Genomic DNA, 72,089 nt, shown 5'->3' on the forward strand with positions numbered 1-72,089 from the left:
ATATGAAAAACAAAACAGAAAGTTAGCTGACATCTATCTATTGATTTATCCTTGCCAGTAATCTAAAAGGTCAGTATATTGTAGCTATATAAAAAGTAATTATTGATGTTTTTTCCATTATGTCCTTTATGTCCTCAATGGGAAGTTGGCAAGTTGTTTAGACTCTCCTTGAGAATGAAAGTAAAAATAAATGGGTTGTTTACCAATTTGCCTGAATTTTGAAACCAGACACTATTCTTCCTTCTTCATTAAAAATAACTAGTATTTAAATTAACTAGTATATTGTGAATAAAACTGTAAATACAAGTATGCTTTCAGTTTTTAGTTAACTTTGAACAAATTTATCTGATTTACTATCAGAAAGTAAGACACTGGGCCACTAAACCTCATTCCTTTTTTTAAATTGCACTCTCAGCTTTTCCTCTTAGAAAGGCCAATATCAAAACCTGTTAATTCTTAAACTGCTACGACAAATTTACATGCAAGAATCTCCAGTATGTGGAAAAGGCAAAATTGAAGTAAATATTCAGTTAGCAAAGGTTCTGGTCACTAGTATTATTATGTTAAGAATTTATTGAGTAGATTACACCTCAAAAATGAAATAGATAATTAGGACTGTGAATGCTGGCCTTTGAAATTTGGAATGTAGAATTGGAGGTGGATATTCTAAGTCACATATGTATAGATGTTTATTGTTCTATGGAGGATCCCCCCTACAATTTCCACATCCTCAAACTTTACAAACAAAAAGAGGTCAAATACTCTATATCATTATATCAATTTATGTGGCTTTACCCAAACCACATTGACAAGATGTTTCAGTTTCTTAATGTGGTACAGTGAAAGAATATCATTTATAAAGTCTGGCCAGAAATAAAAATTGCATGTACTTCTGAAATAGAAAGACTCCCCTGGAGGTCACCATTTGGTCATCTTTATTACTGGAAGATGATGAGGCAGGAGTATTCTAGTGAGGAAGCACAATTTCGTAATCATTCTCAGCTGCACAGGAAGAAGACCTAATACTGCAAGGTCTCCTGAGAAGGGCATATTCTGTTTCTGGCCTTTCTCTTAATGGTCTCACTCTCTTTGCGATGTTCTCATAACCATCATCATTGGAGTTCAGGGAGGGTCTCCGATAGGGCCTATGATTAATGACAGTGTAACATACTTCTTCACAACCACTGACATTCTTATTTCCCTGCAAGTACAAAGAAAAAAGAAATCAAGGATCTAGAATCAATCATCAGATTTGAACTCCTTTTTTCTTGTCTAATGATGATCTTGCACCTCAGGTATTCAAGGCCCTTTCTCCAAGCCCTGATGTCTTAAAGACTTCATTTTAACAACATATCCTTTGCTTCAAACTGCCACTAATTCCGTGTTCCTTTCACTACAAATAATAAAAGAGAATAACAAGACACTGTTATCTCCCTGAACATCTAGAGAAGAGTAGTTGTGTACTTTATGTCACATATACTGAGGTATAATATATGCAACAATCAGAATCACAGATCTATAAGTAATTAATCAAATTGCATAACAATTCTTCATAGGATAAAATTTGATTAATGTAATTGAGAATCTAAATACATTTTCAATTGTATGGACCATGAAAGAAAAATTAAAATACTACTAATTAAATCAACAAAATGTTTGTGAATAATATTAAAAAGAATAAGTGTTTTTTCATCTGTTGATTGATATCTACCATATTTATAAATATAAAAGCTAAGTCCTGGACATAAAGATTAAAAAGGGAATGTGGAAAGCTAAAAAATAATATATGTTTTATGGTGGTCAGATTGTAGTTGTGAATTTGATTTACTTTTGTTATAGTAGCTTTGAAAATTAAAATATTAGACTTTGATAGACTTGAGAAAACAATACAAACTTACTAATTACCTAAATTTGTTAAAATATTTTTATTTTTTTATTTCTTTCTATTTTTGCATTATAATTTCCAGGAATAATATTTAAACTATGAAAGTCTTTGATAAATCCATTCAGAAATTGCATGTTAAGGAAGATCTACAAGTAGGTTTATATGAAGTTGTCTGTATTTTGCATTTATCACACAAATGTAACAATGATTGTATTACCTGATTAGAAGTGGATGGAACACCTTTACCTGGAGGGTAAAAATAAAAAGAAAGCAATCTAAGAGTTTTGGGACATCACAAATTGAGGGTAAGGAGATAATGAAAGGGTAGAAATAAATGATGAAACTTCGAAGAGGTCCACTGTCTAAACATGTCATGATCCCATGTTATTATTAAGGTTCTTAAGGAAGGACACATCTTTTGGGGCAACAACAATACTATCTTTCTGTGTAAATGATACATACCAAAGTTGGTGACTAAAAGTAAATTTTGAAGCTGGATAATAAAATTTTGTCCATAAATATGCTATGACAATACAGAATGGCAAGTATAAATAAAAAATAACTATTGCTATAAAATTAAGATATAAATGTTATAAAGTTATCATAGGAAAATCATACAACTCTTAAGATGAATAGTCATTATAGAGATAGGTACTGACATAACAAAAGTAACTATATCAAATTAAATACAGATTCAATTTGATTACAGCTATAAATACTGAATTATACATGTGTTAATCTAAGATTCACTGCTAATATTTTTAATAAATATGTTAGAACTATAGGTTACTATATTTAGACTACTAAATAGAGTTAAGTCTCAATTTGTAAAAGGAACATTGAATGATTCTTAAATCTACAACCTAATAGGCTTGAAAGTGATTGTGAGCAAAATCATAGAATATGTTAAATAAACAGATTCTATATAACAACAGTATGCTAGTAACTTTTAACACCTCATTGTTCTTCACAGAAAAGTCACATTCAATGCACTGATTTCAAATATGAATATTATATTTATCCATATAATAATATATCTTTATAAATATCACAGTATGTAACAAATCAATTAACCAAATATGTTTTAAAATTAGTATTGTTTTATAATCAGAAACTGAGGGAATTATGTAGCTTGAGCACAATTCAGTTGTAGCATTAGTGACAGTTTGGAGAACCAAGCACAAGTATGAAAGACATGAAAAACATCATACACCAGTGGGTGAAGTGGTTACAGCTTTTGGTGCTGAAAATGTTAACATATTTAAGAACAAGCATATTTATTCTAAGGTTAAAGATGTGAAACCTGCCATCATTGTGCTAAAGTTCAGCTAAATTCATATCCAGAGTAGACTTCTTACTTGAAGTCAGAACATTGAAAAAAATACATATGAGGCTTAGAACCAGAATGGAAATATCTGAGAAAATTTCTGATGACTGCAATTAACCTGAATTCCAAACTCCAAGAAAGATCATTGTGTCACATGAGGTGTTCCCGCTGGTCTTAGAGAGTGGGACTCCTCTTTCCTTTTGAAAACCCTGAAATTTATCTTGCAAAGGAAGACTAGCCAGTATCTCTTACCAAGAATACATTCTTTTTTTTTTTTTAAACTTTACATAATTGTATTAGTTTTGCCAAATATCAAAATGAATCCACCACAGGTATACATGTGTTCCCCATCCTGAACCCTCCTCCCTCCTCCCTCCCCATTCCATCCCTCTGGGTCGTCCCAGTGCACCAGCCCCAAGCATCCAGTATCGTGCATCGAACCTGGACTGGCAACTCGTTTCATACATGATATTTTACATGTTTCAATGCCATTCTCCCAAATCTTCCCACCCTCTCCCTCTGCAACAGAGTCCATAAGACTGTTCTATACCTCAGTGTCTCTTTTGCTGTCTCGTACACAGGGTTATTGTTACCATCTTTCTAAATTCCATATATATGCGTTAGTATACTATATTGGTGTTTTTCTTTCTGGCTTACTTCACTCTGTAGAATAGGCTCCAGTTTCATACATTCTTATTCATACTGAAGATAAAAATCAGATCCAAGCATACCCTTGACATAAAGTAGATTATAAAAGAAAGATAGATAAGACGAGGAGACCACTTTCTCCCCCACAAATTCATCAAAAGAACATTTGAACGCTGAGCAAATTCCACAAAACAACTTCTGAACACTGGCAGAGGACACCAGACACCCAGAAAGGCAGCTCATTGTCTTCGAAAGGAGGTAGGACAAAATATAAAAGATAAAAAGAGAGACAAAAGAGTTAGGGATGGACACCAGTCCTGGGAGGGAGTCGTAAAAGAGAAGTTCCAAACACCAGGAAACCCTCTCACCAGCGGGTCTGTGGGGAATCTTGGAATCTCAGAGGGCAACATAACCAGGTGGAAAAATAAATAAATAAAACGCACAGATTACGTGCCTAATGGCAACTCCCAGCGGAAAAGTAGCCCAGATGCTTGCGTTCACCACCAGCATGTGGGGGCTGAACAGGGAGGCACATGCTGCATTGTTTAGGGTAAAGACCAGGCTTGAATGCCCTGAGGGCAATATGAGGGAGCTAATGAGAGATACCAACTCAAACTGAGGGATAGCCAGAGAGGGGGAGAGAGAGAGAGAGAGAGAGAGAGAACTTTCCCACCTTAGGCACTGCCGGCCTGCTCACAGAACAAAGGACTGACTGAATACCAGAGGAGAACTAGCCAGCAGTGGACCAGCCTATCCCCTGCTGGAGGCAGAGAAGCAGGCGGGCAACAGCCAGAGCCAGAAAGGGGCAATCTTGGCCCCAGAGATGGCATCCTCTATCAAACTGCAAGCATGCTCCCAGTTGCTAACCAAGTTTTCCTGGGATCCTGGATGGTTGACATCCACCAGGAGGATTGCAGCCAGAGATCAGCTCCCCAGAAGAGACACAGGGCACACCTGAGATGGCACTCCCACTGCACACCCAGGAAACTGAGTGGCTGGGACGGGGGAGGTGATAAGACGCACCGCACCTGGGGAGTGTGTGCTCGCCAAGCACCTGGTCGTTTGAGCTGCTCAGACCTGGGAAGGGCACAAATCACAGGCCCAACCAAGTCTGCACGTTCGTGGAGTACCCGAGAAACTGAACCTGAGCAGCTTAGACCTGGGAAGTGCATGCAACCCAGGGCCTGCTTTAGACAGTTCCCTTGCAGAACAACCTGGAGCCTGAGCAGTGTAGACTGTGAAAGCACACACTCCGTGCACGGGGGCAAACCCAGTGTGGCCAAAACACTGCAAGCACTCCCCACGCACGCCAGTGATATTCATTTGCAGTGTTACTCTCTCCCCACACCACGACTGAACAAACGAGCCTAAATAAGTGACCACCTTCGCCCCCTTGTGTCAGGGTGGAAATTAGACACTGAAGAGACTTGCAAACAGAAGAAGCCAAAATAAACAGGGGGAACCAAAATAAACAGAGGGAATGACTTTGGAAGTGAGAGGTGCAACAGATTAAAACCCTGTAGTTAGCACCAATTACATTGGAAGGGGCCTATAGATCTTGAGAAGTATAAGCTGGAACAAGGAACTATCTGAAACTGAACTGACCCCACACTGCCCTCAACAGCTCCAGAGAAATTCCTACTTACAATTTTACTATTTAAAAAAATTTTTTTTATTTTCTTTTTATTTTTAAGTCCTCTTACTCCTTTAATTTTCATTTTTATAATCTACTATTGCAAAAACAAAAAAACCTATTTTTAAAGCAAACTTCATATATTTTTTAATAATTTTGTGATTTTGTTTTGCTTTTTTAATATTGTATTTTTGAGAGTTTAACCTCTACTCTAGATTTTTAATCTTTGCTTTTTGGTATTTGTTATTTTTGTACCTTTAAGAATCCAATCTTTAGTACCCATTTTTACTTGGGAGTGTGATTACTGGCTTGATTGCCCTCTCCCCTTTTTGACTCTCCTTTTTCTCCCCTAGGTCACCTCTATCTCCTCCCTCCCCCTTCACTTCTCTACCCAACTCTATGAATCTCTTTGGGTATTCTGGGCTGCGGAGAACACTTAGGGATCTGATTACTGGTTAGATCTGTCTCTCTGCTTTTGACCCCCCTCTTCTCCTCAGGGTCACCTGTATCTCTTTCCTCCCTCTTGTCTTCTGTTTGTAACTCCATGAACCTCTCTGGGTGTTTCAGGCTGTGGAGAGCACATAGGGATTTCATTACTGGCTAGATTGCTCTCTCCCCTTTTGATTCCCCCTCTTCTCCTCATGGTCACCTTTATCTCCCTCCTCCCTCTTCTCTTCTCCATGTAACTCAGCTAACGTTTCTGGGTGTCCCTCATTGTGGAGAATCTTTTCTCCATTAACCTAGATGTTTTATCATTTGTGCCGTATGGATGGAGAAGTCCTAAGGCTACTGTAAGAATAAGAGTGAAAACCAGAGGCAGGAGGCTTAAGTCCAAAACCTGAGAACAATAGAGAACCCCTGACTCAAGGGAACATTAATAAATAAGAGGTGATCCAAAAGCCTCCATAGCCACACTGAAACCAAGCTCCACCCATGAGCCAACAAGTTCCAGAGCAAGACATACCACACAAATTCTCCAGCAACACAGGAACATAGCCCTGAGCTTTAATATACAGGCTGCCCAAAGTCACACCAAACCCACTGACATCTCAAAACTCATTACTGAACACTTCATTGCACTCCAGAGAGTATAAATCCAGCTCCACCTACCAGAACATTGACACAAGCTTCCCTAACCAGGAAACCTTAACAAGCCACTCATCCAACCCAACCCACAGGGAGGAACCTCTATAATAAAGAGGAACCACAAACTGCCAAAATACAGAAAGGCCACCCCAAACACAGCAATCTAAACAAGATTAAAAGGCAGAAAAATACTCAGCAGATAAAGGAACATGATAAATGCCCACCAAACCAAACAAAAGAGGAGGAGATAGGGAGTCTACCTGAAAAAGAATTCAGAATAATGATACTAAAAATGATCCAAAATCTTAAAAATAAAATGGAGTTACAGATAAATAGCCTGGAGACAAGGATTGAGAAGATGTAAAAAAATGTTTAACAAGGACCTAGAAGAAATGAAAAAGAGTCAATCAATAATGAATAATGCAATAAATGAAATAAAAAACACTCTGGAGGGAACCAACAGTAGAATAACGGAGGCAGAAATTAGGGTAAGTGAGGTTGAAGATAGAATGGTAGAAATAAATGAAGCAGAGAGGAAAAAAGAAAAAAGAATTAAAAGAAATGAGACAACCTCAGAGACCTCTGGGACAATGTCAAACGCCCCAACATTCTAATCATAGGAGTCCCAGAAGACGAAGACAAAAAGAAAGGCCATGAGAAAATACTTAAGGGGATAGCAGTTGAAAATTCCCCTAAAATGGGGAAGGAAATAGTCACCCCAAACCAAGAAACCCAGAGAGTCCCAAACAGGATAAACCCAAGGTGAAACACCCCAAAACACATATTAATCAAATTTAAAAAGATCAAACACAAAGAACAAATATTAAAAGCAGCAAGGGAAAAACAACAAATAACACACAAGGGGATTCCCATAAGGATACCAGCTGATCTTTCAACAGAAACTCTTCAAGCCAGAAGGAAATGGTAGGACAACTTAAAGTGATGAAAGAGAAAAACTTACAACCCAGTTTACTATACCCAGCAAGGATCTCATTCAGATATGAAGGAGAAATCAAAAGCTTTACAGACAAGCAAAAGCTGAGAGAATTCAGCACTACCAAATCAGCTCTGTTAGGTCCATATCATTTCTGTCCTTTATCGAGCCCATCGTTGCATGAAATGTTCCCTTGGTATCTCTAATTTTCTTGAAGAGATCTCTAGTCTTTCCCATTCTGTTGTTTTCCTCTATTTCTTTGCATTGGTCGCTGAAGAAGGCTTTTGTATCTCTTCTTTCTATTCTTTGGAACTCTGCATTCAGATGCTTATATCTTTCCTTTTCTCCTTTGCTTTTCGCTTCTCTTCTTTTCACAGCTATTTGTAAGGCCTCCTCAGGCAGCCATTTTGCTTTCTTGCATTTCATTTTCCGTGGGTATCGTCCCGATCCCTGTCTCCTGTACAATATCACAAACCCCCGTCAATAGTTCATCAGGCACTCTATCTATCAGATCAAGTCCCTTAAATCTATTTCTCACTTCCACTGTATAATCATAAGGGATTTGATTTAGGTCATACCTCAATGGTCTAGTGTTTTTCGCTACTTTCTTCAATTTAAGTCTGAATTTGGCAATAAGGAGTTCATGATGTGAGCCACAGTCAGCTCCCGGTCTTGTTTTTGTTGACTGTACAGAGCTTCCCCATCTTTGGCTGCAAAGAATATAATCAATCTGATTTTGGTGTTGACCATCTGGTGATGTCCATGTGTAGAGTCTTCTCTTGTGTTGTTGGAAGAGGGTGTTTGCTATGACCAGTGCATTTTCTTGGCAAAACTCTATTAGTCTTTGCCCTGCTTCATTCCATATTCCAAGTCCAAATTTGCCTGTTATCAGGTGTTTCTTGACTTCCTACTTTTGCATTCCAGTCCCCTATGAAGAAAAGGACATCTTTTTTGGGTGTTAGTACTAAAAAGTCTTGTAGGTCTTCTTAGAACCATTCAACTTCAGCTTCTTCAGTGTTACTGGTTGGGGCATAGACTTGGAGGACAGAAATAGTATGAACCTAACAGAAGCAGTAGATTTTAAGAAAAGATGGCCAGGGATACACAGAAGAACTGTACAAAAAAAGATCTTCACAACCCAGATAATCACGATGCTGTGATCACTCACCTAGAGCCAGACATCCTAGAATGTGAAGTCAAGTGGGTCTTAGAAAGCATCACTACGAACAAAGCTAGTGGAGGTGATGGAATTCCAGTTGAGCTATTTCAAATCCTGAAAGATGATGCTGTGAAAGTGCTACACTCAATATGCTAGCAAATTTGGAAAACTCATCAGTGGCCCCAGGACTGGAAAAAGTCAGTTTTCATTCCAATCCCAAAGAAAGGCAATGCCAAAGAATGCTCAAACTACCACACAATTGCACTCATCTCACACGCTCGTAAAGTAATGCTCAAAGTTCTCCAAGCCAGGCTTCAACAGTACGTGAACTGTGAACTTCCAGATGTTCAAGCTGGTTTTAGAAAAGGCAGAGGAACCAGAGATCAAATTGCCAATATCCACTGGATCATGGAAAAAGCAAGAGAGTTCCAGAAAAACATCTATTTTTGCTTTACTGACTAAGCCAAAGCCTTTGACTGTGTAGATCACAATAAACTGTGGAAAATTCTTCAAGAGATGGGAATACCAGACCACCTGGCCTGCCTCTTGAGAAACCTATATTCAGGTCAGGAAGCAACAGTTAGAACTGGACATGGAACTACAGACTGGTTCTAAATAGAAAATGGAGTATGTCAAGGCTGTATATTGTCTCCCTGCTTATTTAACTTCTATGCAAAATACATGCTGAGAAATGCTGGGCTGGAAAAAGCACAAGCTGGAATCAAGATTGCTGAGAGAAATATCAATAACCTCAGATATGCAGATGACACCACCTTTATGGCAGAAAGTGAAGAGGAACTAAAAAGTCTCTTGATGAAAGTGAAAGAGGAGAGTGAAAAAGTTGGCTTAAAACTCAACATTCAGAAAACAAAGACCATGGCATCTGGTCCCATCACTTCATGGGAAATAGATGAGGAAACAGTGGAAACAGTGTCAGACTTTATTTTGGGGGGCTTCAAAATCACTGCAGATGGTGACTGCAGCCATGAAATTAAAAGATGCTTACTCCTTGGAAGGAAAGTTATGACCAACCTAGATACCATATTCAAAAGCAGAGACATTACGTTGCCAACAAAGGTCCGTCTAGTCAAGGCTATGGTTTTTCCAGTGGTCATGTATGGATGTGAGAGTTGGACTGTGAAGAAAGCAGAGCACTGAAGAATTGATGCTTTTGAACTGTGGTGTTGGAGAAGACTCTTGAGAGTCCCTTGGACTGCAAGGAAATCCAACCAGTCCATTCTGAAGGAGATCAGCCCTGGGATTTCTTTGGAAGGAATGATACTAAAGCTGAAACTGCAGTACTTTGGCCACCTTATGCGAAGAGTTGACTCATTGGAAAAGACTCTGATGCTGGGAGGGATTGAGGGTAGGAGGAGAAGGGGACAACAGAGGATGAGATGGCTGGATGGCATCACTGACTCAGTGGACCTGAGTCTGAGTGAACTCCGGGAATTGGTGGTGGACAGGGAAGCCTGGCATGCTGCGTGGGGTCTCAAAGAGTCAGACACGACTGAGCGACTGAACTGAACTGAACTGAAACCAGCTGTTCAACAAATGCTAAAGGATCTTCTCTAGACAGGAAACACAGAAAAGGTGTATAAACTCGGACCCAAAACAACAAAGTAAATGGCAATGGGATCATATTTATCAATAATTTAAAAAATGTAAATGGGTTGACTGCCCCAACCAAAAGACAAAGACTGGCTGAATGGATACAAAAACAAGACCCCTATATATTCTGTCTACAAGAGACCCACCTCAAAACAAAGGACACACAGACTGAAAGTGAAAGACTGGAAAAAGATATTTCATGCAAATGGAGACCAAAAGAAAGCAGGAGTAGCAATACTCATCAGATAAAATAGACTTTGAAATAAAGGCCGTAAAAAGAGACAAAGAAAGACACTGCATAATGATCAAAGGATCATTCCAAGAAGAAGATATAACAATTATAAATATATATGCACCCAACATAGGTGCACCACAATATGTAAGGCAAATGCTAACATGTGTGAAAGGGGAAATTAACAATAATACAGTAATAGTGGGAGACTTTAATACCACACTCACACCTATGGATAAATTAACTAAACAGAAAATTAGCAAGGTAACACAAACTTTAAATGATACAATGGACCAATTAGACCTAATTGATATCTATAAGACATTTCACCCCAAAACAATGAATTTCACCTTTTTCTCAAGTGCACATGAAACCTTCTCCAGGATAGATCACATCCTGGGCCATAAATCTAGCCTTGGTAAATTCAAAAAAATTGAAATCATTCTAAGCATCTTTTCTGACCACAATGCAGTAAGATTAGATGTCAACTACAAGAAAAAAACTATTAAAAATTCCATCATATGGAGGCTAAACAACACGCTTCTGAATAACCAACAAATCACAGAATAAATTTTAAAAAAAGAAATCAAAATATGCATAGAAATGAATGAAAATGAGAACACAACAACACAAAACCTATGGGACACTGTAAAACAGTGCTAAGGGGAAGGTTCTTAGCAATACAGGCTTACCTCAAGAAATAAGAAAAAAGTCAAATAAATAACCTAACTCTACACCTAAATCAACTAGAAAAGGAAGAAATGAAGAACCCCAGGTTAGTAAAAGGAAAGAAATTTTTAAAATTAGGGCAGAAATAAATGCAAAAGAAACAAAAGAGACCATAGCAAAAATCAACAAAGCTAAAAGCTGGTTTTTTGAGAAGATAAATAAAATAGACAAACCATTAGCAAGACTCATCAAGAAACAAAGGGAGAAGAATCAAATCAACAAAATTAGAAATGAAAAATGGAGAGATCACAACAGATAACACAGAAATACAAAGGATCATAAGAGACTACTATCAGCAAGTATATGCCAATAAAATGGACAACTCAGAAAAAATGGACAAATTCCTAGAAAAGTATAACTTTCCAAAACTGAACCAGGAAGAAATAGAAAATCTTAACAGACCCATCACAAGCATGGAAATCAAAACTGTAGTCAGAAATCTTCCAGCAAACAAAAGCCCAGGACCAGACGGCTTCACAGCTGAATTCTACCAAAAATTTAGAGAAGAGCTAACACCTATCCTACTCAAAGTTTTCCAGAAAATTGCAGAGGAAGGTAAATGTCCAAACTCATTCTATGAGGCCACCATCCCCCTAATACCAAAACCTGACAAAGATCCCACAAAAAAAGAAAACCACAGGCCAATATCACTGATGAACATAGATGCAAAACTCCTTAACAAAATCCTAGCAAACAGAATCCAACAACATATTAAAAAGATCATCCATCATGACCAAGTGGGCTTTATCCCAGGGATGCAAGGATTCTTTAATACCCACAAATCAATCAATGTAATACACCACATTAGCAAATTGAAAGGTAAAAACCATATGATTATCTCAATAGATGCAGAGAAAGCCTTTGACAAAACTCAACACCCATTTATGATAAAAACCCTCCAGAAAGCAGGCATAGAAGGAACATAGCTCAACATAATAAAAGCTATACATGATAAACCCACAGCAAACATTATCCTCAATGGTGAAAAATTGAAACGTTTCCCCTAAAGTCAGGAAGAAGACAAGGGTGCCCACTCCCACCACTACTATTCAACATAGTTTTGGAAGTTTTAGCCACAGCAATCAGAGAAGAAAAAGAAATAAAAGGAATCCCGATTGGAAAAGAAGAAGTAAAACTCTCACTGTTTGCAGATGACATGATCCTCTACATAGAAAACCCTAAAGATTACTAGAAAATTACTAGAGCTAATCAATGAATATAAGAAAGCTGCAGTATATAAAATCAACACACAGAAATCCCTTGCATTCCTATACACTAACAATGAGAAAACAAAAAGAGAAATTAAGGAAAAAATTCCATTCACCATTGCAACAAAAAGAATAAAATACTTAGGAATAAATCTATGTAAAGAAACAAAAGACCTATATATAAAAAACTATAAAACACTGATGAAAGAAATCAAAGATGACACAAATAGATGGAGAAATATACCATGTTCATGGATTGGAAGAATCAATATAGTGAAATTGAGTATACTATCAAAAGTAATCTATAGATTAAACACAATCGCTATCAAGCTACCAACGGTATTTTACAGAGAACTAGAACAAATAATTTCACAATTTGTATGGAAATACAAAAAAAAACTCAAATAGCCAAAGCAATCTTGAGAAAGAAGAATGGAACTGGAGGAATCAACCTGCCTGACTTCAGGCTACACTACAAAGCTACAGTCATTAAGACAGTATGGTACTGGCAAAAATACAGAAATATAGATCAATGGAACAAAATAGAAAGCCCAGAGATAAATTCACACACCTATGGAGACCTTATCTTTGACAAAGGAGGCAAGAATATATAATGGAGAAAGACTATCTCTTTAACAAGTGGAGTTGGGAAAAATGGTCAACCACTTGTAAAGGAATGAAACTAGAACACTTTCTAACACCATACACAAAAATAAACTCAAAATGGATTAAAGATCTAAATATAAGACCAGAAATTATAAAACTTCTAGGGGAAAATTTGGGCAAAACACTCTGACATAAATCACAGTAGGATCCTCTATTCCCACCTCCCAGAGTAATGGGAAAAAAAAGCAAAAATAAACAAATGGGACCTAATTAAACTTAAAAGCTTTTGCACAACGAAGGAAACTATAAGCAAGGTGAAAAAAGCAGCTTTCAGAATGAGAGAAAATCATAGCAAACAAAGCAACTGACAAAGAATCTCAAAAATATATAAGCAATTCCTGCAGCTCAATTCCAGCAAAATTAACAACGCAATCAAAAAATGGACTGAAGAACTAAACAGATATCTCTCCAAAGAAGACATACAGATGGCTAACAAACATATGAAAAGATGCTCAACATCACTCATTATCAGAGAAATGCAAATCAAAACCACTATGAGGTACCATCTCACACCAGTCAGAATGGCTGCGATCCAAAAGTCTACAAATAAATGCTGGAGAGCATGTGGAGAAATTAAGGAAACCCTCTTACACTGTTGGTGGGAATGCATACTAGTACAGCCACTATGGAGAACAGTGTGGAGATTCCTTAAAAAACTGGAAATAGAACTGTCATATGACCCACTAATCCCACTGTGGGGCATACACACCAAGGAAACCAGAAGTGAAAGAGACACGTGTACCCCAGTGTTCATTGCAGCACTGTTTATAATAGCCAGGACATGAAGCAACCTAGATGTCCATCGGCAGATGAATGGATAAAAAAGCTGTGGTACATATACACAATGAAATATTACTCAGCCATTAAAAAGAATGCATTTGAATCAGTTCTAATGAGGTGGATGAAACTGGAGCCTATTATACAGAGTGAAGTAAGTCAAAAAGAAAAACACCAATACAGTATATTAACGCATATATATGGAATTTAGAAAGATGGTAACGATGACCCTGTATGTGAGACAGCAAAAGAGACACAAATGTATAGAACAGTCTACTGGACTCTGTGGGAGAAGGCGAGGGTGGGATGATTTGAGAGAATAGCATTGAAACATGTATATTATCATATGTGAAACAGATCGCCAGTCCAGGTTCGATACATGAGACAGGGTGCTCAGGGCTGGTGCACTGTGATGATCCTGAGGGATGGGATGGGGAGGGAGTTAAGAGAGGGGTTCAGAATGGAGAACACAAATAAACCCATGGCTGAATCATGTCAATGTATGGGGAAAACCACTACAATATTGCAAAGTAATTAGCCTCCAATTAAAATAAATAAATTTTTAAAAAAGAAAGAGAATATTTTCCTTTTTATTTATGCTCTTAATATGTATTCACAACCTGCCCAAATAAAACAAACAAAAGTGTGAATTCAGCAACACTCTGTTGTTATTGAATTGATTCTGTGAGTCCTAGATTATGAAAGAAAGCACACATATGGTATGGAACCAAATGAATGTCTAGATACTGACGCACTTACCAGAAAGTCTGGACTCAATACTGCAATTCACAGAGTTGAGAGGCACATCTAATTATTAACTAGAGTGGCTGCCTAGGAATTAATCTCAGTAAAGGCCTGTATAAAAAGGCATTACTGCTTCAGGTTGTAATTGTCTCCTATTACTGCTGCCATGAAATTAAAAGATGCTTACACCCTGGAAGAAAAGCTATAACAAACATAGAGTACTAAAAAACAGAGACATCACTTTGCTGACAAAAGTCTGTATAGTCAAAGATATGGTTTTTCCAGTAGTGCTACGGTTGTGAGAGCCAGACCATACTGAAGGCTGAGTGCCAAAGAATTGATGCTTTTGAACTGCACTGCTTATGAAGATTTTGAGAGTCCCTTGGACAGCAAGGAGATCAAACCAGTCAATCCCAAAGAAAATAGACCCTGAATACTCATTGGAAGGACTGATACTGAAGCTTCAGTACTTTGGCCACCTGATGCTGTTAGGGAAATTAAACTTCCCTTGTAGCTCAGTCAGTAGTCTGCCTCCAGTGCAGGAGAACTGGATTCCATTCCTGGGTCAGGAAGATCCCCTGGAGAAGGAAATGGCAACCCACTCCAGTTTTCTTGCCTGGAGAATCCCATGGACAAAGGAGCCTGGCAGGTTACAGTCTATGGCGTTGCAACAGTCGGACACGACTGAGAGATTAAACAAGAGCACGTGCGCACACACACACACACACAAAAAAACACACACACACTCACATACACACACAGTCTTACTTAGGCTTCAGAGACAAAGCAGAGCAGGCGTCTGACTTTGCTTCTAACCTGCCTGGAAACTGCCCTGACTGGGAGTGACTGAGAGTGACTGCATGCTGTGAGTGCAAGACTTTCAGTACCTCACATAAAATGGGGGAAGAGTCTTGAAATTGTTGAGCCCCTGAAGGGGACCTGGCCAACCAAGCCCCAGGCTTAACAACATTCCAAGTTTTACAAGACAAAACAAACAGAATTAGCATGAAACTAGACTTGCAATAGATATTAAGAAGAAGTGGCAAGATACACAGAAGAACTGTACAAAAAAGATCTTCATGACCCAGATAATCACAATGGTATGATCACTCACCTAGAGCCAGACATCCTGGAATGTGAAGTCAAGTGGGCCTTAGAAAGCATCACTATGAACAAAGCTAGTGGAGGTGATGGAATTCCAGTTGAGCTATTTCAAATCCTGAAAGATGATGCTGTGAAAGTGCTGTGCTCAATATGCCAGCAAATTTGGAAAACTCAGCAGTGGCCCCAGGACTGGAAAAGGTCTGTTTTCATTCCAATCCCAAAGAAAGGCAATGCCAAAGAATGCTCAAACTACTGCACAATTGCAGTCATCTCACACGCTAGTAAAGTAATGCTCAAAATTCTCCAAGCCAGGCTTCAGCAATACGTGAACCGTGAACTTCCAGATGTTCAAGCTGGTTTTAGAAAAGGCAGAGGAACCAACCAGAGATCAAATTGCCAACATCCGCTGGATCATGGAAAAAGCAAGAGAGTTCCAGAAAAATATCTATTTCTGCTTTATTGACTATGCCAAAGCCTTTGACTGTGTAGATCACAATAAACTGTGGAAAATTCTTCAAGAGATGGGAATACCAGACCACCTGACCTGCCTCTTGAGAAACCTATATGCAGGTCAGAAAGCAACAGTTAGAACTGGACATGGAACAACAGACTGGTTCCAAATAGGAAAAGGAGTATGTCAAGGCTCTATATTGTCACCCTGCTTATTTAACTTCTATGCAGAGTACATCATGAGAAACGCTGGACTGGAAGAAGCACAAGCTGGAATCAAGATTGCTGGGAGAAATATCAATAACCTCAGATATGCAGATGACACCACCCTCATGGCCAAAAGTGAAGAGGAACTAAAAAGCCTCTTGATGAAAGTGAAAGAGGAGAGTGAAAAAGTTGGCTTAAAGCTCAACATTCAGAAAACAAAGATCATGGCATCTGGTCCCATCACTTCATGGGAAATAGATGGGGAAACAGTGGAAACAGTGTCAGACTTTATTTTGGGGGGCTCCAAAATCACTGCAGATGGTGACTGCAGCCATGAAATTAAAAGATGCTTACTCCTTGGAAGGAAAGTTATGACCAACCTAGATACCATATTCAAAAGCAGAGACATTACTTTGCCAACAAAGGTCTATCTAGTCAAGGCTATGGTTTTTCCAGTGGTCATGTATGGGTGTGAGAGTTGGACTGTGAAGAAAGTGGAGCACTGGATAATTGATGCTTTTGAACTGTGGTGTTGGAGAAGACTCTTGAGAGTCCCTTGGACTGCAAGCAGATCCAACTAGTCCATTCTGAAGGAGATCAGTCCTGGGTGTTCTTTGGAAGGACTGATGCTAAAGCTAAAACTCCAATACTTTGGCTACCTCATGCAAAGAGTTGATTCATTGGAAAAGACCCTCATGCTGGGAGGGACTGGGGGCAGGAGGAGAAGGGGACTACAGAGGATGAGATGGCTGGATGGCATCACCAACTCAATGGACATGAGTTTGAGTAAACTCCAGGAGTTGGTGATGGACAGGGAGGCCTGGAATGCTGTGATTCATGGGGTCGCAGAGTCAGACACGACTGAGCGACTGTCTGAACTGAGGCTTGCAATTTGGTCACAGATTGATGATGATATCAGTTTGCATCTGTCCTGGGATTATAAATGGGAGACCCAAATTGCAGTCTTTGAAGTCTCACCCATGGAGTGGACACACTGCCTGAGACCCTTTCCCAATTGGAACTGTAGATGTCCTGTGACATGGGACTTCCCAGAGCTGATTGAGTCTGAATGTTGGTCAAAATCCAATATGGTGAGGTATCTTTTGCTCTTTCTATTTCTCCTTTCTTTTAATGTTAGTATATTGAAAGTAAGCTAGATAATTCTCTAATAAATATCTGTATTATTTATTTGTATATAACAAGTGGCTTATTTTGTTAACAAATCCTGTGAACCTGAGATGAAAGTGAAAACTTTCTGCAAAACAGATGCAAAGAGCTGACTCATTGGAAAGACCCTGATGCTGGGAAAGATTGAGGGCAGGAGGAGAAGGGGGAAAAGGAGGATGAGACGGTTGGATGGCATCATCAACTTAATGGACATGAGCTTGAGCAAACTTGGGAGTTAAGGACAGGGAAGCCTGGCCTGCTGCCATCCATGGAGTTGCAGAGTCAGACATGACTGAGTGACTGAACAAAAACTGCTGTAACAAATTATCACAAACCTGATGGCTTAAAACAATGCAAGTTTATTACTAACATCTTATAGTTTTAGATACTAGAACTCTGAGTCTCACTGGGCCAAAATCAAGATGTTGACATAGCTGCATTCCTTTCTGTAGATTCTAAAGAAGATTCAATTTCTTTGCCTTTTCCAGCTTCTGGAGGCTACACTCATTCCTTGGATCATTGTCCCCTTCCACTGCTACAAACAAGCAATAGCTGTTTGAGTTTTTCTTATGCTGCATCACTCTGACACTGTGCTGCATCACTTCTGCTTCTCTCTTCTACATTTTAAGAGCATTTGTTCATCTCCCCACCTAGAAACCTTGAATCACATATGCAAAGTCCCTTTTGACATTTAAAAATATAGTCAAACTTGGATATCTTTGGGGGCCTTTATTCTGTTAATACTTGTTTGCATGCTCAGTAGCTCAGTCCTGTCCAACTCGTTGTGACCCCATGAGCTGTAGTCCACCAGGCTCCTCTGTCCATGGGATTTTCCAAGCAAGAATACTGGAAAGGGTTGTCATTTCCTCCTCCAGGGAATCTTCCCAACTCAGGGATTGAACCCACATCTCCTTTATTGGCAGGAAAATTCTTTACTGCTAAACCATCTGGGAAGCCCCTTATTCTACCTACTACCCATATATTCCTTGTTATAAAGCCAAAAAGGGAAAATATCTAAAGATTTAGGAATATAAGAATATTTAAATAAATTTACTGCTATAACCTTCTCATCCTTGCCCCAACATCTCAGAAAATGGCAAAGATAACCTTCCTTTCCCTATGTCCATGAGATAACACATGGTAATCATCACAGTGCTTTCTAAATTGCAAATTTGTCTTGCTGTTTGTATTTTGGTAAGTCTTCTGGCTCTGTTATGATTCATACACCATTAATAGACTGCCACATCTTTCCTGCAGTTCAACCCAATAATTATGACTGATATGTAATTATTGAAACCAGGAATGGTTGAAGTAAGAAACTTCCAAAGGAAGAATCTGGACTTCCAAAGGTATGAGAATCTGGGCTTAGTTACATCAGCTGATTAGGTTTAGAGGCAGAGCAGATCCCATCAGTATTTTTTTTTTAAATGAGACACAAGTAGTCCACAGTACAAATGGAAAAAGACTTATTAAAATGGTCACTTGGGTGGAAAAGGCTAGCCTAAATGACTGCTCTAACAGACCTTTGGAGAAAGAATAGAACTATAAAGACTAACTGATTGTCTGATTGTTTTTGGAGCACATAAACAGAGAATATGATACTTTAAATTTGTGGTTCAAGAGCTGATTAAAGGACCAAGGAAACTTCCCTAAAAAAAATCTTATTTTACCTTAGCCCACTAATAAGAGAAGGGAATTTTTTCCTATGTCTATGTCATAGTGTGTTGAAGGGGTCCATAAATATATCCAATGAATACCACCATGACTTTAAAACAAGGGTGAAAGCAGATATGTTGACCAATTTGCAGTAGCATTGTATAGTTTCTCCCCAAATGGCTCTGGTCCAAATGGAATGTAAACTAACTAAAAAAAGCAATAAAATAATTATTGACTTTAATATAAAAAAGATGCAGAACCAATACAATATTGTAAAGTAATTAGCCTTTAATTAAAATAAATGAATTTAAATTTTTAAAAAAGATGCAGAGGTGGTAATTTTGATAACTTTTTAACTTAATTTCCCTTTTTGGCCTCAGTAAATGTGGCTGGGTCTTGGACATTTTCACAAACTTAATTAGATAACTTCAGTTGCATTTACTGTTGCAGATGAGGTCTGTTAATTCACTAAAGCAGTGCATTGGCATATATTTAAATACATTTGCTTTCATGAAGAGACACCAGTGCTACTTCATTTGTGTATTTCAGGGCTTTATCAATTTCTGTCTCTCTGTCAATATCTGCTTTGCAGGAACATTGATCATTTCATATATCTGCAGGACATAAAAATAATCTGCTATATAGAGGACATAAGGCTGATAGATCCTGGTGAACATAAAGGGACAAGTACCCTAGAATACTTCAGATATATAGTTTGCCATAGGAAAATGAAGGAACCTTCACCTTGGTGAAGTTTTGGGGGGTGGGGGTGGGGGGGGGTAGTAGCCTGACTTATTTCAGGATAGCCCCACCTCAATGCAGAGAAAGCAATGGCACCCCACTCCAGTACTCTTTCGCCTGGAAAATCCCATGGATGGAGGAGCCTGGTAGGCTTCAGTCCATGGGGTTGCTAAGAGTCGGACACGACTGAGCGACTTCACTTTCACTTTTCACTTTCGTGCATCAAAGAAGGAAATGGCAACCCACTCTAGTGTTCTTGCCTGGAGAATCCCAGGGAAGGGGGAGCCTGGTGGGCTGCCTTCTATGGGGTCGCACAGAGTCAGACACAACTGAAGCGACGCAGCAGCAGCAGCAGCAGCCACCTCAATCAATTTGCATCTACTCTTCCTGTAAATAAAAGTAGCACAATATTTGGTGAATCTCAGGATTTGCGTTGGAGTTGGGCTCAAAGGAATAGCAAGAGGGCATCACTATAGATCCCATAAACATTAAATACTTAAAATTTTAAGTTTAGGACCTCAGAATTTTAATTAAAAAGGATAAGTTTGATGAGAAATTTAACTTGCAAAACTGACAAGATGAAACAGAAAATGTGAATAATCTATAACTACAAAAGCGTTTGTGTCTAGAAGTGAAAAAATTTCTTACAATAAACATTTTCCTCAGATACTTTTCCCTAGAAAAGTCTACCAAAGATTAGAAAAAGTAAAATAAAATTCGTCATACAGAAGCTCCTCAAAAGAGTAGAAAGTTTCCAAATCTGGGTCAAACACCAGCATTCCAGATGTATTGAAACAGGATAGCATCAGACAATAGAGCAATGGTCAACAATTGAGGATCCAAAGAGTAGAGTGTGGTGTCAAATAAATGAAGGAAGGAAGAATTTCAGGAGGGAGATGCTGAGAAACATTTTCAAGTGCTAGAAATACAGTGATGGAGATTAAGTTTGAATGTTGTCCTTTAGAGTCTGTAGTTACATATGAACAGAGACATTCAACTTTTTTTAATGTGATCCACACTTAAAAGTATATTTTATATCCTGGTTCAGTATAACCATATACATATATAAAATAAAAATAATTCTCATATAACAACTATATGTGCAGTGCACTATGATGCTCTTTAAGCATGTTATTCTAATTATGGCTGTGATGCAGTCTGGTAAAATGTATTGTTTCATAGTCCATTGAACATGCTTAATGGAACAGTAGTACCAGGAGGAAACTACTCTGAGCTTAGACTGGGAAATGCAAAGTCCCAAATAATGAGGCCATACAATTCTTTCAAGAAGGTTGACTGTAAGATGAGAGGACAGTTGAAGCAATAGTGATAAGAAAATGTGAGTTTTCTTCATAATTGTTCATTTTGAGTAATTGCATGATTACTACAGTGGTAAAGAATGTGCCTGCAAATGCAGGAGATGCAGTGTCAATCCCTGGATTGGACGGATCCGCCAGAGAAGGAAATGGCAACCCATTGTAATATTCTTGCCTGGGAAATCCCATGGACAGAGGAGCCTGGTGGGCTATAGTCCTTGGGGTCACAAGGAGTCAATACAACCAAGCGACTAAGCGACAACACCTAGATACTATATCAAATGGAGTAAATGCCTTAAAAAAAAAAAACACTCAACAGCAAATAATATGAACCTATTTTAAAACTTCAATATATAAATTAAAATTGGCATAGTTTGGTTAATTCCTTCCCCTAGAAATCTATAAAATGCTGCCAGAAATAAATCATGTTCAAATACTACTGTAATATAAAGAATAATGAGATCAGTTTTGTGAGACAAAAACAAGTAAAGGACCAGCACATCCCTATAAGGACTCCAAGCAGAATTTCCTCCAACTAGAACATAGTATCAGAACATCAGCTAATTTGTATGTTTACAACATCCCTAGTATGAAAAATATTATGAAGCAATGACTTACTTTTCTTATCTTGACCTTGATTTTCTATCTCAAGTGTAGTCACTTCCTGCCTACAAAGGAAAAAGATAATAACATGAGACACTCCAGTTCTCTGAAGCCAAAGTTGCACTTGAAAGAAACATTTCATTGCCCTTAACTTAAGCTCATTGCTAAATTTATAGTTCAAAGGTTAAATAAAATTAAATACTTGTTTACTCTTCTTTCAGAAAAACCATGAAATATAGTTAATGCTGTATTGTATAATTGAAATAGGCTCTCACATATTTAAAAGGTAAATATGTGAGATGATGGATGTTTTAATTACATCAGTGGGGCAATCCCTTCAAAACATATACATAAATCATCAAGTACTCTCTAATTATCTTAAAACTTTGTCTTAAAATTTTATTTTTTAATTATACTTCAATAAAGGTGAAAAAAGGAAAACTACACAAATCTAAGAAAAGAAAGAAAAGTAGAGAGCAAATTCCACAAATGCCAACAAAGTATTTTATGAATTTATTGTACTTAGGAATTACTAAATTGTTTAGACCACATATATTGTATATTATCATATATATGAAAAGCATATGTGCAATATAGTGAAACTAGGCATGACCCAAAGGATAATATTAAAATTCAATTTATTTCTCTACTTTATCTTTAAAGATAAATCATAAGTTCTAGAAATTATAATTACAAACTTGCAGTGACAGATATTAAAAAGTATGGGCTAGTGATGAAAGAAATAAAGATTATCTCTACAGCCACACAATTCCACACCACATAACAAAGAAGAGACAAAGAGGGGGTGAAGTTGCCAACACAACTTTTGTTTCCTTTTCCTAGACTCTTAAACTTGAAGGACAAAATCGAAGTGACAAAGGATACAACCTATAATGATATTCCCAACTCAAAGAGGGTAATGCATACAAAACAGACATGTGCTCAGAGCAGAGGGAAGAAAATATTTGGTGAGGAGGCAATCTGAGACAACATACTAAAATCAAAGCCTGAGTCTTAGATTATCTCTCCTCTCCCAAAAAGTGAAAGAAAGTGTTAGATGCTCAATCATATTTGACTCTTTGTGACCCCGTGGACTATAGCCCACCAGGTTCCTCTGTCCATGGAATCCTCTGGGCAAGAATACTAGAGTGGGGAGCTATTCTCTTCTCCAGGGGATATTCCCAACCCAGGGATCAAACCCATGTCTCCTGCATTCTAGGCAGATCCTTTACCGTCTGAGCCTCCAGGGAAGCACTCTTGCTAAACCAATGGACAAACACACACACTACTTTATCTCACAAATGACCTGCTTGCACAGCAAGGGCCTAAGCACAAAGTTGCACACACATGGACTGAATTTTATATATATATATATATATATATATATATATATATATATATTAATGTAATAAAGACAAGTAAAGAACAAAAATTATGTTAATAATTTTGTTCATTATAATACATGGAGCAGGAAAGTGGGTTAGCATAAATCAAGGGGGGAAAATTGAAAGAAATGGCAAAGCTCAAATCTTTTAGAGAAAGTAAAATACTATTAAAAGCATGGAAAAGTAAAAAAACAAAAAAACAAGCAGTACCATAAAAAAAAATACTTGAGACTAAAAAGTAAATGATAGAAAATAAAGAGGTAGAGTGGTTAGAAATACAATGATAATTATGACAAAAAAGAAATCTTAATATCACATAATTGCTATTTCAAGACATGAGAACCAAACAATTAAAACAAAAATATCCAAAGACATTTTTAAAAAATAACTCCTGAAATGACTTGAATCTTAAAATTGATTTTATGGGTGAAAAAAACACAAATCATAGGGAACATTGATGTGTAACAGCTTCTAAACTTCAAGAATAATGAATCCTGGAACATCCATGAGAAAATATTACAGATATAGAATGCAATCAGAATATTAGTTCAGAAACATCACAAGATATTTTTTACCTCTTCTCCAGCTACAAAATGTAAAGAGGAGTTGCAAAGAGTCACAGTGAGCATAGCCACTCCACTATTTTTACATTTTCCTTTGTGTAGAGAAAGCATAGCTGAAACTTAGGAAATGACTGATTCCTCAAAAATTATTTCCTGTCACCAACAAACATTAAGGTCTTCCTCTCCATCCCCCATACCTTCACACTTTGTAAGAATAGAAAGGGTCATCTCAGAGACAGAAAAACAGACCTTGAGATGAAATGATTAGGAAAGGGGTTGAGTGCAAAGATAAGAAAAGCTCATGACTGACAAGCAAGTCATGGCGTTTCTGTTAATCTAAGCAGTGGCAAGATAAGAGTGTCCAGATATAGATTGCTTTTTCACTGCCTTTTTTTTTTTCCATGAGTGTCTTGTCAGGGTTGGGCAACTGATAGGCACTAACAAGTTCAAGCAGAGGTTAGAGCCTTCACAAGCACTTGGTCTATAGAGGAAGATGGAATGTAAAAAGCCAAACTAACAATATAAAGTTACAAGTTAAAAGAAAGGCATAGAAAAATATGAATCGATGCTTTCAAATAGTGGTGCTGGAGAAGACTCTTGAGAGTCCCTTGGACTGCAAGGAGATCAAACCAGTCAATCCCAAAGGAAGTAAATCTTGCATTTTCATTGGAAGGACTGACACTGAAGCTGAAGCTCCAATACTTTGGTCACCTGATGCAAAGAGCCGACTCATTGGAAAAGACCCTGATGCTGGGAAAGATGGAGGGCAGGAGGAGATGGGGGCAACAGAGGTTGGATGGCATCATCAACTTAATGGACTTGAGTTTGAGCAAACTCCAGAGATAGTGAAGGACAGGGAAGCCTGGCATGCTACCCTGGGGTCACAAGGAGTCGGACACAACTGAGCAACTGAACAATAACAAAATATAAAGAGAGGGGCAGTGTAGAAAATCAACGTGGTATGGAAACAGCATTCTTACATAGTCTAGTCAAGGAGCTCATAGAAATCATAAGAGCCAGCATCTCCAGAAGAGATATTTTCTATCACAAACAAGGAAAATGAAACCCATGTGCACTAGCAAAGCAGCATGCGCCAGGGCCCTGAGGTGAAGAAGATTAGTGGCATGAAGGATATGACTTCCTGGGAGAAAACGGGTGAGCATGCAGGGTGAGGAATGATATTGGAGACATACACAGGAGTCAATCTATATTGAATTTTAGTCCGTGGTGAAGTTTGGATTTTATTCTGGGTGTAATAGAAAAACATTGATGGGTTTTAAGGGAAAGGCATGATTAGATTTATATTTCCCCAAATTATTCTAAGTATGTGGAATAGGTTGGAAGTGTGGTCATTCCAAATAACCAACCAGAAACAAATATCCTTTATATCAGCTATTCATTCATGCATTTGCATTATACAACTATTAAGAAACAAAATATGTGTACTAATGAGCCAGTTTTCATGTTTAGAGTCTCCATCTAACATTCTACCAAGTCTTAGAGGCAATTGCCAAAGAATTTTATCATTGTGGTTGTAAGAGGTCTAAGATAGGACATTAGCTGTCACGGTACAGAGATTCTGGAAGTAAATCACTGGAGAAAATACTCTGAAATGCTGTGTTCTTACCGTTTTCTTTTCACGTCTGGGCTTACCTTCCCAAGCTCCTTTTGATTGTCTTTCAAGCAACTAAAAAACACACAAGAAAAAAAAGAGATTGTTACCTCTTTCCAAATCTTTTTGTCTCCTTTTTTAGCTTTCCTCAACATTTTTCAAAAAATGGGGTATAGTTGCCTTACAATTTGTGTTAATTTTTGCTGCACAGTGAACTGAATCAGCTATATATATATATATAAACTCCTCCTTCTTGGATCTTCCCCTAGCCTGTATCCCATCTATCTAGGTCATCATAGAGCACTGAGCTGAGCACCCTCTACTATACAACAGGTTCTCACTATCTCTTTTACACATGATGGTATTTATATGTCAATCTCATCCCACTTCACCCTGTACATGTCCACAGGTCCATTCTCTACATCTGCATCTGTATTCCTGCCCTACAAAAAGGTTCATCTATACCATTTTTCTAGATTCCACACATACATGTTAATGCATGGTATGTGTTTTTCTCTGACCAATTCACTGTGTCTGATAGACCCTATGTCCATTCACATCTGTATTAATGACCCAATTTTGTTCCTTTTTATGACTGAAAAATGTTTCATTGTATATATGTATGACATATTCTTTATCCACTCATCTGGATTTCGGTTGCTTCCATATCCTGGATATAGTAAATAGTACTATAATGAACACTGAGGGGCATGTGCCTTTTGAACTATGGTTTTTCAGAGTATATGCCCAGGAGTGGGATTGCTGGGTTGTATAATAGTTCTATTTTTAGTTTTTTAAGGAAACTCTGTACTGTTTTCCATAGTGGCTATATCCATTTACCTTCCCACCAATAGTGCAAGAAGGTTCCCTTTTCTCCACACTCTCTCCAGCATTTGTTGTGTGTAGATTTTTTGAAATGGCTATTCTGATTGGTGTGAGGTGATACCTCATTGTATTTTTGAAATACATTTCTCTAATAATTAGTGATATTGAGCAATTTTTCATATGCCTCATGGTCATCTGTATGTCTTTCTTGGAGAAATGTCTATTTAGGTCTTCCACCAATTGGGGTTTGTTGTTGTTGTTGTTGTTGTTGTTGTTGAGCTGTTTGTATATTTTGAAGATTAATCCCTTGTCAGTTGCTTCTTTTGCAAACATTTTCTTTTCTCCTGTTCTCAGGATTGTCTTTTCACCTCATTTATGGTTTTCTTTGCTGCACAAAAGCTTTTAAGTTTAATTAGGTCTCACTTGTTTATTTTTGTTTTTATTTTCATTACTCTAGGAGATGGTCAAAAATGATCTTGCTGTGATTTATGTCAAAGAGTGTTCTCCCTATGTTTTCCTCTAAGAATTGCATAGCATCTGGTCTTATGTTTCAGTTTTTAGTCTATTTTGAGTTTATTTTTGTGTGTGGTATAAGGTTCTAATTTCATTCTTTTACATGTAGCTGTCAAGGTTTCCAGGTACCACTTGTTGACGAGACTGTCTTTTGTCCACTGTATATTCTTGCTTCCTTTGTTATAGAATTGGTACCCATAGGTGCATGGGTTTACCTCTGGACTTTCTATCCTGTTCCATTGATCTATATTTCTGTTTTGTATAAGTATTTTACTGTTTTAATTACTGCAGCTTTGTAGTGTAGTAGCTTAAGCAAACCCCAGGAGACAGTGAAGGACAGGGAAGTCTGGCGTGCTGCAGTCCATGGGGTTGCAAAGAGTGGGACATGACTGAGTGGCTGAACAACAGCTGAAGTCAAGGAGCTTTATTCCTCCAGCTCCATTTTTCTTTCTCAAGATTACTTTGGACATTTGGGGTCTTTCACCTTTCCATATACACTGCAACATTTTTTGTCCTAATTCTCTAAAAAATGTTGTTGGTAATTTGATAGGGATTACATTGAATCTGTAGGTTGCTTTATGTAGCACAATCATTTTTCACAATATTGATTCTTCCGGCCCAAGAATGTGATATATTTTTCCATTTGTTAGGGTCATCTTCGATTTCTTTCATCATCATGTTGTCTTATTGATTTATAAGTACAGGTCTTTTGCCTCCTTGTGCTCAGTTAATTAGTCCTATTCAACTCTTTGCAACCCCATGGACTGTAGCCCACCAGGCTCCTCTGTCCATGAAAATTTCCAGTTAAGAATACTGAAGTGGCTTGCCATTTCTTACTCCAGCTTTCACCTCCTTAGGTGAGTTTGTTCCTAGGTATTTCACTCTTTTTTGTTGCAATGATAAATGACATTGCTTCCTTAATTTTTCTTTCTGATCTTTCATTGTTAGTGTATAGGAATTCAAGAGATGTCTGTGCATTAATTTTGTATCTTGTAGCTACCAAATTCATCAATTAGCTCTAGTAGTTATCTGGTGGCATCTTTAGGATTTTTTTTATGTTGGGTATCGTGTCATCTGCAAACAGTAACAGTTTTACTTCTTCTTTTCCAACATGGATTCCTTTTATTTGTTTTTCTTTTCATATTGCCATGGCTAGCTCTTCCAAAATTATATTGAATAACAGTGGTGAGAGTGGACATCCTTATCTTGTTCCTGATCTTAGAGGAAATGCTTTCAGGTTTTTCACTAGTGAGAATGATGTTTGCTGTGGGTTTGCATTATATAGCCTTTGTTATGTTGAGACAGGTTCCCTCTATGCCCATTTTCTGGGTATTTTTTTTTTTAATCACAAGTGGGTGTCGAATTTTGTCAAAAGCTTTTATTGCACCTATGAGATGTTCATATAGTTTTTATTCTCTAGTGTATTAACATGGTGTATTACATTCATTGATTTGTATATACTGAAAAACCCTTGCATCCCTGGGATAAATCCCACTTGATCATGGTATATAATCTTTTTAATGTGTTGTTGGATTCTGTTTACTAGTATTTTGTTGAGCATTTGCATCTGTGTTTCTCAGTGATATAGGTCTGTAATTTTCTTTTTCATGATACCTGGTTTTTATCACAGTGATGGTGGACTAAAGAGTGAGTACACTTCTCTTACTATTAAAAAGAAGCCAGCTTTTCCTTTTTGTTAAACTTCTTTTCCTTTGAAATTGACAGTCATAGATACAGAATGCAATTTGGAAACTGACCAGAAGCCAGACTTATGATGAAACAAAATTCTATAATCTGATCCTTGATTCTCTCAGTTTAAGTTTTTATAATCAGGAAAGTTCCAGAGCTTGGACTGATCATGATCTGGCATGCAAATTTCCTGAGTTCTCCAGAAGAGATAAGAGGTGCCAAGAAGGTTGAAAGCACCTTACAGTGGAAAGGTGCAGCCTCTCCAGTGAGTCCAGGTAGCATAAGCATGCTATATGTGTCTATGTGGAGTACTAGGACTACTGATCCTGGCCCTCTGAGCCAGAGTAAGATTCTCCAAAGCCTTCTGTTTTGCCATTCATGTACATGTAGAGCAACGTAATCCTCACCTACATTCAGATAAGTGTATGTTGTGCATATTATTCTTATGTTTATTCTCATTAATTAAAATCATTGTTATGAGAATCAAGCAAACACTGAATGATGAAGCTACAACGAGAGAAACCAGTGACTTGCATGATTATATAATGGTTACAGAATAATTCATCATAGACCAAAGCCTGTGATTCAGTTAATCAAATTTTTCACTATGTGCATTGTACAAACATATCATTTCTTGGAATGGTCTATTCCCACTAGTATCAAATCCTCAAAAATAGTGTATTCTCTTGTTTCTATATAAGGGTTCATGTAAAATACCTCAGACTATGAGCCTCATACTTGTAACTGACGTTATTGAGAGAAGTCATTTCTTCAGTATTAGTATTTAAAGTTCAAGAAACATTGTTAGATACTGACATACAGGACTACTAGGCAAAGAGTAGAACTTGTTAAATACAAAGTAAATCAGATTTGCAGAGGAAGGGAACCTTTTCTTTTGATTCTGATGTAGAGATTTCTGTATAATATTCAAAAACTGTCAAGTTTGGAAGTTAAATTTAAATTTATTTATTTTAATTATAGGCTTTTGGGAGAGTGTCATTGAAATTTGGAAGTTATAATTACTTAATAGTATAGATTGTGAATCAGGAAAAAATGTTGGTGTCCCCTATCTTCTGTTCTTTTTCTGTTTCTCTAGAATCCAGTTTCTCATGATTTTATTTTTCCAATCTGATCAATGAAGATTCTCCTTGAGGTTTTCAATGATTCTCTAATTTACCCTTCTAAGGGCTGTTTGTAATTCAAAATTTAAAAAACAGGGTCATAAAATTCCTAATTTAGAAGGCACTTAGTTGGAATTCCATGCCATTAGAATTACTATTATAAATAGGCATTTATGAATTGTCATACATAAAGTAAAAGATTTTGTTTTAATCAAACAGAATTCAGATACCATCAGGCATTGATGACATACAAAGATTTGTTGAGCGAATTAATAAATCGTCAATTTTCTATCATTTAAAAACCATGTATTAAGCTTAAAATGTATGCTGGCCAAAGTCCTGAGATAAGGACTGATTTTTCCATATTTTCTGTGCTTTTTTCTTTCTTTTTAAAAATGTCCCAAATGTATGACTTTAACTTCTTAATACATTGTAGCTTCACAAAAGAAATCTAAATAAACACCAAAACTCAATAATTTGTACAATATTTCTCCATCCAATTTAAGATTTTTTATTTTCCATAAGTTCTTCTTTCCACCTCAAGAAGACTCTTCAAAATTTCATTTAGCATAGGTTTGTTACTGATGAAAACTTTTAGATTTGCTTGTCTGAGATAATTTTATCTCACCTTCTATCCTAATTGAGTAGAATATCCTAGGTGCTGGACAGTATTTTTGATGAGTGTATGTACATGCTAAGATGTGTCCAACTCTTCGCAACCTTAAGAACTGTAGACTGTCAGAACTCCAGAAAATCATATATTTCTGCTATATTGACTATGGCAAAGCCTTTGACTATGTGGATCACAACAAACTGTGGAAAATTCTGAAAGAGATGGGAATACCAGACCACCTGACAGGCCTCCTGAGAACCCTGTATGCAAGTCAGGAAGCAACAGTTAGAATTAGACATAGAACAAGAGACTGGTTCCAAATTGGGAAAGGAGTACATCAAAGCTGTATTTTGTCACCCTGCTTATTTAACATATATCCAGAGTACATCATGCAAAATGCCAGGCTAGATGAAACACAAGCTGGAATCAAGATTGCCAGGAGAAATATCATTAACCTCAGATATGCAGATGACACCACCCTTATGGCAGAAAATGAAGAAGAACTAAAGAGCTTCTGGATGAAAGTGAAAGAGGACAGTGAAAAAGTTGGCTTAAAGCTCAGCATTCAGAAAACTAAGATCCCTGATGGAATATAAGTGAGCATAAAAAAGGCCATTTATGAGAAATCCACAGCTAGCATCATACTCAATGGTGAAAAGATGAAAGCCATTTCTCTAAATTTAGGAACTAGGCAAGAACGCTCATTCTTGCCACTTCTATTTAACATAGTATTGGAAATTCTAACCAAAGCAATTAGTAAGAAAAAGAAATAAAATGCATCTATATTAGATGAGAAGAAGTACAACTGTTCCTATTTGCAATACTTTATATAGAAAACCCTAATGTCACCAAAAAGTCTATTAAAATAAGCAAATTCCTCACAATTGCAGGATATAAGATTAATATTCATAAATCTTTTGTGTTTCTGTACACTAATACCTATTCTCAAAAGAGAAAGTTTTTAAAAAAACTATCTTGTTTAAAATTGCATCAAAAAGAATTAAAATATCTGGGAATAAATTTAACCAAGATGGTGAAAGATGTATTCTAAGAAAATTATACATTGATGATAGAAATTGAAGATGATACAAAGAAATTGAAATCTATACTGTGATTTTGTATTAGAATAATTAATATTGTTAAAATGAGCATTCTAATCAAAGCAATCTACAGATTTAATGTAATCTCTATCAAAATACCCATGACTTTTTTCACACAACTAAAACAAATAATCCTAAAATTTATATGGAACCACAAAAGACCCAGAATTTCTAAAGCTTTCTTGAAAAAAAAGAACAAAGCAGGAAGTATCACTCTCCCAGACTTCAGAGTATACTACTTACATACAGTAATCAAAACAGGACGGTCCTGGCACAAAAAAAACAGACACATAGATCAAACAGAAAAGAGAATCTAGAAATAAATTCATATATCTATAGCCAGCTAATCCTTGGCAGGAATATACCAATGGATAAAACAGTCTCTTCAACAAATTTTCCTGGTAAAAAAGGACAGTTACATGTAAAACAATGATATTAGAAAAAATTCTCACATTGTACACAAAAATAAACTCAAAATGATTTAAAGACCTAATTGTAAGATTTGTAACCATAAATTTCTAAAAAAATACATAGGCAAACACTCTTTGACATGTTACAGCAACATTTTTTGCCAAAATAAATAAAAGCAAAAATAAACAAATTTGATCTGATTAAACTTAAACATTTTGCACAACAAAGGAAATAATTTATAAAATGGAAATACAACCTAAAGAATGGGATAAAATATTTTCAAAAGATGAGCTCAACTAAAGGCTCATATATCCAAAATATATAAATACTTCATACAACTCAGTACCATAAAAACAAACAACCCAACCAAAAAAATGGGCCTGAACAGACATTTCTTCAAAGACATACAGATGGCTAACAGACAAATGAAAAGATGCTCAACATCATGAATTATTAAATAAACATAAATCAAAACAGCATTGAGGTATCATCTTACACCTGTCAAATGACCATTATCAAAAAAAACTTCAAATAACAAAAGTTGGAAAGGATGTGGAGAAAAGTGGACCCTTGTACACTGTTGGTAGAAATGCAAATTGGTACAATCACTATGAAAAACAGTATACAGATTCCTCAAAAAACTAAAAATAGAATTACATGTGATCCAGAAGTTCCACTCCTTGGTATTACATCTGGAGAAAACAAGAACATGTGTGCAAAAGACACAAGAACATGTATGCAAAAGACACAAGATGCTGTATGCTGTGTACATACAATATCACTATTTACAATAGCCAAGATATGGAAACAACCTAAGTATTCATCAACAAATAAATGGATATAGAAGACATGAGATGTGTGTGTGTAATATACAATATTAATATTATTCAGTCTTTAAAAAAGACTGAATTTGCTGCTACATAGATGGATCTACAGAAACAATGGAAACAGCGACAGACTTTATTTTCTTGGGCTCTAAAATCACTGTGGATGGTGACTGCAGCCATGAAATTAAAAGATGCTTACTCCTTGGAAGAAAAGCAATGACAAACCTAGACAGTATATTAAAAAGCAGAGACATTACTTTGCCTACAAAGGTCTGGGTGATCAAAGCTATGGTTTTTCCAGTAGTCATGCACAGATGTGAAAGCTGGACAATAAAAAAGACTGGTCACCGAAGAACTGATGCCTTTGAACTGTGCTGGAGGAGACTCTTGAGAGTCCCTTGGACAGCACGGAGATCAAATCAAGGAAAACAACCCTAAAGGAAAACAACCCTGACTATTCATTGGAAGGACTGATGCTGATGATGAAACTGAAGCTCCAATACTTTGGCCACCTGATGGGAAGAGCCGACTTATTGGAAAAGACCCTAATGCTGAGAAAGATTGAAGGCAGGAGAAGGGGATGACAGAGGATTAAATAGTTAGATGGCACCATCAACTCAATGGACATGAGTTTGAGCACACTCCAGGAGATGATGAAGGACAGGGAAGCCTGGTATGCTGCAGGGGGTCCATGGGGTCGCAAAGTTGCAAGCAGTCCATGGGGTTGCAAAGAGTCAGACATGACTGAGCAACTGAACAACAACAACAAAGTAAGTCAGACAAAGAAATAATGTTTATATCACTTATATATGGAATCTAAAATATAATGCAAATGAATATATGCAAAAGATATTCACAGATATAGAAAACAAACTAGTGTTTCCCAAAAGGGAGAGAAAAAGAAAGAAGGGCATATTAGAGATATGGGATTAAGATATTATAAATAGATAACCAACAAGAAGATACTGTATAGCACTGGAATTATAGCCATTTTCCTGTAACAACTTTGAATAGAGTATAATCTGTAAAAATACTGAATCAGTATGCTGTATACTTGAAATTAATAAAGTATTAGAAGTCAAATATACTTAAATAAAAATAATAAAGCTAAAAAAATCAGAAAAAGCACATGACAATCAACTAGGTGTTATCCCATACAGGGTAGATTATCAATACAAATAACCAAGACATGGAAGCAACCTAAATTTACCTCTACAAATGAATGGATAAAGAAGATGCGGTACATATATTCAATGAAATATTACTCAGCCATTAAAAATAATGTCATTTGCAGCAACATAGATGGACATACAGATTGTTATCCTTAGTGAAGACAAATACTGTACAATATTGCTTATATAGAGAATCTAAATAAAATGATACAAATGTTCTTACAAAACAAAAACACATTCCCAGACCTACAGAGCAAACTTATGGTTAGCAGAAGGAAAGGGTCTAGGGGAGGGATAGATTAATAAGAGTTTGGGACTGACATGTACACATTGCTGTATTTTAAATGGATAACCAACAAGGACGTACTGTAAAGCAAAGGGAACTCTACTCAATGTTATATAAAAACCTACATGGGAAAGAGGAGAGTGAAAAAGTTGGCTTAAAGCTCAACATTCAGAAAACTAAGATCATGGCATCCAGTCCCATCACTTCATGGGAAATAGATGGGGAAACAGTGGAAACACTGGCTGACTTTATTTTTCTGGGCTCTAAAATCACTGCAGATGGTGATTTCAGCCATGAAATTAAAAGACATTTACTCCTTGGAAGGAAAGTTATGACCAACCTAGACAGCATATTAAAAAGCAGAGACATCACTTTGTCAACAAAGGTCCATCTAGTCAAGGCTGTGGTTTTTCCAGTGGTCATGTATGGATGTGAGAGTTGGTCTATAAAGAAAGCTGAGCACCGAAGAATCGATGCTTTTGAACTGTGGTGTTGGAGAAGACTCTTGAGAGTCCCTTGGACTGCAAGGAGATCCAACCACTCCATCCTAAAGGAAATCAGTCCTGGGTGTTCATTGGAAGGGCTGATGTTGAAGCTGAAACTCCAATACTTTGGCCACCTGATGCAAAGCACTGACTCATTGGAAAAGACCCTGATGCTGGGAGGGATTGAGGGCAGGAGGAGAAGGGGATGACAGAGGATGAGATGGTTGGATGGCATCACTGACTCAATGGACATGGGTTTGGGTGGACTCCAGGAGTTGGTGATGGACAAGGAGGTCTGGCACGCTGCAGTTCATGGGGTTGCAAAGAGTCGGACATGACTGAGCGACTGAACTGAACTGAGTTGATGTGGGAAAATCATTTGAAAAAGAATAGTTACATGAATATGTATAACTGAATCACTTTGCTATACCACCTACAACTAATATGATAGTCCTAATCAACTTCAAATTAAAATTAAAAGTTTAAAAAAAGAACCATATCATCAACTATTTGAACTTCAATGCCATTATTGATTTATATTTTTCACTTAGCTTGTATTAATCTGCTATCAGAAAAATTATAAGCTTAAGCAAATAGATTTTTGTTTGTCCATTATTTGTCCATTTTTCTGAAAATAATTAGAGACAGATATATTTACAGATATTGGGTTGAGACATTCAGTGGTGTTATCTGGCAGACACGCTTGTTACTTTTGCCATGCCTACATTTTTGGTGTCACTATCATGCTTGTATTGTTATTATCACAACCTCAGACGTCATGTCCATGTTCAAAGTAATTATAAAAGGGAAAGTAGATGCCATTTATGCTGAACATATTTATTAGAAATGAAAAAGATTTCATAGGAAGCTCCAGGTCATCTCATTGAACATCTAATGATATGCCTACCTACAAGGGATATTAGAGCTGATTATACTTTGGCCACCTCATGCGAAGAGTTGACTCATTGGAAAAGACTCTGATGCTGGGAGGGATTGGGGGCAAGAGGAGAAGGGGACGACAGAGGATGAGATGGCTGGATGGCATCACTGACTCGATGGACATGAGTCTCAGTGAACTCCGGGAGTTGGTGATGGACAGGGAGGCCTAGCGTGCTGCGATTCATGGGGTTGCAAAGAGTCGGACACGACTGAGCAACTGATCCGATCTGATCTGATCTGATATTGCTAAAATAAATAAAATCAAAATTATATTAGTAAGGAATCTTGAGGAATGGATATGGGTCATGCAACTGTGTTTCCAATTCACTAATAGAGAAAAAAAAGACAAGGAAAAAAGTCTTTCCTAATCATTTCCTATTACTTGTTAACAATCTCTCTTATTCACAAGCCCGAAGTTTACTTAGACACTGCTAAGACAGGACAGTAAAGTCAGTAACTTAATACAGTTCTGAATTGATAATAGATTTTATGTTCATTATTTGATTGCTTTCTCACTACCATCTCTGTTTATCAAACACTGATTGCTATCAGAACTCTAAGCCATTAATTAAAAAAAAAAATGAAAGAAACCTATTAACATATTTACCATCTTAGAAATCTAACCAAAAAATTTAAAGATTATCTCAACAATTTCAAAAATTCTTTTTATACTATTAATGGCACCCCACTCCAGCACTCTTGCCTGGAAAATCCCATGGACGGAGGAGCCTGGTGGGCTGCAGTCCATGGGGTCGCTAAGAGTTGGACACGACCGAGCAACTTTCCTTTCACTTTTCACTTTCACGCATTGGAGAAGGAAACGGCAACCCACTCCCTTGTTCTTGCCTGGGGAATCCCAGGGAAGGGGGAGCCTGGTGGGCTGCCATCTATGGGGTCGCACAGAGTCGGACATACTGAAGCAACTTAGCAGCAGCAGCAGCAGCCACATTAATAATAAAAATTCTCATAAAATGTATTATAAGTTGAAACTTCTTTATTTTGATAAAAGCAATATATCAAAAGCATACAGCAAAGTTAATGAAAACAAAACAAGAAAAAGGCAGGAGCTGTAAAAAATGAAAAGAAATAGAAGTCTTGTTTGTAGTTTACATATTAACTATATGTAAAACCCAGTAGCATTAACTTAACAAACCAGTAAATGACAAAGTTAGCGAGACTGGTAGACACAAAACAATCTTACAAAATTCAATAGCATTTTAACAACACTAGGCTAGAGTAGAATGTACTTTATCTGATATTATAAATAGTACCTAGAAATCAACCTAAACAAAGAATGCAAGAAAAACAAAAATTACAACTCTTTTCGAATACACTAAAATTTTGAATAAAGTTACACACAACTGTTTTGACTGGAATAGTGGTTGCATTAACATAGCTTTTTGTCCTGAAATTAATCTATATAGCCAATGTTATCCCAATCAAAATTCAAGCTGACACTTTTGATTAACTCAACTTAGTTTTTAATAAATATGAGAGGTAAAAGTCCTCAAAAATTTAAATCAATTTTCAAGTGAAGAACAAAGAGGGCATGTTCTGAGCATAGTTAATGGGCATTTTTAATATCTATTCCATCTTTTTTCTGGAAAAAGGAAAGTGATGACTGCCTTCTTCAGAATCATTTGCCACCAATATTGAAACTGCAAATTATATGCTGCTCAAAGTGTGAAGAGGCCTTTTTGTGGCTCTTCCTCCAAAAGTCAGGTTCACAGACAAGAAGTTTTTGTGCATCAGCCTTCTGGGGTCCATTCTCAAGCCCCATAGACAGTACTGGTGGGGAAATTTTTAATGTAGAATCACCCTAGAAATCTCTTAGGCAGGGTAGCTTGGTCAATTTCGTAGGGTAAAAGTATGTTTATAAAGAGGCCTAGACTGAAAGCCACAACTAGAGCCATTCCAGGGATTCTGTAGGTACCAAATTCTTTACATTAAAACCTATCCTACTAAAATCATTCTGCTATGGTTTGTATTTATTACATCAAACCTCTGTGATGTTATAGAGAATAACATCACACCAGATATCAAGTCATACTACAAAGTCATAATAATAAAATCTATATGCTGCTAGTAAAGGAATACAAGACATAAACCAATCATATGTAGACACTTTATATATAATATAGAAGTAATTATAGTTCAATGGGAAAAGAATAGATCTTCTAGTAATTGAAGTTGCAAAATCTGGGTCATTTGTTTGAGAGAAAAAAAGCAAAATCCCTAACTTAATCCATATACTAATAGAGATCAAAGATCTAATGAAAAAAATCAGTACAAGAAAATTCAGAGTAATAGCTTTGCTACATAAAAATGGGAGAAAACTTCTTCCTAAGGAATTACCCAAGAGAAAAGAAAACATATATTTACAAAAGCATTTAAATATGAATATTTATAGTAGCTTTATTCATTATAGCCCAAAATAGAAAGTAACTCAAATACTATGAATAGAAGAATATATAATCATACTCTTGTGTATTTGCACCTAAACAGACTCTGGAATATTCAGTAACAAAAAAGAATGGACTTTTGTCACATGCAACAGTACGAATGAGTCTCTTCATTAATGTTGACTGAAAAGCAAACACAAAAAACTACATATTTTATGAGCTCATTTGTAAAAAAAATAAAAATGGGAATAGAAGAGTACTTTGAGGTGATTGAGAAGAGGCATGAGGAAAATTTCTGTGATGATGAAAAATTATATGTCATAATTGGGGTGTTCTATAGGTATACACATGTTCTATAACTATACACATGTTCTATAGATATATACCTCCTTCCATAGGTATACACATTTGTAAAACTCAACAAGTGTTACACTTAAAATTTGCTCATTTTGCCATATGCAAATTTTGCCTTAATACAGAAATCAATTAAAGGAAAATTATCTTAAAAGAACCAAACCACTAACCATGAGGCAAAAACTTGACAAATTTTATTACATCAACATTTAGGACTTCAGGCATTAATAAATAAAAATGAAGCAAGTAGATAGATGCCAGGTAAGATTAGATATTTGTTACGGCCAACAAACTTGAATCAGTCTCCTGAACCTCTTCCTAGTCCTATCTGTGCACTTCCCTATAAAATCCAATTTTAGTAAAAATCCTGCCAAGATGCTCTAACCAGAACCCCACCAAGCTCCTCATCCTCCACCATCCACCAAGAGATTTCTGATTATCATGGCCTGTCTTCAACAAGAGTTCTGTTAGGTCGGTTGAGCCAGAACCACTTTTAACCCTATTTCCTCTTAGTAAATTGTCATCCACTGACCCTTACCCTGTTCCTTGACTGTAAATTCTTTCAGCCCCATCTCTCTCCCCAGCTATAAAATCAAGTTTTCCTTGCCATCTTCAACAAGTGTCATTACTTTTTTCTTTAACCTGGCTAACACTGAAAAGGTGAGTCTATAATATTCAAAAGGTGTTTGTTAATCCACAAGAATTCAAGAAACCAAAGAGGGGGAAAAAGATGAGCAAAAAAGTTTTTGTTTGGGTATTTTGTTTTGCTTTAATTTATTTCTGATTGGAGGACAATAGCTTTACAATAATGTGTTGATTTCTGCTGTACAACAATGTGAATAAGCCATAAGTATACATATATCCTCTCCCTCTTTAGCCTCCCTCCCACCCAACTCCTCAATTCCCAGCCCTCTAGGTCATCACAGAGCACCCTGTGTAAAAAAGCTAGCTAGTGGGAAGCAGCTATGTAGCACAGGGAACTCAGCTTGCTGCTCTGGGAGCAGAGGCTTTGGATAGTAAACATTACCTGTGGTGGATTCATTTTGATATTTGGCGAAACTAATACAATTATGTAAAGTTTAAAAATAAAATAAAATTAAAAAAATAATAATAATAAGCTTCAGAGCCTAAGAAGCACCTGAATAGATACACAAAATCACCAATAAACAACCAGAGAAATGAAAATTAAAATAAAAATTGGTTACAAATTTACATTTAAAATATATGGCAAAATTAGAAAACATGCATTTTTCAAGTACAGGAACAGATGTGAAGATCCAAAAACTCCAGAAAGGGAGAGTAGAAGGTGTAGCCTTCTGGTAAAGAAATGGTGTATATTCCAGGTCACTCCTTCCAAAGGGATATAAGAGGTATGTTTTAGATATCCACAGCAGGACTTTGGTAGGTGGGTTGGCAATGAATGGATGGTGTGAAGCAAGTGCAGATACAAAGTTACAAGGCAGATACACTCACTCTAATAAATATAGATCTCAAAGATATTGATGAGTATAGAAGAAAACAGACTAAGTTGATATTGTTATTATTTGCATCTTTTAACATTTCAAACACTCTAAGGCTACAGATGAAATAAATTAAAATTGGTACTTATGGGAAGAGGAATGAGATTGGGAATTAGGGAGGAAAGAGAAAACATGATGAGAATGGCCTTACATAGGTGGCTCAGTGGTAAAGACTCTGCCTGTCAATGTAGGAGATGTGGATTTGATTCTCAAGTTGGGAAGATCCCCTGGAAAAGGAAGGACAACTCACCCCAATATTCTTGCCTGGGAAATCTCATGGACAGAGGAGACTGGCAAGCTACAGTCCACAAAGTCATAAAAGAGTCAGACACCACTTAGTGACTTAACAACAACAACAAGATACCACCCCTTACTGCTACTACTACTACTACTAATTCACTTCAGTCGTGTCCAACTCTGTGTGACCTCATAGACAGCAGCCCACCAGGCTCTGCTGTCCCTGGGATTCTCCAGGCAAGAACACTGGAGTGGGTTGCCATTTCCTTCTCCAATGCATGAAAGTGAAAAGTGAAAAGGAAGTCACTCAGTTGTGTCCAACCCTCAGCAACCCCATAGACTGCAGCCTTCCAGGCTCCTCCATCCATGGGATTTTCCAGGCAAGAGTACTGGAGTGGGGTGCCATTGCCTTCTCCTTAGTCTTCCTGTTAGTGGTGATTCCTTTGTTCCTTTCTCTGCTTTTAAAGCACCTGCCACTTTATTAGAACCTAGATGAAGATAACAATGCAAAATACTTTTCAATGGTCACAAAGAGTAGTTTGTTTTGAAAATCTTTAACACATTCTTTCTATTTTTTGGAAAGGAGAAAAGCATCACCAAGAGTCATCAAATTCTACACTTAATTACTAACTAATGAGAATAAAGAGAAAAAAAACACGATCATCTACACATGAAAAATTCATCTGCTTCAAAGTCAGGTACTTCAGTCTCTGATGCCTGGCTAAGCACTTGACCCGGAACACAATTTTAAAAGTAAGAGCAGAATGATGAGATGGTAAATGAATTTCCTCTTAAGGTACATTTTCCTATTCTTTAGTCAATTTACTACTTCCCCTTTCTGAATACAGAGGCATACTAAAGTCTTATTCTCTGGGGAATATCCAAGCTTTTAATTTAGTTACTTTAGCCCTGAGCAGGAATGTAAAAATTCTTCATAAACAATTGTGGAGATCTGGTTATAAAATTCTGTCCAAAATGTAAGTTCTAAATCCATGTTGCCTGAGGAAATATGAACTGGGTCTAATTCCACTAGAGGCAATATAGATTTTCCATTATTGAATTTTCCTTTAAACTATCATCTTTGAAAGACTGCGTCATACAGAGATCATAAAATATTTAAGATGATAAAGAACAATAAAACTATTAATCTTATAAAGTTTTCTTGCACTGTTCAGAAATTTTATTATTTTTAGTCAATATGGGCCTGTTTGCATGCTGTGTACATATATAGATGCAAACTTGAAGTAGATAGATGATGTAGAGGAGAAAAAGTCTTCCTCTAATTTCTTTAGGTCTCCAGCTGGGCCTAAAACTTAAACTGACATGAAGCAGACTAACAGGAGAAAAACATACAAATTTTATTTAATTTTTACATGCATATGAGAGCCTTCACTTGAGAAAGAAAACCAAAAGAAGTGACCAGGGCAGGAAGCTTGTATATCTTTTAGACAAAAGCACAATAAGCTTGTAAAACATTGACAAGGCAGAGGGATTGAGCTAGAGCTAATAAATGACAAAGGTGTAACAAGTTTTGTTAACATAGCTTTTTGACCCTAAATTCCTTGTCTCTGGTGATAGGAATTTCTCTCTTCCCTTTCACATAAGAGATTCATCTCCTGCTTTCAGGGAAGAAAGGCAAGTTTTGGGAAGTCAGAACAACCATCCTGCTTCTGCTGTCCTTGAATTCCTTCAGCTTGAGATAGTCAATATACCAAGGCACCATATTTTAGGGTAGTACATCCTGAACCCTATCATTGGACAGATGGAGAGAAGATTCACACTTTCTAAACATAATGTATGTGTCAGCTATAGATTTCCAGAAGAAGGAAACAGTTCTTTTTATCCATTTAATGCTGAACAATAGACAAGCTACAGGCAGAGGGCTTCATGTCATCCCCTCATACTCCTCTGAGAACCACCAGCAGGCTTCCCACCTTCCCATGTTCCAGAAGGTCCAAAGTACCCTCTTCTTGGAAAGAAGAGAAGTCTTATAGAAAACCTCTCTCAAGTAATCAAACGAAGATCGTGGGCTTTGGAGTCTTGCTAGCTACATGTTTGATGACTTAAACCACCCCTTCTAACCGAGAGACTGAAACCCTTGCACTCTTAATTTCAAAACATATAAAAATGGGGATAACAATATCTCCTTTGTGGTATCATTGTAATGATTTAGCTCAACTATACAATATTTCAGCACTTGTTCAGTTGCTTGATAAGTGTTATCTCCCTTTCCCCTCAATGCCATTGGATTAGAGCGCCTGAGAGTGAGAGCTGGAAAATCTTTGGCACAAGTCTAATGGCTCTTTCATTCCATGAATGACCACGCAGAGGCATGGGGTAATGGCTGAGTCTGGAGAATAAAAAAGTGTTATCAGAGACAAAGGGAAGGGGGAGAGCTGAGTCTGATTCTTATCATTTCTGTTTCCTCTGTCTGGCAGATTTGATGGGGATTTATTTGACAGTTACGGGAGGAAGTTGGGAAGTACCACCTCGCCTAAGATTCATCACTGCTCTCTCTGTTTCTGTGTCTCCTTCATCTCCAAATATGTGCAGCATATCCCAAGAGTCTCTAATAATGGAAAGGTCCCCAGGAGAGGCCGGGAAGAGACTTATATGTCATTCGGGGGAATAATTTTTTCCTTCTCTCATGCCACATTTGTGATCTAAATGACTGACAAACACCAAAGTGAAGTGCATTTACTTTCACCAAACCTCTTTTTTTTTCCATTTTGGTTGTTCCTGCTGAATTTTAGCTCTTCATTTCCTTTTAATTCATCTATTTTTTAGAACTTCTTAACTTGTCCATTTTTCTCCATTTCACCTTACACACTGAGGACAGACAATTCCCTTAACATATAAGCCACATTACATCTTTCTCCACTCATAAATGTTCATTGCATTATCACTTCCTAGATGCCTTTGAAGACTTTTTAATCATCAAATGCCAAATCTCATTTTCAAATTCTTCTCCTATGGGGATTATCCTTGAGCAATATGCTCTAATTTTGACAACTGTACTTCCTGAAACACCATGTACTTCAAACTCTTATACGTTTTCACACATTGTCCCTTTAGTTTGCAATCTTTTCCACTTTGTTCAGCCTGCCTAACATTTGCAGGACAATCCAAGCTGCAATTATTCAAACATGCCCTACATCCTTGCCAGTCCAAATCAGAATTCCATTCATCCCTTCCTCTTGTTTCTATAGCACACTATTTGAGCTTCTATGAAGAATACATTAACATCTGCCCTATCTGAAAAAAAAGAGGTTGTTGTGGTGTAGTGGAAATGACACATGACTTGGTATCAGAAATTACTGATATATCCTGGTAATCACTTCACAACATATACGTGTGTTAAATCATCATTTGTACACTGTAGTTTCATCATTTTATAGCAGAAGTGACCTTGAAAAGCTTTTATCATCTCTCAGCTATATAATTTCTAATTTTTTAAAGTACAGAACAGCCATTAGGTACAGTATTTGTTCAAGGGGTTTATCACCTTTTTAATCAGCACCCACTGTAGTCCCTCTTCTATGTTATTATTTTCTTAAGGCCAAGAGTGCTATCTCATATAGGCTTCCCATAAAGTCTGACTGACCTTAAAAGAGGGAAGCACTTTTCATCATGGCATACGTGAATTCAACTCTTTGAGCACAACTGTTTCACTTCACCTTCATCACCACAGAAGACATACCAATGGTCAACAGCTGCCTGGAAATGTTCAACATCACTAGTTATCAGTGAAGTGCAGATCAAAATCACAGTGAGTTATATCATCTCACACCTATTAAAATGGCATGGCTGTTATCAAAAATATATTGTGTGTGTGTGTGTGTGTGTTGTTTTATAGCTGAGTCATATCTGACTCTTTGTGACCGCATGGACTGTAGCCCTCCAGGCTTCTCAGTCTGTGGGGATTCTTCAGGCAAGAATACTGGAGTAGGCTGTCATGCCCTCCTCCAGGGGATCTTTCCAATCCAAGGATCAAACCAGGTCTCCGGCAATGCAGGCAAATTCTTTACCCTCTGAACCACCAGGGAAGCCCAAGAATATTGGAATGGGTAGCCTGTCCCTTCTCCAGTGGATTGTCCCAACCCAGGAATTGAACTGGGGTCTCCTGCATTGCAGGTGGATTTGTTACCAGCTGAGCTACCAGGGAAGCCAATATATATACATATATATATATATATATATATATATATATATATGCAGATATTGGCAATGGTGTGGAGAAATTAGAAACTTTGTGCATTGTTGGTATGTAGACAAATTATGCATGCACTATGGAAAACAGTATGATGACTTCTCAAAAAAATTAAAAACAAAATAATTATTTCTTAGTATACATATACTCTTTTACTTTTAAATATATGTCCAAAGAAATCAAAATCAGGGTCTCAAAGAGATATCTGCCTTCCCATGTTTACTGCAGCATTATTCACAATAAATAAGATATGGAAACAACACAAACCCATTCACAGATGAATAAAGAAATTGTGGCATGTAGCATATACATACTATCTAAAATTATTTAGCCATAGAAAGAAAGTATTCTACCTTTTACAACAACATGGATGAATCTTGAGTATATTATGCTTAAGTAAAATAATCCAGTCACAGAAGAACAAATACTGCATGACTTCAATTATATGTGAAACTGAAAATAATTGTAGCATGGAAGCATATAAACTACCATATGTCAAATACATAGCAAATGGAAATTTGCTTTATGACTCAAGGCTCTAACTGGGGCTCTGTAACAACCTAGAGGGGTGGAAAAGTGTGGGAGGTGGGAGAGTGGTTCAAGAAGGAGGGGGTATATGAACACCTATGGCTACTTCATGTATGGCAGATATCAAACCAGTATTGTGAAGCAATTATTCTTCAATGAAAACTAAGTAAGTTTTATTTTTTTTAAAACAAAGAAAATAGTTGAACTCATAGAAGCAGAAAGTAGAGTGGTTGTTGCAAAGGGCTGGGGAGAAAAAGAAAGGGAGAATTGCTGCTCAATAATATCATGTTTCTGTTATACCATATAAATTAGTTCCAGAATATGCAGCACAACATAGTTCCTATAGTTAATAATAAGTTATTGTGCATGTTAAAATATATTAAGATCTCATGTTAAGTGTTCTTAACTCAGACACAAAACACACACACACACAGACAAAACAAAGAAACTGGAGGTGATGGTTCAGTCAGTTCAGTCGCTCAGTTGCGTCCAACTTTTTGTGACCCATGGACTGCAGAATGCCAGGCCTCCCTGTCCATCACTAATTGCTGGAGCTTGCTCAAACTCATGTCCATTGAGTCAGTGATGCCATCCAACCATCTCATCCTCTGTTGTCCCCTTCTCCTCCTGCCTTCAGTCTTTTTCTTTTTTTATTTATTTTTTTTTACTTTACAATACTGTATTTGTTTTGCCATACATCAACATGCATCCGCCACGGGTGTACACGTGTTCCCCATCCTGAACCCCCCTCCCATCTCCCTCCCCATACCATCCCTCTGGGTCATCCCAGTGCACCAGCCCCAAGCTTCGTGTATCCTGCATTGAACCTGGACTGGCGATTCATTTCTTATATGATATTATACATGTTTTAATGCCATTCTCCCAAATCATCCCCCACTCCCTCTCCCACAGAGTCCAAAAGACTGTTCTATACATCTGTGTCTCTTTTGCTGTCTCGCATACATCAGGGTCTTTTCAAATGAGTCAGTTCTTTGCATCAGTTGGGCAAAGTATTGGAGTTTCAGCTTCAGCATCAGTCCTTCCAGTCAATCAATATTCAGGACTGATTTCCTTTAGGATTGACTTGTTGGATCTCCTTGCAGTCCAAGGGACTGTCAAGAGTCTTCTCCAACACCACAGTTCAAAAGCATTGATTCTTTGATACTCAGCCTTCTTTATGGTCCAACTCTAACATGCATACATGACTACTGGAAAAACCCTAGCTTTGACTAGGAGGACCTTTGTTGGCAAGGTAATGTCTCTTCTTCTTAATATGCTGTCTATGTTGTTCATAATTTTTCTTCCAAGGGGCAAGCATCTTTTAATTTCATGGCTGCAGTCACCATCTGCAGTGATTTTGGAGCCCAAAAAACTAGTCTTTCATTGTTTCCATTGTTTCCCCATCAGTTTGCCACGAAGTGATGGGACCGGATGCCATGATCTTCGTTTTCTGAATGTTGAGTTTTAAGCCAGCTTTTTCACTCTCCTCTATTTCACTCTTAATTATCTCCACTAATTAAGATATTAGTACCTTAATTGTGGTGATGATATCACAGAAGTGTAAATATGTATCAATTTAAAAATACATACTTTAAATATATGAATTTTGCATAACAACTATATCTCAATAACACTTAGAGAAAAAAACCCAGGACAAGCAGTTGTAAAATGTGGAGTGGCCAAGAGGTGACCCTATTAACCTCATGTCCTCTGCCCTCCTCATCCCATTACATACCATACTCTGACTCTCCTCAGGGCCTTTACACATGGTCTCTCTGTCTGGAAGCTAATCCCACAGATTTTTGCCTAATCTGCTTATTCCCAAATACCCATGTCACTCTAATATTAGCTCTCCATGGCATCATACCCCTCCCTTTGCTATATTTCATTCATAGTGGTTATAACTCCCTGAAGTGCACAATTTGCATCATTGTAACCCATTTCTCCTGCTAGAACAAGTTCCATGAGGTAGAATTTTTTTTTCCATCTTGTTCTCAATCATATCTGCAGTACATTGAATGGGGTTCGTTGTGAACTAAATAATTTCTATAAGTAATTCACTGAGGCAAAATGCACTGTAACTCAAGAATCTGAAAATAAAGTTGATTTCAGTACTAATGGAATTAAATAATAGGTATCATTCATTAATCAGCTACTGTGTTCCTGCTAAAAAGAGTTGGACACAACTGAGAGACTAAACTGAACTGATGTTCCTGCTAACATATATGAAAAGTGAAAATTGCTCAGTTATGTCCGACTCTTTGAGACCCCATGAACTGTACAGTCTATGGAATTCTCCAGGAAAGAATAATGGAGTGGGTAGCCTTTCACTTCTCCATGGGATCTTCCCAACCCAGGGATTCTTGCATTGCAGGTGAATTCTTTACCAGCTGATCCACAAGGGAAGTCCAAGAATACTGGAGTGGGTAGCCTATCCCTTTTCCAGGGGATCTTCCCCACCCAGGAATCAAAACTGGAGTTCTCTGCATTGCAGGCAGATTCTTTGCCAACTGAGCTATCAGGGAAGCCCACTAACACATATACATTGTTTCATTTTATTGTCACAACTAAATCTAGGATCTGGCAATATTATTACCCTCACAGTGCACATACAGTTATGCAATCATAGAAACCAAGGAGCTTATCCAGGATCACAAGAAAAACAGGACAATTATCAAATATAAGCTTAATCTAGCTTCATGATTTTTCAGGTGAATTATTTATTATAAATTATTCATTCCTCCTTTATCCAGTTGTATGAACTGCAAACAGTGATGCTAACCTGCCTTCTGAAGTTCACCAAGGCAAAGAATACTCTAGACAGAAATTACCCGTATTTTACTTACTGGAAATAAAATAATCTCCCATCACCAATTTATAAACGTATTCAAAAATCCAACACTTTTATATATAATATTGCATTTTTCCAATGAAACCATACATAAGGATAAAAATAACCACTTGGTATGGAAAAATAATGAGATAATTGTATGAACTTCTGAATGGTGTATAGAGCAGAGAGCAAGCCTGAGATAATTATTAGTCTCTACTATAAATGAAAGTTGAATACTTCACTCAGTCCTGTGAGTTCCTTGAGCACTACAGAATCTGGTTGCCTTGAAGTTTGTGGGCATGCAGGAGGACCTAGAATATTCTCTTACTGTGGAGGCATCATTCACAGATGACAACCATGAGAAATCCTAAGACATTTGTCTACTTCCTCTTCACATCTTACTGGACTTTGGCACCCCACTCCAGTACTCTTGCCTGGAAAATCCTATGGACGGAGGAGCCTGGTGGGCTGCAGTCCAAGGGGTCGCTGAGAGTCGGACACGACCAAGTGACTTCCTACTTTCACTTTCCACTTTCATGCATTGGAGAAGGAAATGGCAACCCACTCCAGTGATCTTGCCTGGAGAATCCCAGGGAAGGGGGAGCCTGGTGGGCTGCCGTCTATGGGGTCGCACAGAGTCGGACACAACTGAAGCAGCTTAGCAGCAGCAGTAGCAGCAGAAATCTAACTGATAGGCTTCTTCAGAAGATGGGAATAGGATCCTAAGCAGAGAACAATGGCTAAAGAATAGAATATGTGTGTGTGTGTTAATTGCTCAGTTGTGTCTGACTCTTTGCGATCCCATGAAGAGAATAAAAAGGGGTTTTTGCAATGACAAATGTAAGCAAACCAAGACACTTTCATCTCTCTGAGTCTAACTGGCTTCGTTTACAACATGGTTGAACTGAATTAGCATCCTCATGATGCTTTCATGTTTGTAAAGTAAGCAAAATTCATGGCTGTTTTGAAAGAGACCACCAACCTTATCAGAACATGGTAACAGATAAAATTGGATATTTCAAAAATCAATACAGAAGGGAAGACAGCTAAAAATGGAAAGCTCCTTTAAGTCTCAGTAATCTGAAGAGGACAATTTTACCCTCTGCCCTCCTCCAATGAGCCCACATGCTTCTTCACACTAGCCAGAAAACATTTATTGAGAGCCTTCTTTCTGCAGATCATTAGCAAGAATTTCAGGGATTTTCCGAGTTTAAGAGTACTATCCTCATGGTCAGAGAACACATTATCTAAAAGTCTTACACCCATATAACCATGACAGAGCAAGATGCATTTAGTGCCATCAGTGCGTATGAACCATTTACAAGTCATTGAATAGTGAAAGAATAATTTCTGGCAAAGACCAGGAAGATGTAATATCTGGCCAAAACATGAATGATATGTTTTGACAAATAAGAAATGGTTGAAAATGAACCTTGGAGCAAGAATTCTGACAGCCAAGGCACACTTGAACTCAAATGGGCCAAGAGACCAAACTGACAAAATCCATACAACATATTTATGACAGAAAGGGGAAAAAAAGGTATATTTAACTAAGTACACATTCTTTAGATTTCTATTTTGTTCTACATTCTAGACAGTTATGGGGGCTGTAAAGATACATTCAAAGTAAAAATTGCTTTGGAGAGACTCCATTAGTAAGTAGAAATTACTTAATTAGAGGCTGGTTGCTAAGCAAGACAGTGAGGCAATGCCCAAAGGGAGAAGAGAACAAGGAGGGAGTGATTAAAACAATATATAGGACTTTAAATTCTAAAACAAATGTTCCACAGTTTAGATGTTAGCTAGTGGGAAATGGATATATTCATTGGAACACAGGAGCAATATGTTGAGTGTCGGAAGGCCAGATCAATCTACCTGTATTACAGATCACATCTAAATGGCCAACAACAACTCTCTGGAAAAGACCCTGATGCTGGGGAAAATTGAAGGCAAGAGGAAAAGGGGGCAACAGAGGATGAGATGGTTGGATGGTTCATCAACTCAAGGGATGTGAGTCTGAGCAAACTCCAGGAGACAGTGAAGGACAGGGAAGTCTGGCATGCTGCAGTGAATGGGGTCACAAAGAGTCAGACACAACTTAGAGACTGAAAAACAACAATCACTAACTATCAGGGAAATACAAATCAATCAAAACCACAATGAGATATCACCTCATTAGTATGGCTATTATCAAGAAAAACAAGAGAAAAAAGAAAAAATAATCTTTATCCATTGATCTATTGCTCAATACTTAGGTTATTTTTATGTCTTGGCTGTTGTGAATAATGCTGCAACAAACATAGGAGGATCCAGTTATCATTTCTTTTGCATATGTACCAAGAAGCAAGAATGCTAGATCATATGATTGTTGCATTGTTTAATTATTTAAATTGTTTTCCACAGTGACTGAACCACCAACAGTATACAAGTCTTTCTTTTTCTCTACACCCTTGCCAACACTTGTTATATCTTGTTTGGAAACAATCTAAGACCACAGATGAATGGATAAAAAAGATGTGTCTTGTAAAGCAATTATATTTCAATAAAGAATAAAATAAAAGTCATTCCAACAACAAAAAAAAATGTCTATATATCTTAGGCAAAGAAAAAATTATTTACCTATAAGAGGGAAGTGTTTGATGAGGATAGGGATAAAAAATCACCCACAGTGTGGAGAAAAGGGAACCCTCTTACACTGTTGGTGGGAATGCAAACTAGTACAGCCACTATGGAGAACAGTGTGGAGATTCCTTAAAAAACTGGAAATAGAACTGCCTTATGATCCAGCAATCCCACTGCTGGGCATACACACTGAGGAAACCAGAAGGGAAAGAGACACGTGTACCCCAATGTTCATCGCAGCACTGTTTATAATAGCCAGGACATGGAAGCAACCTAGATGTCCATCAGCAGATGAATGGATAAGAAAGCTATGGTACATATACACAATGGAGCATTACTCAGCCATTAAAAAGAATACATTTGAATCAGTTCTAATGAGGTGGATGAAACTGGAGCCTATTATACAGAGTGAAGTAAGCCAGAAAGAAAAACACCAATACAGGATACTAACGCATATATATGGAATTTAGAAAGATGGTAACAATAACCCTGTATACGAGACAGCAAAAGAGACACTGAAGTATAGAACAGTCTTATGGACTCTGTGGGAGAGGGAGAGGGTGGGAAGATCTGGGAGAATGACATTGAACATGTATAATATCATGTATGAAACGAGTCGCCAGTCCAGGTTTGATGCACGATACTAGATGCTTGGGGCTGGTGCACTGGGACGACCCAGAGGGATGGTATGGGGAGGGAGGAGGGAGGAGGGCTCAGGATGGGGAACACATGTATACCTGTGGCAGATTCATTTCAATATTTGGCAAACCCAATACAATATTGTAAAGTTTAAAAATAAAATTTTAAAAATTCATAAAAAATCATAAATAAAATGAAAACAAACAAAAAAATCACCCACAAAAGGCACTACTTAAATTAAAAACACTTGAGTGAATTATTTTGCTTCCACAATTTGTAAGAACCTGAGTGTTTATTTTCACACTGATCCCATGAAGTCAATGAATGGCAAGATAAGCCCTCTACCCAGATGAAGAAAGAGTTGTAGGAAGATTCAAGTGATCACAGACCCAGGTTGCTGGATAAAAGACGGGATGCACAGTTAAATTTGAATTTCAGATAAACAACTTTTTCAGTTTAAGAATGACCCATGCACAGAGCATGATCTGTGCAATAGTGCTCCAGATATTGCATGAGGGATACTTATACTGAAAAAAACAATGCATGTATTTATGTGAAATTCCAATCTGACTGGCATCTTGTATTTTTATTTTCTAAATCTGGAAACCTACCACAATTCCAAAGTAAGCCAAGAGAAAGTGGATTGGGAGGTTCCTGTATGTTCTTAGGAGATGCTGTCCTTAAGTTCAGCCTTCTTAAAGCACAACTGATCCACCATTCCAAATGCACACACCCCACCTCCCTCTCCCTGTCTCTTCTCCCAAGAAGGGCTGTGCCCAGAGTCAGGACTCACCTGATTTCTCTCATGAGATTATTTCCCATCCTCTCACTGTGACTCTCTTTCTCAGATCCTGAGCTTAATTCCACTTGGGGTGTCTTGACCAAAGTAACAGTGGCCACAAAACGGGACAGGATGTTACATCTGACCACTGATTCATACTTTCACCAATGACAAGTTGCCAGAGGATGGGCATAGGCATGGTAGAGAAGGCAGGGGAGGGGAAAAGGAAGAGATATGAGTGTGAGTGTGAGTGTGTGTGTGTGTGTGTGTGTGTGTGTGTGTGTGTGTGTGGTGTGGAAAAATCAGGCTGAAACATGAGAGAATAAATCTAACACTCTGGGTTCATTTTACTTTCAAGAAAATTTCAGGATTTCAGAGTCAGATAGGGCAGGGACTATCCCTATTTCTCAGAAATTTTAGATTTCAAGACTCTTAATATTTTGTCCTCTTCCAAACACACACAAAAAAACCCTCCTATAAGGAAAAGAAATCAAGTTAAAAACAGAACAAACGTCTGTTTGTTCTTCCATTGATAAAAATCAAATCAAATGTAAATGCCTTTCCTTAGTGATCTGATACTTCAGAAGACAAGACTGCAGAGAAAGAGTAAGAAAAATAGAAAAGACTGGACATTATTCAAGATAAGTAAAAATAAATTTTTCTTCCTGTTGTTTTTTCAAGACTAACATTACAAGGGGGAAGGTGACAGGGCCGAACATACAATCTCCACCATCTGGTCCCCAACTTCCTCCCCTACATCACCCATCAGAGCCACAAAGCACAAGCTGGCCACAGTGATAATTTCAAGGCGGCAATGAGCTGACTGCTGACTCTGAGCCACTGTTGCTGGGAGAGTGAAATAGTTTTTTTGTTATATTTCTCACGCAATAGAGTAGAGAACAAGTAGCCACTTTTCTTCAGTTCTCATCCAACATGAAATTGATTTGCTGAATTCAGAAACTATACACTCATATGTTCCAATTCTTTTTTTCTGAAAGTACCAGGACTGAGGATGTTTTAACTTAGCCATCGGCAGAGCTCAGGAAGTATCAGGCCCTGTATGTGTGTGCAAAGTCGCTTCAGTTGTGTCTGATTCTTTGTGACCCTGTGGACTATAGCCCATCAGGCTTCTCTGTCCATGGGATTCTCCAGGCAAGGATACTGGAGTGGGTTGCCATTTCCTCCTCCAGGGGATCTTCCCAATCCTGGGATCGAGCCCATGTCTCCTGTGGCTCCTGCATTGTAGGCAGATCCTGCATTGAGTCACTGGGAAAGCCCAAATTCTGGTTCAGAAATTTCTAAATTCTAGTTTACATTTCAGTCACAATTGTGAGAAAAATATATCTGCAGCAAGATTGTCACACATCCCATTCTGCATTTATGGTTTACCCAACTCATATTTGAGAACCTGTGTACTAAAGCCCTGCTTCCCAAACTTTCACATCTATAATAATAATCTGATGATCTTGTAAATGCAGATTCTGATTGTCAAGCTGGGGTCAACAATCTGCCTTTCTAACAAACTCTTGGATAGATGCCACTCCTGCTGATCCTTTAAGGAATACAGTGCTAGACCAGGGATTCTCAAAGCATGGTTCCAGACCAAGAGCATCCATGTCACCTGAAAACTTGTTAGAGATACATATTTTTGGGCCCCAGCTCACACCTGCTGAATCAGAGACTCTTGGGATGTGTTCCTCCTATTGCCTGCTGAGATTTGAGAACCAGTGCCATAAACCATTTATTACTCACAAATAAACTCATCAGTCCCTAAATGCTTGAGTAGGTTCCCATTGGGAACCAGACACTCAGTGATGGAGATGTAGTAACACCCAAGGTCTCCAATTTCTTCAGCCTCTTTAGGGTCCCCTCTGCTCACACTAGCATGAGTCTATCAGGAAAAAGATAAGGATTTAAAGGGTAAAGAATCCACCTGCAATGCAGGAGACACAGAAGATGCAGGTTCAGTTGAATTCTAGCTATTGTAATCCCCGTCCCTGGGATTCTCCAGGCAAAAATACTGGAGTGGGCTGCCATTTCCTTCTCCATATATGCATTAGAATACAATATTTATCTTTCTCTTTCTGACTCATTTCACTCTGTATAATAGGTTCAAGGTTCATCTACCTTATCAGAACTGACTCAAATGCATTCCTTTTATGGCTGAGTAATATTTCATTGTGTATATGAACCACAACTTCGGTATCCATTCATTTGTCGGTGGACATCTAGGTTGCTTCCATATTCTAGCTATTGTAAATAGTGCTGCAATGAAACACTGGTTTCCTCAGGGTATATACCTAGGAGTGGGATTGCTGAAGCATATGGTGGTTTTATTCCTAGTTTTTTTAAGGACTCTCCATATCATCTTCCATAGTGTCTATATCAATTTACATTCCCACCAACAGTGCAAAAGTGTTCCCTTTTATCCACATCCCCTCCAGCATTTACTGTTTGTAGACTTTTTGGTGATGGCCATTCTGGCTGGTTTGAGGTTATATCTCATTGTGGTTTTGATTTACATTTCTCTAATAATGAGTGATGTTGAGTATCTTTTCATTTGTTTGTTAGCCATCTGTATGTCTTCTTTGGAGAAAAGTCTCTTTAGATCTTTTCCCCACTTTTCGATTGGGTTGTTTTTCTAGCATTGAGTTGTATGAGCTACTTGTGTATTTTGGAAATTAATCCTTTGTCAGTTGTTTCATTTGCTATTACTTTCTCCCATTCTAAAGGTTGTATTTTCACCTTGTTTATAGTTTCCTTTGCTGTGCAAAAGCTTATAAGTTTAATCAGGTCCCACTTGTTTACTTTTATTTTTATTTTCATTACTCTAGGAGGTGGATCATAGAAGACCTTGCTCTGATTTATGTCATTAAGTATTCTGCCTATATTTTCCTCTAAGAGTTTTATAGTTTTTGGTCTTACATTTAAGTCTTTAATCCATTTTGAGTTTATCTTTGTGTATGGTGTTAGGAAGTGTTCTAATTTCATTCTTTTACATGTAGCTGTCCAGTTTTCCCAGCACCATTTATTGAAGAAGCTATCATTGCCCCATTGTATATTCTTGCCTCCTTTGTCAAAAATAAGGTACCTATAGGTGCATGGATTTATTTTTGAGTTTTCTATGTTATTCCATTGGTCTATACTTGTGTGTTTGTGCCCATACCATACTGTCTTGATGACTAGCTTTGTAGTATAATTTGAAGTCAGGAAGGTTGATTCCTCCACCTCCATTCTTCTTTCTGAAGACTGCTTTGGCTGCTCGTGTATTTGTATTTACATATGTATTTTGAAATTTTTGTTCTAGCTCTGTGAAAAATTTCATTGGTAATTTGATAGGGATTGCATTGAATCTATAGATTGCCTTTGGTAGTATAGTCATTTTCACAATATTGATTCTTCCTACTGAGGAACATGGACTATCTCTCCATCTATTTATGTCATATTTGATTTCTTTCTTCAGTATCTTATAATTTTCTGTGTAAAGTTCTTTTGTAGATGACTGTTATTATATTTTCATAATATCACTACTAATGACACAAAGTACCCCATTATATAACCATGTAATGATTGTTTTTTGGTCTTCTCTCTCTCTCTCTCTTTTGGTTACTTCAGTATTTCTATTATAACAATGCTACAATTAGCAGGTTTTACAAATAAATCTTTACCTTACTGATAATGTTTGTTTAAAATTTCTAATTTTAACTGAAAATTTCCCTCCACGAAAATAGTGATATCTGTAACATTAAATTACATCAGCCATCCATGTGGGAGATTTGTTATCAGTTACTTCCGTAAAGCTTGGAGCTAGACCACGCATATGAGGTGAAAGAAGATTCTTATCTATTAACAGCTAGTCTCTGCTTATTTGTAGATAATACTGGAACCAAAATGGATTCTTACCCAAGCCCTGGGCAAAGAAACTGACTCTCAAATCTAACTCAATTGCTTTATGTGGAAGGACAGACCAATAAGATAAAAATTGACTACTGGAAAAGTTAACAGGTCAACAAACCAGATACTTGGTTTAAAATGTTTTTAATGTCATTACTTGACTAGATTTAAATTTTGTTATATTTATTATATGGAACAAAGTTATCTCAATTTTGAGAAAAGGTAAAATAATGATTGTATAGGAAATCACAGTATGCCACTTTGCTGTAATGAAGACATTTTATAATCAATAAATGCAGGAAAAGCTTTCTTTGAGCTCTCCTTATCTACTTAAACACAAAGAAAGAATTTCTTCAAAGAAAGAATTCAATTGTAGTAAATCCCTTCCCTGGGAGTTTTATCACAGGGAAGATTGAATCATCACAGGAAAGGAGATAGGAAGTCACCATCACATTCAAACAGATATCGTCATCATCTATCATACCCCCCATTATTTTCCTAAGAACCTAATATTCATTTGCTGTCTGGTAAGTCTATACCCCAACCAGTAATGCTGAAGAAGCTGAAGTCAAACGGTTCTGTGAAGATCTACAAGACCTTTTAGAACTAACACCCAAAAAAGATGTCCTTTTCATTATAGGGGACTGGAATGCAAAAGAAACACCTGAGGTAACAGGCAAATTTGGCCTTAGAGTACAGAATGAAGGAGGGCAAAGGCTAATAGAGTTTTGCCAAGAGAACGCACTGGTCATAGCAAACACCCTCTTCCAACAACACAAGAGAAGACTCTACACATGGACATCACCAGATGGTCAACATTGAAATCAGATTGATTATATTCTTTGCAGCCAAAGATGGAGAAGCTCTATAGAGTCAGCAAAACCAAGACCGGGAGCTGACTGTGGCTCAGAACATGAACTCCTTACTGCCAAATTCAGAATCAAACTGAAGAAAGTAGGGAAAACCACTAGACCATTCAGGTATGACCTAAATCAAATCCCTTATGATTATACAGTGGAAGTGAGAAATAGATTTAAAGGCCTAGATCTGATAGACAGAGTGCCTGATGAACTATAGATGGAGGTTTGTGATATTGTACAGAAGACAGGGATCAAGACCATCCCCATGGAAAGGAAATGCAAAAAAGCAAAATGGCTATCTGGGGAGGCCTTACAAATAGCTGTGAAAAGAAGAGAAGCAAAAAGCAAAGGAGAAAAGGAAAGATATAAGCATCTGAATGCAGAGTTCCAAAGAATAGCAAGGAGAGATAAGAAAGCCTTCCTCAGCAATCAATGCAAAGAAATAGAGGAAAACAACAGAATGGGAAAGACTAGAGATCTCTTCAAGAAAATTAGAGATACCAAAGGAACATTTTATGCAAAGATGGGCTCGATAAAGGACAGAAATGGTATCGACCTAACAGAAGCAGAAGATATTAAGAACAGGTGGCAAGAATACACAGAAGAACTGTACAAAATAGATCTTCATGACCAAGATAATCATGATGGTGTGATCACTCACCTAGAGCCAGACATCCTGGAATGTGAAGTCAAGTGGGCCTTAGAAAGCATCACTAAGAACAAAGCTGGTGGAGGTGATGGAATTCCAGTGGAGCTATTTCAAATCCTGGAAGATGATGCTATGAAAGTGCTGCACTCAATATGCCAGCAAATTTGGAAAACTCAGCAGTGGCCACAGGACTGGAAAAGGTCAGTTTTCATTCCAATCCCAAAGAAAGACAATGCCAAAGAATGTTCAAACTACCGCACAATTGCACTCATCTCACATGCTAGTAAAGTAATGCTCAAATTCTCCAAGCCAGGCTTCAGCAATATGTGAACCATGAACTTCCAGATGTTCAAGCTGATTTTAGTAAAGGCAGGGGAAGCAGAGATCAAATTGCCAACATGCACTGGATTATGGAAAAAGGAAGAGAGTTCCAGAAAAACATATATTTCTGCTTTATTGACTATGTCAAAGCCTTTGACTGTGTGGATCACAATAAACTGTGGAAAATTCTGAAAGAGATGGGAATACCAGGCCACCTGACCTGCCTCTTGAGAAACCTGTATGCAGGTCAGGAAGCAACAGTTAGAACTGGACATGGAACAACAGACTGGTTCCAAATAGGAAAAGGAGTACATCAAGGCTCTATATTGTCACCCTGTTTATTTAACTTCTATGCAGAGTACATCATGAGAAACGCTGGGCTGGAAGAAGCACAAGCTGGAATCAAGATTGCAGGGAGAAATATCAATAACCTCAGATATGCAGATGACGTCACCCTAATGGCAGAAAGTGAAGAACTAAAGAGCCTCTTGATGAAAGTGAAAGAGGAGAGTGAAAAAAGTTGGCTTAAAGCTCAACATTCAGAAAACGAAGATCATGGCATCCGGTCCCATCACTTCATGGCAAATAGATGGGGAAACAGTGTCAGACTTTATTTTTCTGGGCTCCAAAATCACTGCAGATGGTGATTGCAGCCATGAAATTAAAAGACGCTTACTCCTTGGAAGGAAAGTTATGACCAACCGAGACAGCATATTCAAAAACAGAAACATTACTTTGCCAACAAAGGTCCATCTAGTGAAGGCTATGGTTTTTCCAGTGGTCATGTATGGATGCGAAAGTTGGACTATAAAGAAAGCTGAGGGCCGAAGAATTGATGCTTGTGAACTGTGGTGTTGGAGAAGACTCTTGAGAGTCCCTTGGACTGCAAGGAGATCCAACCAGTCCATCTTAAAGGAGATCGGTTCTGGGTGTTCATTGGAAGGGCTGATGTTGATGCTAAAATGCCAGTACTTTGGCCACCTGATGCAAACAGCTGACTCGTTGGAAAAGACCCTGATGCTGGGAAAGATTGAGGGCAGGAGGAGAAGGGGACCACAGAGGATGAGATGGATGGATGGCATTACCAACTCAATGAACATGGGTTTGGGTGAACTCCAGGAGTTGGTGATGGACAAGGAGCCCTGGCATGCTGCGATTCATGGGGTCGCAAAGTGTCAGACACAACTGAGCTACTGAACTGAACTGAATCACAAGCTGAAGTCAAAACTGTGATCAAAAATCTTCCAAAGTCAAAAGTAAAGGGCTAAATGGCTTGACAGTGTATTCTATCAAACAGCTAAAGAATTAACAACTATCCCTCCCAAGCTATTCCAAAAAATTGCAGAGGGAGAAACATTCCCAAACTCATTCTATGAGCCCACCATCACCGTGATATTAAACATGACAAAATATCACACACACACACACAAAAAAAATCACAGGCCAATATTACTGATGAACAAACATAGATGCAAAAATTCTCAACAAGAGGATGGTGGGAAGTGTAAGAGAGAAGTGACATATGTATAATTATAGCTGATTTGCATTGTTGTATGGCAGAAATCAGCAAACCATTGTAATTTTCCTCCAATTAAAAAATTAAAAAAAAAAATTCAACCAAATACTAGCAAATAGAATCCAACAATACCTTAAAAGTATCATACATCATGATCAAGTAGGGGTTTAATCCCAGGGATGCAAGGATTCTCCAGTGTATGCAAATCAATCAATGTGATATACCATTTAAATGTGATGAAAAATAAAAACCGTATGATAATCTCGAGATGCATAAAAAGCTTTTTACAAAATTCAACACCCATTTATGATAAGACCGCTCCTGAAAATGAGCATAGAAGGAACATACCTCAATATAATAAAGGGCATATATAGCAAAACCACAGCAAACATTCTCAATGGTGGAAAACTGAAAACATTTCCTCTAACATCAGAAACAAGACAAGGGTGCCACTCTCATCGCTATTATTCAACATAGTTTTGGAAGTCCTAGCCATGTCGATCACAAAGAAAAAGAAATAAAAGAAATCCAGATTGAAAAAGAAGAAGTATAACTCTTACTGTTTGCAGAGGGCAGATACTATACGTAGAAAACTGTAAAGTTGCCACTAGAAAATTACTAGAGCTAAGCAATGAATTTGGTAAAGTCACAGGATACAAAATTAATACACAGAAATCCCTAGCATTCCTATACCCTAACAACAAAAAGTCAGAAAAAGAAATTAAGGAAATAATTTCATTCACCATTGTAACAAAAAGAATAAAATGTTTAAGAATAAACTTACCTAATGTGACAAAAGACCTGCATGTAGAAAACTGTCAGAACCTGTTGAAAGAAATCAAAGATGACACAAACAGATGGAGAAATATGCCATGTTCTTGGATTGGAAGAATCAGTCTTATAAAGTGACTATACTACCCAAAGCAATCTACAGATTCAATGCAATCTTTATCAAATTATGAATGACATTGTTCACAGAATAAGAGTTAAAAAATTTACAACTTGTATGGAAACACAAATGACTTTGAATAGCCAAAGCAAACTTGAGAAAGAAAACTGGAGCTGGAGGAATCAACCTTCTTCAGACCATCAAGACAGTCATCAAGACAGTACAGTACTAGCACAAAACTGGAATATGGGTCAACTGAACAAGATAGAGAGCCCAGAGGTAAACCCATGTATGTATGGACACCTTATCTTTGACAAAGGAGGAGAGAAAATACAATGGAGAAAAAACCGCCTCTTCAATAAGTGGTGCTGAGAAAACTGGATAGCTACATGTAAAAGAATGAAACTAGAACACTTCCTAATACCACACAGAAAAATAAATAGAAAATTAATTAAAGACTTAAATGTAGGCCAAAAACTTTAAAACTACTAGAGGAAAGCATAGGCAGTACACTTTTTGACATAAATCAAGCAAGATCCTCTTTGACCCACCTCCTAGAGTAATGGAAATAAAAACAAAATTAAACAAGTGGGACCTAATTAAACTTAAATGCTTTTGCAAAGCAAAGGAAACTATAAACAAGATATAAATACAACCCTTATAATGGGAGAAAATAATAGCAAATGAAACAACCAACAAAGGGTTAGTCTCCAAAATATGCAAGCAATTCATGAAGCTCGATACCAGAGAAACAAACAACCCAATCAAGATTTGGTTGGAAGACCTAAACAGATATTTCTCCAAAGAAGACATATAGATGGACAACAAACACAAGAGAAGAAGCTCAACGCTGCTTATTATTAGAAGCATGCAAAGGAAAAGTACTATGAGGTATCACCTATGAGGTATCCTGCTCAAAATGGCCATCATTAAAAAATAAGTAAACAATAAATAAACAAAAAATAAAAAACAATAAATGCTGGACAAGATATGGAGAGAAGGGAACTCTCTTGCACATTGGTGGGAATATACATTGATACAGCCACTGTGGAGAACAGTATGGATATTTCTTTTTAAAAAATTAAGAATAAAACTACCATGTGATGGACCAATCCCACTTCTCTGGGCATTTACCCTGAGAAAGTCAAAAGCTACATATGCCTCAATATTCAGTGCAGCACTATTTGCAATAACCATTACAGGCAATCAACATAGATCTTCTTTATGAAAGTGAAAGAAAAGTGAAAGTGAAGTCGTTTAGTCATGTCCGACTCTTTGAGACCCCGTGGACTGTAGCCCACCAGGCTCTTCTGTCCATGGGATTCTCCAGACAAGAATACTGGAGTGGGTTGCCATTTCCTTCTCCAGGGGATCTTCCCGACCCAGGGATAGAACCCAGGTCTCCTGCATTGCAGGCAGACATATAATGAAATATTACTCAGCTCTTAAAAGGAAGAAATTCGGTCACTTGCAGTGATGTGGATGAATCTAGAGTTTGTCATACAGAGTCTAGTAAGTCAGAAAGAGAAACACAAATATCATATATTAACACAGGCATAATTAATCTCTAAAATACACTGATGAATCTATTTACAGGCATAAATAGAAATGCAGACATAGTGAATGGATTTGTGGATATGAGGGAAAGGAGAGGGTGAGACAAATTGAGAGAGTAGCATTGACATATGTACATTACTAAGTACAAAATAGATAGCTAGTGGGAAGCTTCTGTATAGCAGAGGGATCTCAACTCGTTCTGTGTGTTGAGATAGAGGTATAGGTTGCTGTTTGGGAGGGAGGCTCAATAGAGAGGCAATATATATAACCTTACACCTAAAATGACAAGCGAATGAAGAGCAAACAAAACCCAAAATTACTAGAAAGAAAAAAAATCTTAATGATCAGAGCAGAAATCAATAAAATAGTAATAAAAAAATAACAAAGATCAATGAAACTAAAAACGGTTTCTTTGAGGTGATAAAAATGACAAACCTTTGCCAGATTCATCAAGAAAAATAGATGAGAACTCAAAACTATAAAATTAGAAATGAAAAAGGAGATGTTACAACAGAAATACAAAGGATTATAAGTGATTACTACAGGCAACCATATGCCAATAAAATGGACAACCTGGAAGAAATGGACAAATTCTTAGAAAAGTACAGCCTTCTGAGACTGAAGCAGGAAGAAATAGAAAATATTAACAGACTGATCACAAGTACTGAAATTGAAACTGTGATCAAAATTCTTGCAATAAACAAAGACCAGGATCAGAGGGCTCGACAGGTCAATTCTGTCAAACATTTAGAGAAGAGCTAACATCTACCCTTCTAAAGTTGATCCAAAAAACTTCAAAGGGATAAACACATCCAAACTCATTCTATGAGGCCACCATCACCCTGATACCAAAACCAGACAAAATATCACACACAAGAAAAAATAAAACTACAGGCCAATATCACTCATAAACATAGGTGTAAAAGTGCTCAACAAATACAAGCAAGCCGAATACAACAACACATACACCCTGACAAATAGGTATATATCCCAGGGATGCAAGGATTCTTCACTATATGAAAAATCAATTAGTGTGATACACCATATTAGCAAATTGAAGGATAAAAACCATATGATAATTTTAAAAGATGCAGAGAAAGCTTTTGACATAGTTCAACACATATTCATGATAAAAACTCTTCAGAAAGTAGGCTTAGAGGGAATCTACCTCAACAAAATAAAGACCAGATATGAAAACCCACAAGAAACATCATTCTCAATGATGAAAAATTGAAAACACTTCCTCTAAAAACATGCATTTCCTCAAGTATTATCAAGAATTAGACAAGGAAGTCCACTATCACCACTATTATTCAATATAGTTTTGGAAGTCCTAGTCATGGCAATCAGAGAAGAAGTAATAAAAGTAATCCAGATTGGAAAAGAAGAAAACTATCACTATTCACAGATGACATATTTCTATACATAGAAAATTCTAAAGATGCTACCAGAAAGCTACTTGAGCTCATCAATGAGTTTAGTAAAGTCATAGGATACAAATTTAATACTCAGATATCTCTTGCATTCCTATACACTAACAATGAAAAGTCAGAAAGAGAGATTAAGGAAACAATCTCATTTACCATCATATCAAAAAGAATAAAATGCCTAGGAATAAAACTACCTAAGGAGGCAAAACATCTGCACTTGAAAAAACTAAAAATAAAGCTATCACATGATCGATCAATCCCCCTCCTAGGCATATAACTGAAGAAAACCATTATTCAAAATGCAGCTGGATATTCCTTGCAACACTGTTTGCAACAGTCAAGACATAGAAACAGCCTTGATATTCATCAACAGATGAATGGATAAAGAAGTTGTGGTACATATATGCAATGGAACATTACTCTCATAAAAAGGAACAACTTTGAGTCAGTTAAACTGAGGTTGATGAACCCAGAGCTTGTTACACAGAGTGAAGTGAGTCAGAAAGAAAAAAAATTTTTGTATTAATGCATATGTATGGAATGTAGAAAAATGGTACTGTTTAACCTATTTGCAGGGCAAGAATAGACATACAACTATAAGAGAACTGACTTTTGGACACAGCAGAGGGAGGAGAGAGAGGGATGGATTGAGACAGTAGCATTGAAACATATACATTACCATTTATAACACAAGGAGGTCATCCAGATAGAAAATTAAAAAGAAAACATAATCATTAAGTGATACATTAGAATGTATCAGTTCAGTTCAGTTCAGTTCAGTCACTCAGTCGCCTCCGACTCTCTGCGACCCCATGAATCGCAGCACGCCAGACCTCCCTGTCCATCACCAACTCCCAGAGTTCACTCAGACTCACATCCATCGAGTCGGTGATGCCATCCAGCCATCTCATCCTCCGTCATCCCCTTCTCCTCCTGTCCCCAAGCCCTCCCAGCATCAGCGTCTTTTCCATTGAGTCAACTCTTCATATGAGGTGGCCAAAGTACCGGAGTTTCAGCTTTAGCATCATTCCTTCCAAAGAAATCCCAGGGCTGATCTCCTTCAGAATGGACTGGTTGGATCTCCTTGCAGTCCAAGGGACTCTCAAGAGTCTTCTCCAACACCACAGTTCAAAAGCATCCATTCTTTGGCGCTCAGCCTTCTTCACAGTCCAACTCTCACATCCATACATGACCACTGTATAGACTTATTTAATAATTGCTATTTATAGGACATTCCATCTGAAAATGGCAGACTACACTTTCTTCTCGTGGAATATTCACACAGCCCATTGTGACAACCTAGAAGGACGGGATGGAGGGGAATGGGAGGAAGACTCAAGAGGGAGGGGATAAATATATACTTATGGCTTCCCTGGTGGTTCAGATGGTAAAGAATCTGCCTGCAATACAGGAGACCCTGGTTCCATCCCTGGGTCAGGAAGATCCACTGGAGAAGAGAATGGCTCCCCACTCCAGTATTCTTGCCTGGAGAATCGCATAGACATAGGGGCCTGGCAGGCTACAGTCCATGGTGTCCCAAAGAGTTGGACATGACTGAGCGACTAAGCATGCATGACAGATTCGTGTTGTTGTATGGCAGAAACCAACATAACATTGCCAAGCTATTTTCCTTCAATTAAAAACTTTTTTTAATGTGGTGTATATATACAATGGAATATTACTTAGCCAGAAGAAGGAACAGATTACTACTATTTGCAGAGGTGGATGGTCCTAGAGATTGTCAGAGTAAAGTAAGTCTGAATGAGAAAAATGAGTATCACACAATATCACTTATATGTGGAATCTAGAAAAAAATGGTAGAGATGAATTCATATGCAAAGCAAAAATAGAGTCACAGATGTGGAGAACAAACTTTTGGTTACCAAGGGAGGAATGGAGAGTGGGATACATTGGGAAATTGGACTGATATATATACTGTACTATGTATTTAAAAAATTACTACTTATAACCTACCATATAGAACAGGGAACTCTACTCAGTGCTCCCTGGTGACCTGAACGGAAGGAAATCTAAAAAGAGTCAGAATTTGTGTATGTATGACTGATTCACTTTGCTGTAGAGCAATAAATTAATGCAGCATTGTATAATCACTATTCTCCAATTAAAATTAATTTATAAAATATGTGAAGTGAAAGTATAAGTGTTCGGCACTCAGTTATGTCTGACTCTTTGCAACCCCATGGACTGTAGCCCACCAGGCTCCTCTGTCCATGGGATTTTCCAGACAAGAATCCTGGAATGGGTTGCCATTTCCTTCTCCAAGATATTGGCGATTATTGTACTATTTTGTGAGTGAGTTTAATTCAATTGATTTGTACACTTTAAAATCATTACAGTGGCAAATTTATGAGGTGGATGAACTTGGAGCCTATTATACAGAGTGAAATATGTCAGAAAGAGAAAGACAAATACTGTGTATTAATGCATATATATGGAATTTAGAAAGACAGTACTGACGGTTCCACATGCAGGGCAGCAAAGGAGACACAGATGTAAAGAACAGACTTTTGGACTCAGTGGGGGAAGGCAAGGGTGGGATGATTTGAGAGAATAGCATTGAAATATGTATATTACCAAATGTGTTACATATTTACTACAGTAAAAATAAGCGTGTTCTATCAAGAAAAGTATTAGTTTATTACTGTATTGTACACTCAGAGTAGGATAATTAGATTTTAAAAAAATCTGTAGGACATGTACCAAAATTACTGTAGTGAACAAATATTTCAGGCTCTCTCCTCCGCTACATGAAAACACCTTTGTGTAGACACACAAATCTTGTGTTCTGCAATCAATGTTTGGCAGTATAGAAACCTAAAATAACATTGAAATAGCATTCAAAATATTACTCTGTACATACATGATCAATTCTGTGTGTACAGAAATTATAATAGAATTGTAATTATTCAATAGGGAAAAAAATCCCAAAGCTTCTTCTGTTTCATCTTCACTCCCCTGATGTAACTACCCTCTGTCTCATTCCTGAATGCTCTGGCAATAGCATGAATGTCTTGTGATTTTAAGAGTTTTATGACATATTTGGTCCTTTGGGGGTAGGCATATATTTCTTGTTCTGAAAATACTGTGAATTATCCTCATTATTTTTGCTAACCACTTTCTTAGGGAAAATATCAGTGCTTCTCTGTAATTTAAACTTATTCTAATTTAAAAAATTAAGACTGTGTCCTTACACATGCATTAGAATAGAATTTAGTACACCTGCCACCACTGACATGAAGATTTCCAATATTTTTAAGGCTTCCAAATCCCTTGGATGCTCTCCTATTTTTAATGCCACTTGCATTTAATTTGTTAATCTTATCAAATATTGAAATAAAATACTGCCCATTATACAATATTTGCACCCTGACTACAGAGAGATGATGCTGAAAGATAGCCATCAGTAAGTGATATTCTTCAGTGTATTTGTTTTCTTTCATGGTACATATTTAAGATAAAACTATATTATAGAGTTTCTGGTAATTTCAATAAGATGAGCACTGATCCTTTTGAGTAATAGGATTTTCTCTTTTTGAAGTCCTTGGTATTTTAGTAGGTTACCTACCTTCAGGGGAAGAGTTTGGGAAACTCTTAATGTCACAGGACTTGGGGCTGGATCACATTTTTCAAGAGTGATTCTTATTGTAATGGTTTTGGTGAGTCATTGGATGAGCAAAACTCTTCCTTTACAGGACTTTTTTTTTTTTTTTACTAAGAATCTGGGTGTCATGAGCGTAGCTCCAGTACTTGCACTAAGCAACTCTTGGACTTTGTGTAAGCCACTGAACATTTCTAGAATGAATCACATTATCACTAAGATCTCTATTTCCTCAAAAATTCTACCAAACTATTAATTCATGACTGTGATTAATGTTTTGATCCCCATCTGTTGGGAACACTCATACACGTTCTTCATATGTGAGTCAACAAAATTTTCATTATCTCCAGAGGGGCAACTAAACCCACAGATGACAACATAGTCCTCAGTTTAGATTTTTACGTTTCTGTGTCATCATAAACTCATCTGTGGTGACTCCTTGCACAGGGCAGTTATTTTATTGTATTATGACTATTCTTTATTGCACATCAATATACTCATTCACGTATCTTCCCCCACATCCACATTATGAAACCACTCCTGACATCTCTCCATGCTTCCTGAATTTGAATGGCATCAGAATACATCCCCTTGGTGCCTTCTCAGAGTATTAGGTGCTGCTCTAGTTGCTGGAGCGTTGTCTCAGCATTCTGGTGCAGTGAAGACCACAGCAGTTCAATTTCTGTGTATGAATTTTTGCAAATTCCTGAAGCTCTCTGAGTCCTATTTCTACAAATTCATGGGGAAACTCTGCATATATTTTTTATAATTTATTCATTTGGTCAACTTCCAGTTATACAAATAGGTAAGTTCCCTGCTGTGGGATTTTAAAAGAGTTGATAGTTGAGTTTATAAATGCTCTATTCTCCACAATGCATGGACTCCAATTATAATAAATTATTTTCCTTTTAAAAGACTGAAAAGACAAAATTCATGTTTTTGTTAAGAACAGTCCCAGAACCCTTCAGATACACCTGAGGCAGACTGATTGTTTTCTTCTAAGAGCTTCTGACTTCACACACTGTTCCTGCTAGGTCCTGTGTTATTTATTTAATGTTTATAAGAGGAAGAGATGGTCTGAGTCACTGGGGCATGACTTTGACAGCCTTAAGTGTTCATTCTTAGAAATACTTTTGTGAGGTTATCAACTATAACCTTCATTTTGCTTCAGTTCTGCCTCCACCATGATTACACACCATTCTAAAAACTGCTTCACAGTTTGCTCATTCAATGATAATTGACTAAGGGACTTCTGTGTGCCAAACACTGGGTTAGCACTGGGGACCCAAAAATAAAGTAACAGAAAGCCATAACTCCATGAAATTTTTATTATAATGGATTGAGGTAGGTAATAAACAATAAATTGGAATAGAATATTTGTTCTATGGTAATAAATATTATGAATAAAAATAAAGCAGGAAAGGGGGAGAATGGAGCTGAGAGGAAGCTATAATTTTCAGTATTAAATAACATAGTGAGGGAGGCCCTCAGTAAAATATGACTTTTGAGAAACAAACTGAAGGAGGTGAGGAATGTGAGCATGTGGCTGTCTTGGAGGAAAACCACTGCAAGCTTTGCTCCATGAAACTGGGGGTGTTCAGCAGGGGAGCAATATGACCATATTGCATTTTAATGTAATCTTCCAACTACTGTGTTGAGAATAACTTGAAGGGAAGTAATAAGGAAGCAGGAAGACAAGTTAGGATGTTACATCAACAGTTCAGGTGATAAATGATAACAGCAAGTGTCAGGGTAGAAACAACAGAGGTGGTGAGAAGTCATGAGAATCTGGATACATTTAATAATAAAACAAAAAATTGCCAATTTTTGTGGGATTTGAGAAAAGAGAAATGTCAAGATGGATTCCACGTGGCTATTAACTGAGTGGCAAAGGAACCCAGGCTCAACTTTTTAAAATTTTACTTTATACTGGACTATAACTGATTAACAATGTTCAGGTAGACAGCAAAGGGACTGAGCCACATATATAAATGTATCTATTACCGCCCCCCACAAGCTCCCCTCCCATCCAGGCTGCCATGCAAGATTAAGCAAATTTTAGCACAGGCTCATTTTAATGCCTGTGCAGTACTTCATTACTTGAAATACCATACCCAGTGATAACTCATCACTAAAAACCTAGGTTAATTCCAGATGTTGCTTCTGTAAGTAATATTTCAGTAATAAGCTATTGCCAAAAATATGTTTCCACAGGCTATGCATATTTCCATGTCATTTAGCACACATTCCAAACTGGCCTTCAAGAAGATGATGTAATGTCATCCACAGTGAAGTTGAATGGATGATTTAGGAGCAATGAATATTCATCTAGATTTAAAGTTTGCTCACTGATATAATCCCTTTATACCTCACACCCTGTGCCTTCCCACTCACCTGCAGGCAACTTGTTTGCCCTATCTTTAGCTGTATGTGATGATGGAAATAGCCAATGTAAGTTTTCCAGAAGTTTTTATTCTGCTGGGCTTCTCTGAACGACCCTCTCTAGAACCCATCCTTTTTATCTTTGTCTTGGGGATTTACGCGGTGTCTGTCTTGGGTAATGGCATCATCATTGTGGTCTCCTGCATGGATGTGCATCTCCACACTCCTATGTACTTCTTTCTTGTCAACCTTTCCTTCCTGGACATTAGCTTCACCACAAGCATTGTCCCACAACTCCTGGTCAACCTCTGGGGACCACAGAAAACCATAAGCTATGGAGGGTGTGTGATCCAGTTCTATATCTCCCACTGGTTGGGGGCAACTGTGCCCTCCTGGCAGTCATGTCCTACGATCGCTATGCTGCCATCTGCAGGCCACTCCACTACACTGTCATCATGCATCCAAAGCTTTGCTGCAGCCTGGCTTTTGCCTCGTGGCTTGGGGGTCTGACCACCAGCATGGTAGGTTCCACGCTCACCATGCTCCTGCCTCTCTGTGGGAACAATCGCATTGACCACTTTTTCTGTGAGATGCCCCTCATTATGCAACTGGCTTGTGTGGATACCAGCTTCAATGAAGTAGAGATGCACGTGGCCAGCTTTATCTTTGTTGTCTTGCCTCTGGGTCTCATTCTGGTCTCATACAGCCGTATTGCCTGGGCTGTGTTGACGATCAGGTCAGCAGCAGGGTGGAGAAAGGCATTCAATACCTGCTCGTCCCATGTGGCAGTAGTGTCTCTGTTTTACGGGAGCATCATTTTCATGTATCTCCAGCCTGCCAAGAGAAACTCTCAGGAAGAAGGTAAGCTTGTGGCCCTCTTCTACACTGTGGTCACCCCAATGCTGAACCCCCTGATTTACACGCTAAGGAACAAGACTGTGAAGAATGCACTTAGGCACATTGTATTAGAGAACTGTGGTTTTGGAGGGATATATATTTTAAAACTTATCACTTGTGAGGAGGAAGCAGATTTAAAGGGATCAAAACTGATTTGGAGCACCAGGATATTTGGGATATCATTTCTATACACTATTTCTTAAGTTCAAAGTAAATAACAAACTGAAATGGATGTACTTACATATTTTTTTCAGGCCAGTGCAAAGAGAACTTATTTTATGTTTTTATTTTTTATTAATAAGTATATTTTGCTAATTATTTATATAGCTTTGTGTATGTTATATTCATGCTACTTATGATATTGTAAGTTGTTTATGTAGCTACATATGCTAATTGTTATATGATTTTGTTAATATTTTAAAGCAATGTCTGTCACTAAGGGCGTCTAATATGTGTGAAATCCTTTACCTTTTTCTCCCCTAATGTTTGTAATGACTCAGTGAGGTAGATATTCTTGACCTCACAAATGTTAGATAATTACAAAGTTATCAAGATATTATGCTGAGATGTAAGTCTATTCTTTGTATCCATGGACATATTTGCCATTTTGGCTATAGTCTCTTGTGATGTAATAAGAAATATGTACTTTTTTTTTGTCCTGACTTCTGACACTGAGCTTCTAGGACCCTTGAAATTTTCTGAGTGATATGGATGAGAAGGTATCTTTTATTTTTTTGAAAGGTTATCTTTCATAACAAGCACATTTCAACATACCTAAGTTTATGCCAATGAATTAACTCAAAGAAGAGTCCCTAGATAGCTTCCAGAGGATGCCTGGATACCAGAAGAACTGACCATGTGGTTAGAAGTTTGTAATTTCCAGTCCCAGCAATGTCTGGGAAGGAGTTACTGGAAATTAAGTCATAATGGCCAATAACTTAATGAATCATGCCTATGCAATGAACCTCCACAAAAGCTTTAAACAATAGTGTTTGGAGACTTCCAGGTTGGTGGCTGCATCTATGTGACAAGAAGGTAGAGTGCCCTAAACTCTGCCGAGACAGAAGTTCCTGTGCCCAAGACCTTTCCAAACTTCATCCTATGTATCTCTTCTTTTATATTATTTGTAATAAACCAGTACACTAAAGTGTTTCCCTGAGTTATGTGAGTCATTCTTGCAAATCACTAAATCTAAAGAAGGGGTTATGGCAACTCTTCATTTATAGTTAGTTGGTCACAGACATGGATGCCAACCTGGAGTTTGCAACTGCCTTCCAACTGGGAGTGGTCTTGTGGAGGACTTTGTTCTTAAATTGGCAGGATCTGGTGCTAGATTTAGGTAGTTACTGTCAGAGTTAAACTGAATTACAGGATGCCCAGTTGGTGTTTAGGGAGTTGGAATATTGGTTATTGTTGTGAAAAAAAATCTCACACATTTGGTGTCAGAAAAGATGTGATCAAGATAGAATTCATGCACTTTCAGGAGAAGGAAACTAAAGAAGGCAAATGCCTCAAAAGTAGAATTTTGAGTTGAATTTTCAGCAATTTAGAGATTTCATCAATAACATGCTGCACAGATACATCTGTAACTATAGAAAGATCAGTTTCCCAATTCAAGTCTACATATTCTGTGTACAGGATATGTAAAGATATTTTTATTCACTCAGTACTATTCATATGTCCAAGATGATTTCTGGAGGTTATGAAAACTAGCACACAAAGCTGCGCTAAAAAAAGTAAATTAAGTTCAAGAGCAATCACTGGACTTGTTGATTTAAAACTCAAAATCATATTGTAAAGTTAATAATATTTACATTTTTGAGATGGGAAAATTCTGATCAGAGAAAAAAAATTGATCATAAAGAAAAAAATAGCATTCATGTTTTTCTTTCAAACATATTAAGTAGGAGTACCACAAACTCATTTACTTTCAGCAATATTTTGAAAGGTTTTTCTGGACTTTTTTTTGGCCAAAACCCTGTCTCTAGAAATTTTGCTCCCACCTTTCAAATTCAACACCTCCCTAAATGCCACAAGTTGACTCTCAGACTACTCATTTGAATAATACCAACAGATATTGGGAGATTTGGATCTTGGATAAAGTAAAAGTAAATAGAGTATTGAGGTTGATAACTTATCAACACTATCAACTATTAATTCCTTAGTTTATTTCTGTTTATTGGGATATAGTTGGCTTACAATGATGTGTTTGTTTCTTGAAGTACAGCTACGACAAACCTAGAGAGCATATTAAAAAACAAAGACGTCACTTTGTGGACAAAGGTCTGAGCTTAGACAAAGGTCTAGGCTATGGTTTTTCCAGTAGTCATGTATGGATGTTAGAGTAGGACCATAAAGAAGGCTAAGCACCAAAGAATTGAAGCTTTTGAACTGGTGTTGGAGAAGATTCTTGAGATTTCCTTGGACAACACAGAGATCAAAACCCTTCATTCTAAAGAAAATCAACCCTGAATATTCATTGGAAGGACTGATGCTGCCATTGAAGCTCCAATACTTTGATCACC

At 37.4% G+C, this 72,089-nt stretch overlaps 1 protein-coding gene and 1 pseudogene across 1 annotated transcript; one reads left to right on the forward strand and one right to left on the reverse strand.

The window, feature by feature from the left end:
* Nucleotides 1–912: 912 nt before the first annotated feature.
* On the reverse strand, nucleotides 913–51,726 carry GCSAML (germinal center associated signaling and motility like). Its single transcript, XM_025292844.2, has 5 exons — nucleotides 51,563–51,726; nucleotides 25,459–25,518; nucleotides 21,899–21,948; nucleotides 2,103–2,131; nucleotides 913–1,201 (listed from the first exon to the last, which is right to left on the reverse strand). Exons 1-5 carry the CDS (start codon nucleotides 51,589–51,591, stop codon nucleotides 968–970), a joined length of 402 nt encoding a protein of 133 aa, XP_025148629.1. The 5' UTR covers nucleotides 51,592–51,726; the 3' UTR covers nucleotides 913–967.
* A 15,851-nt stretch (nucleotides 51,727–67,577) lies between these two features.
* On the forward strand, nucleotides 67,578–69,767 carry LOC112587063 (annotated as a pseudogene).
* The last annotated feature ends 2,322 nt before the right edge of the window (nucleotides 69,768–72,089 follow it).

This window comes from Bubalus bubalis, chromosome 9, assembly GCF_019923935.1.
Source record: "Bubalus bubalis isolate 160015118507 breed Murrah chromosome 9, NDDB_SH_1, whole genome shotgun sequence".
Classification (NCBI taxonomy): domain Eukaryota; kingdom Metazoa; phylum Chordata; class Mammalia; order Artiodactyla; family Bovidae; genus Bubalus; species Bubalus bubalis.

What these genes read in the sequence shown, in the direction of transcription:
- GCSAML (XM_025292844.2), bottom strand. Translation starts at nt 51,591, where the DNA reads ATGGGAAATAATCTCATGAGAGAAATCAG. An exon ending in CCAGACGTGAAAAGAAAACG is followed by an intron (nt 21,949 to 25,458) that starts GTAAGAACACAG and finishes TTTCCTTTGTAG; the next exon opens with GCAGGAAGTGACTACACTTG. An exon ending in TTCCATCCACTTCTAATCAG is followed by an intron (nt 1,202 to 2,102) that starts GTAATACAATCA and finishes TTGTACTTGCAG; the next exon opens with GGAAATAAGAATGTCAGTGG.